This window comes from Cynocephalus volans, chromosome 4, assembly GCF_027409185.1.
Source record: "Cynocephalus volans isolate mCynVol1 chromosome 4, mCynVol1.pri, whole genome shotgun sequence".
NCBI lineage: Eukaryota > Metazoa > Chordata > Mammalia > Dermoptera > Cynocephalidae > Cynocephalus > Cynocephalus volans.
The window spans coordinates 20,266,108-20,338,196 of record NC_084463.1 but is presented as its reverse complement, the minus strand read 5'-3'; the positions used below and the strand labels follow the sequence as shown (position 1 = coordinate 20,338,196).

The window sequence follows — 72,089 nt, the reverse complement described above, 5'->3', positions numbered from 1 at the left end:
TGTAATCAATGATTTTCCTCTTGACATTGCCAGGCTCTGAAAATTTTCTTGCTTCTCCTTAATAAGTAATGGAAAAATAACCTGTCTCCCTAGCTACCACATACACACTAAAATATAAAATCTAGGACAGTAAATACTTTTTAGTGTTTATTCTTGGTGTAGAAAACAGGGCCTGGCACAGATTTTCAATAAATGTTTGACAAAAGAATGAAATGATTCAATGAATGATGAAACTTGGATATCATTCAGTTGTCTTGCCTTGTACAAGAACTTATGTGATATTGACAGATAGTAATCTCTCTACACAACCTTGTAAAGCAGGTGGATTACTACTTGATCCTCTTTTGCCTCATTCTGCTGACATGTAGAATTCCTCTGTCTTCTTCCTCCATGTCACTTGTGCCCTGGGAAAGCTCTGTACTGTGCTCTAAAAGGTGAACAGTCCCAAGACAAGAGCTATAGTAATTTATACTGGCTCCAAATAAGTCCTGGCTGTCACATATCACAGAAAGAATCAAACTAAATGTATCTAGGTGTAGACTCATCTACAGTTTTTATTATTTTAATCACTTTGAATCAAGTCTAACTTCCTGGTTATAAAGGGAAATAATAAGAATGGGGATTGTGAACTGGTAGGTTAGCATAATGGGTTGAAAGAAAAACCAAGCAAACAATGTCCTATTCTTGTGCCAATAGCCCCACATTCCTGTTCATCCTAAATTCCAAGAACATTTGTAAGCCAAAAACTCCAAATTCACCTTTCCACTGGATATGTGAGGCATAAAAGAGGAGTAAAAACAAGAAAGGAAGATGACACTTATGTGACTTACGAGAAGAAATTTGATCCTTTTTCCATTTGTTTCTCTAGGATCTTTAGCCCCAATTTTCCTTTGACATCACACCACAAGCCAAGGTCAGGGATCTCTGCCTATCGTCTGGAAAGCTTTTTTTACCTTAGCCAAATAAACTCAAATAAACTCAGACTAAAGAATATAAAGCTAAATGTGCCTATATCTTCTGCAAAGATGTCTTCAAAGACATTAATAGCTACATATGTAGCAATTTATATGTCCTTGGAGCCCTTGGGACTCCATTCCTGAATGAGTCTTATTCAAGGAGGTTGTTAAGCAAAGAGAGCAATTAGAAGTGAGTAAATGATCTAGTTCAAACAGAATATGCTGATGTTTCCCCTTGTGGCTTTACTGTGATATGAAGAAGATGGAACACTATTTATACTTTGTACTTTTATGATTGACCTAGGAAAGTAAGAGAAAAGGTAAAGGCTACACCCAATATTAAGACATATGTAGAAACCATTCTTTTAGTTTCAGTGTATTTTATTGGAATGAGAAATAACAATCATGTTTCTCAGGCTTTCAAAAGTATCCAGTTTCAAATAACTTTAATCGCAGTGTCTCCTTAGTTTTTGCTTAGACTGAATTGTGTCTGTTTCAAATTCACATGTTGAAACCCTAACTCCCTCCCCACCCCAAGCAATTATACTGGAGCTTGGGCTTTTAAATAGGTGATCTAATAGAACTGGTGTCCTCATAAAAGAAGAAAAGACACCAGATCTCTTTCTCTCCTGCTCTCTACTCCTGTGAGGGCACAGAGAGAAGGCAGCCATCTCCAAGCTCCAGAAACCTAACCCTGATGGAACATTGATTTTGGACTTTACAGTCTCTAGAACTGTGAGAAAATAAATTTCTTTTGTTTCTGCCAACTAGTCTCTGGTATTTTGTTATGGCATCCTGACAGGACTAAGACAGTTTTTGACTTTTCAGAGTATTTTTTGTTTTCATATTTTGATTTGAAAATATAGTTTCTATTACCAGAATCCTAAACAGTTTAGTCAGTTGGAAAAATTTACTTCCCTGAACTAGGATCAGTTTTCTACATGATTCTTCCTGAATTATATTAAGGTATTATTCTACAAATATTAATTAAGAACCTATTCAACCATAAGCAAGACAAGTTGCCTAAACCTGGACTTACTCTTTTGTGATGGGAGTCAGAGTCTTGCCCCTTGAGATGTTCAAAGTCTGGGAATTATCTTTCATGTAACACGACAGCCATAAAAAAGGATCAAAACAACATAGCTTTTTTGTTCCATAGGGACCTCACCCAGAGATGCCCAGCCACTACAAATCTCCACAGCCTAGGTTACTGAGGAACTCACAGACATAGTGAACATGAATTGTAGCTAAAGAAACTGCATGGAGTCTATAGTGCTGCACCATCCAGAATAAAGCAAATGTACATTACCCTCTGCACTTCCCCAGCCATGAGGCTCTTCCATCAGCCCAATGTGCTCACATGAGTGGCTACAACATTGTGAACCCACTGGCATGGAAAACATGAAAAAGAAAAAAATAAATAAATAAAAAGGAATGAAGAAAACCTACAAAACTTATGGGACATTATTAAGGAACAAATACTTGAATTATGGGCATCCAAGAAGGAAAAGAGAAAAAAATGTCTTTGAAAACCTACTTAATGAAATAATAGTTGAAAACTTCCCAAATCTTGAAAGAGATATGGACATTCAAATTTAGGAAGCCCAAAGATCCCCAAATAGATTAAACCCAAGAAGGTTCTCTACAAGGCACATTGTAGTCAAAAGTCAAGGACAAAGAGAAAATTCTAAAAACAACAAGAGAAAAGAATCAAGTAACAAATATGGAAATTCCCATAGCCTAAGAGTAGACTTCTCAGCAGAGACCTGACATGTCAGGAGAGAATGGAATGATATATTAAGAGTGTGAAAGAAAAAACTGTCAGTCAAGAATAGTATGACCAGCAAAGCTATCCTTCAGAAAGGAAGGAGAAATAAAGATTTTTCTAGATAAGCAAAAACTGAGGAAATTCATCACCACTAGAATGATCTCCCAAAAATTGCTCAAGAGAGTCCCTGCTTCTGGAAGTGAACAAGTGATAACTACCATCATTAAAAAGTGTGAAAATATAAATCTCACTGATAATACAGATGCACAAATGAAAAAAAAAATCAAACCTTACCACTATGGAGAACAACCAAACCAAAAAGATAAGAAAGAAAGGATATACAGAAAAAGTGGAATACAATAAAGAAAAGACTGGAGCAAGTCCTCATCTATGAATATTAACATTGAATGTAAATAGACTGAATTCCCCACTTTAAAAACATAGACTAACTGAATTTATTTTTTTTAAATAACAGTTATATGTTGCCTACAAGAAAATCTTTCACTTATGAAGGAACACATAAACTAAAAGCGAAGGGTTAAAAAAATATTCTGTGCAAATGGAAGCCAAATGTGAGTGGGAGTAGCTGTATTTATATCAAATAAAGCAGACTGTAAGTCCAAAACTGTAGTAAGAGACAGAGAATGACATGACATTATAATAAAAGGATCAGTTTAACAAGAGGATATAACAATTGTAAATGCAAGGGTACTTCAATAAGTTCTTAGAAAAATGGAATTAAAAGATAGTATGAATCTTTCCATGAGCTTTTTGAAGACCATTTGCATATAAGCACCCAAAACTGAGCAACCAGATGTATACAGCAAATACTATCATATTTAAAGTGAGGAAGAGACATTAATTCAATAAAGCTGGGGGTTTCAGCACTCTACTCTCAGCAATGGACTAATCATCTACCCAGAAAATCATCAAAGAAACATCAGAGTTAACAGCACTCTAGACTAAATGTTTCTGATAAATAATTACAGAACATTACATTCAACAGCCATAGAATACACATTCTTTTCATCAGCAGATCATACATTCTCCAGGATTGACCATATGTTAGGCCACAAAATGTCACCACAGAAATACAAAGAATCGTTAGAGATGACTATGAGCAACTATCTGATGACAACTTGAAAAACCGAAAAAAGATAGATTTCTGGATCTGTGACTTACTAAGATTAAACAAAAAGAAGTAGAAAACCTGAACAGACAAATAATGAGCAGTAAGGCTGAATCATGAAAAGTCTTCCAACAGAGAAAATCCCTTCAAAATACCAATGACATTTTTCACAAACATAGGAAAAACATTTGTATGAAACCCCAAAAGACCCTATGTAGGCAGAGCAATTCTGAGCAAAAAAAACAATACTGAAAGCATCATACTACCTGACCTCAAAATATACTACAAAGCTATTGTTATCAAAACAGCATAGTTCTAGCACAAAAACAGAAATACACCAATGAAACAGAATAGAAAATCTAGCTACAAATCCATGTATTTACATCCAACTGACTTTTGACAAGTTGACTAGAACATATATTGGGGAAAGGAAAGACTTTTCAATAAATGGTGCTGGAAAAACTTGATATCTGCATACAGAAGAATGAAACTATCCCCCTCTCTCTCATCATATACAAAACTCAACTCAAAATGGATTAAAGACTTAAATGTAAGATCTGGAATTACGAAACTAATGGAAGAAAACATAGGTGAAATTCTTCACAACATTGGTCTGGCAAAGATTTCATGAATGAAACCTCATAAGCACAGGCAACAAAAGCAAAAATAAGAAACATGAGATTACATCAAACTAAAATGCTTCTGCTCAGCAAGGAAACAATCAACAGAGTAAAGAGACATACTGTAGAATGGGAGAAAATGTTTGCAAACTGTTCAGCCACCAAGGGATTAATATCCCAAATATACAAGGAACTGAAATAACAACAATAAAGCATATAATCTAATTTTAAAATGGGCAAATGATCTGAATAGACCCCTCTCAAAAGAAGGCATACAGATGCTCAGCAAGTGCATGAAAAATGTGCAACATCACTAATCATCAGGGAAATGCAAATCAAAATCACAGTGAAATCTCATCTCATCTCGCCCAGTTAGAATCATTACCAAAAAGAAAAAAAATTTGCAAATGCTGGCAAAGAAAAGAGAACACTTATACACTATTGACTGGAACACAAATTAGTATAGCTATTATGGAAAACAATAACAAGAGTTTTCAAAAAACTACAAGTAAAACTACCATATAATCCATCAATTCCACTAATAGGTATGTATCTAAAGGAAAGAAAATCAGAATGTCAAAGGAGTATCTGCACCACATGTTTATTGTAGCACTATTCACAATAGCCAAAATATGGAATCAACCTAAGTGTCCATCAACTGATGATTGTAGAAAAAAAGGTGGTATGTATACACAATATAATACTATGCAGCTATAAAAACGATGAAATCCTGACATTTGTAGCAACATGGATGAGCCTAGAGGACATTATGTTAAGCTAAATATGCTAGGCACAGAAAGATAAATACTACATGTTTGCACTCATATATACAATTTTTTTTTAAAGCTGATCTCATATAAGTAGAATAATGGTCACTAGAGGCTAGGAAGGGTAGGAAGAAGGGTTAGTTAGAAAGAAGTTGGTCTACAGATACAACGATACAGCTAGAAAGGAGGAATAAGATTTAATGTTCTATAGCATCATAGGGTGACTATAGTTAGCAGTTTATTGTGTAATTTTACATAGCTAAAAGAGAGAAAGTTGAATGTCCCCAAAGAAATGACAAATGCTTAAGGTGATGGATATGCTAATTACCTTGATTTGACGATTGCACATTGTATCCAAATACCACATTGTGCCCCATATATATGTACAGCTATTTTATGTCAGTTAAAAAATAAAGTAAAATATTTTTTAAAGGAAGTCATTTATTTTACCAAAAAAATACCTCGAAGCTAATAAAGAGTGGATCTGCAAACTAGGAAAGGATAGTTGCAATGCATATTACTAGCAGAAGATTAGTATCCAGAATACATACAGAACTGCTATGAATCAATTTTACAAAAGTGAAAACAATCAAAAGAAAACTGAACTAAAAAAATAACATAAATTTTCCAAAGGAAGAAAACCAAAGTGTTCTTAAACATATTAGAAGATGCTTAACTTTATTAGTAGTGAGGAATTATAATTTTAAAAAATGCAGTGGATATCATTTCACATCATCAGGTTGGCAAATATTAAGAAGATTGTTGACATAAAGTGTTGCTCAGAGTGAGGTGTGCTACTAACTCTCATTCACTGAGGGTGTGAATGTGTTTGCTACAATCATTTTATTGCAGAAGGCTGATTGGCATTCCACTCCTAATGCATCTTCTAGAGAACCTCTTGAACCTGTGCCTCAGAGAGATGAATAAAAATGTTCATAATAAAAATGAGTAGAAATCACCCACATGTCTGACAATAATAGAGTAAATAAATACATAAAATAGGGTGTAAAATTACAGTTACATAGACTACAATTGAAAAATCTCAAAAGCGAATTTTGGGAGAACAAAGGCAATCATGTCTGAGTCCATATAAACAAATTGCAAAACCAGAAAAAAACTAAGTAATATATTGTTGAGGGATGCATACATAGGTGGTAAACTCACAAAGAAAAGAAAGATATTTCCTTAAAAAGAATCAGTTGCTGTATTAGTCCATTTTTATGTTGCTATAACCAAATGCCTGAGATGGTGTAATTTATAAAGAAAAGAGGTTTATTTGGCTCACGATTCTGGGACAGCTGCATCTGGTGTGAGCCTCAGGCTGCTTCTCCTTATGGGGGGAAAAGGCAGGGCAGCCCGTGGGTGCAAGAAGATCACATGGAGAAAGGAAGCAAGAGAGAGAAAGAGGGGAGGTGCCAAGGTCCTTTTAAACAACCAGCTCTTAGGCCGAGCCCGTGGTGCACTCGGGAGAGTGTGGCGCTGGGAGCATGGCAACGCTCCCGCTGAGGGTTCGGATCCTATATAGGAATGGCCGGTGCACTCACTGGCTGAGTGCCGGTCATGAAAAAGACAAAAAAAACCCCAAAACAACAAAAAAACAAACAAAAAAAACCAACCAGCTCTTGCGGGAACTAAAAGAGCGAGAAATCACTCACTACACCCACCATGGTATTAACCTATTCATGAGGTATCCACCCCCATGACGCAAACAGCTCCCAACACTGCCACATTGAGGGTCAGATTTCCACAAGAACTTTGGGGAGACAAAAATACCCAAACTCTATCAGTCGCTGATAACTTGTGAGAGGATGGGGCCAACAGAAGTACACAGAGGGAATGTCTTCATTAAACTTTGTCTCCTGCACTGGCTGTAAGGCACAAGTGTTTATTAATATAATTTTTTTTTTTTTTTTTTGTCTTTTTTCATGACCGGCACTCAGCCAGTGAGTGCACCGGCCATTTCTATATAGGATCCGAACCCGCGGTGGGAGCGTTGCTGCGCTCCCAGCGCAGCACTCTCCCGACTGCGCCACGGGCTCGGCCCTTAATATTCTTTAAATTTTATAATATTATAAAAATTTATGAAATATTTTTTAAATGCTTTAAAATAAAAAGCAGTGTTTAAAATCCAGTTGAAATAAATTAAAAAGTACATTATTAAGTATATAAAATGCAAAAAACAGATATGTATTCCTGATCAATAAAAAATGCACCTAATTTAATTTATCTTGAATTAATTATAATAAACACATAATTTATTAATACAACTTTTAAAGTGCTGAGTGAAGTCATGATTTGTTCACCAAATATGTATTAAAATACAAATTTTAAATTTTACTATATATTAAGATGTACAAATGAAAAAAATCCAGTATTCAAAACCTATTGTTTAGTATTGTAACACATCATAGTTAAAAAAAATTAGTAATATTAAAAAGTGAACAATACAGGATTCTATTTGTAAGCACTCCTCAATTTTTTTATAACGAGTTACATGGTCTATATCCTCAGAAAAAGAAATAAATTTTGAATATACTTGTCTTTATATTTTAACATCAATTTGAAATACCAGAATGAGTTGAATAGAAGTTCTTAAGCTCAATATGAGCCAAAGGTATATTAATAATGCCACACTACTTACTCTCTTCATTAGCATAATCTCAATATCATTTTTCCACATGCTTCCTTTTTTTAACCATTACTCCAATATGGGTAGAAATTGTATATAAATGGCTAGCAAGAAACACAATTAAAAGCTGCAAAGGTTAGCTTATTATTGCACATTACCAGCCAATCAGTGACTAAAACATGAGCGTATCATTCTATATTTTCGAATGCACTTGTTCATTCAAACTACAAGTTTTATTTAGAGGAAAACGTATTTATTTCCTTTTTTTCTTTTTTTTTTTTTTGCTTTTAAAAATTATGTGGAAAAGAATGTACCATTGCTAATCTTTACTAATCATGAAGTGTTGGGATGATTTTTAGAATCCCTGGGTGTTTTTAAACCCCTGATTTGATAATGCTGCTCTGCACAATTCAGAATATCCTCTGCAGCACACAGAATCCACTTCCACACTTCCAAAGACAGGAAGGACACCCTTTCAAAGTGGACTATTCCCTCGCTACTAATTCCCTTGCATTAAAGCCTACCACCTCAAATTTTTTAGAAAATGTTCCTTGTTTTACTCTTTGCAATCTGCCAAACAAATCTAACCCTTTTTAAATTTAGCATCCCTTTACAAATTTGGGATCATTGATTATATCTGCCTTCTCTTTATCTAAATAGTTTAATTTCCAGCAACTGTTCCTCATATACACATTCTTATGAATTCCTGACATTTCACCATTCTAGTTTGTCAATGCCCTCCGTGAAGTGCAATCTCAGAATTAAAGGCAATGCCCCAGGTGTAATGACACTTTGACTGTGCCTGAGACTTAGGAGGGCTCAATAAATGTCTGTGGAATGAGTGAATAACCTCTCAGCCCTCAGAGGGCCTGGCCTCACCACTGAATAAGACATAGGACTCCTATGCACATGCACATCACACATTGTTTCATTTATCACAGAGCAGTCAGGCTAAAGGCAGCTGGAAGAGATTCACTGTGAATAGGAGCCCTCCAAGCTGAGATAAAATAATTACATCTTGTGATGAAGTTTGGTAATTTTGTTAAAAAGATGTTCCAAGTTGCCTGCTCCAACATTTGTTGTGATTTACAAATGGCATTAGCAAGTTAACAACCCAAATGAATCCTCTGTAAGGAACAGCTCTCACTTGTTGGGGGTACTGCAGAGTTCTTAGAAAGTGCTCACTGTGTTCCTCAACAACCACCCCTTCACCACCTATCCCTGATGCATAATTTAACTCGTGGCCTGATGGAATCCAGCCCACGTCAAAGTCTACTCTTAACCCATTATCAACTTATCCTTAAAAGAGTGTTTTCAAATTCAGCTACCCTTTATGCCAAAGGTCAGAAAATTGTGACCTGTGGCACAAATACTGCCAGCCACCTGTTTTTGTAAATATAGTTTCATTAGAACATGGACTCACTCATTTCTTTAAATATTTTCTATGACTGTTTTCATTCTACAACAGCAGAGTTGAGTATTTGTGGCAGAGATCATAAGGCCCACAATACCTATATTTCCTATCTGGACTTTAGGGGAGAAGTTTACTGATCTCTGTTCATGAGATGGGGAAGATGTCACAGGTTTGTATTTGGTACAATTGTTTTTGAACTGTTTTTATAGCAGAGAGACCCTTACAACTGGCGTTGATAATTTTTTAAAAAATAGTTTAATACACTAATAAAGAGGAAAAAATTGGCTTTACCCACAAGTGGACTAGTGACCTCTTTCTGAAACAATCTGGCCCCCAACCAGTTTTTTCAGGGCTCCCTTCACATCTTTGTTTCTCAAGGTGTAGATTGTGGGGCTCAGCATGGGGGTGACTACACTGGCAAATATCTACACTAGGGTCATCAGCACTTCACTCAAAGACAGCTGGGTATAGACGAGGGCACAGGGCCCAAAGAACAGTGTGACCACTGGTGTGTGGTAAATACAGGTGGATGACTCCATGTACCTCCCTTCCTTCAGCAGAGTGAATCTTTAGGATTGCAACCACAATGCAGATGTAGGAGGCCAGAATGGAGAGGAATCAAGTCATGGGCACAAGGCCAATGCCGATGAAGCTCACCGTCTCAATGGTAAGGGTGTTACCACATGCCAATGTGACTGTGAGGAAGATGTCACAAAAGGAATAGTACACCTCATTAGAACCACAATATGGCAGCTGGAAGGTCAACATAGTGAGAATTGTAGCAGGAAAGGAGCTAGTGAACCAGGTGCCAGCAGCCAGCATGGCACACACCTAGCTGTTCACGATGATGGTGTAAGGCAGTAAGTAGCAGATGGCAGGAAACTGGTCATAGGTTGTTACTGTGTAGACCAGGCCCCCCACGCAGCCCAGGAAGTGGTAAATAGAAAAGACCTGGGACATGCAACCACCCAGCAAGTTGATTCAGTTCCTCACCAGCAAGCTGGCCAGCATCTTTGGAGTGCTCATGTAAAAGAAACCGATGTCCAGCATGGAGAGATTAAAAAGAAAGAAATACATAGGCATGTGGAGGTGGGACAGACATCACAGCTAAAAGAATGAGCAGAGTTCAGAGACAGAAGATCAAGAACCCAACAAAGAGCACACTGTCCTGCCCCTGTGTGTGTGGGATGCCCACCAGGATTAACTCTGTAACCAGCCTGTTGTTCTTTACCAGCATAGAAGTTACATGTTATCATGGAAAGGGGGAAAATGACCATACATTCATAACCCAAGCCAGCAAATTCCACTGCTTGCTACTAGTATATTCACGAGGATAAAATCCATCATTGATCCTATTAATGAAAAGATAATGTTTACTGTGATTCAGAGAGCAGGACCAGCAAATATCCATAGAAGAAAATGTGGTCTATGGGAGTGAGGACTGAACGGGGGTAACTTCACTGGTAAATGATGAGATTCTATTTAACTGTCATCAGATGAAGAAGAGCAAGTGACAAAGATAGGAGAAGTGTAGAGTACTAAGAAAGGCAAGGAAAGACATCGAAAGTAAAGGAAAAGAAATTAGAGAAAACAGGAGGACAAGTGTGGGGTTCATTTACAGTTTACATTGAATTTTTATAAAAACTGTCCAGTTAAGCCTTAAAATAATCCTATAAAACAGGTATTAATATTTTCTTTTTTTAATTTTAATTTTTTTAAAGTTTACTTATTTACTTACTTTTAATTGATTATGCATATTCATGAGATACAAAGCTGATTGTCACCCCTTGTGCCCATGATGTGAGGGCCAGATTCATACTGGCAGCATATCCATTACCACAAATTGCATTTGTACCCTGTGTCCCCCACCCAATTATCCCCAACCTCACTTTCTCTCTCCCTTCCCCCCATTCCACTTTGTAGCCCAAGGAATGTTCTCTCCCTCTGCAAGTCTAAGTCACTACTGTGGTCTTTGTTTCCTTCCTTCTTTCTCTCTTAGCTCCCATATATGAGTGAGTGCATGTGGTATTTATCCCTCTGTGCTTTGCTTATTTCACTCAGCATAAGTTTCTCTAGGCTCATCCATGTTGTTGCAAATGGGAGTATTTCATTCTTTTTTATGGCAGAATAGAATTCCATGGTGTATATATACCACAGTTTCCTTATCCAATCATCCGCCGATGGAAGACATATCTGTCGTTGTTTGAGAAAGCTCCATACTGTTTTCCGCAGTGGTTGTACTAATTTACAGTCCCACCAACAGTGTAGGATTGCTCCCTTTTCTCCACATCCTCTCCAGTATTTGTTATTTTCTGTCGTTTTGATTATAGCCAGTCTAACTGGGGTGAGATGATATCTCAATGTGGTTTTAATTTGCATTTCCCTGACAATAAGTTATGTTGAGCATTTTTTCATTTAACTATTGGTCATTTGTATGTCTTCCTTTGAAAAATGTCTATTCAGTTCCTTTGCCCATTTTTTAATTGGGTTATTTCTTTTTTTACTGTGTAATTGCTTGAGTTCCTTGTATATCCTGGATATTAATCCCTTGTCAGATGTATAGTTAGCAAAAATTTTCTCCCACTCTGTCGGTTGTTGTTTCACTCTGTTGATTGTTTCCTTCACTATGCAGAAGTGTTTTAGTTTGATATAGTCCCATTTGTTTATTTTTCTTTTGCTGCTTGTGCTTTTGGGCTCATGTTCATTAGGTATGTGCCCAGACCTAGTTCCTGAAGTGTTTCACCAATATTTTCCCTTAGTAATTTTACAGTTTCAGGTCTTATATTCAAGTATTTTATCCATTTTGAGTTGATTTTAGTATATGGTGAGAGGCCTGTGTTTAGTTTCATTCTTCTACATATGGATATCCAATTTTCCCAGCACCACTTATAAAGAATGAGTCTTTTTTCCAATGTGTGTTTTTTGTTTCTTTTGTCAAGTATCAGAGGGCTATAAGCCTGAGGGGTGATTTCTGGGTTCTCTATTCTGCTCCACTTGTCTGAGTGTCTACTTTTATGCCAGTACCATGCTGTTTTGCCTATTATAGCTTTGTAGTATCATTTGAAGTCAGGTAGTATTAGGCCTCCGGCTTTATTTATTTATTTTTTTGCTCAGGATTGCATTGGCTACTCAGTCTTTTTTCTCGTTACATAGGAATGTTGATATTGTTTTTTCCATTTCTGTGAAGAATGTCATTGGTATTTTGATGACGACTGCATTGAATCTGTAGATTGCTTGGGGTAGTATAGACATTTTCACAATGTTAATTCTTCCCATCCAAGAGCATGGAATGTCTTCCATCTTTTTGTATCTTCTTTAATTTCTTTCAATAGTATTTTGATTTCTTGATGTATTTGGATGTCTTGAAATTTTGGTAAGTAGGATAAATTCTATTAATTCTACAGGTTCAACAGGAGAAAGAAGAGAGATTATTAACCTACACTTGAATAATCTTAGCACCATATGAGGCTAAGATAAAAATTGATTAGACATTAATTATAAGAATATCTCATGGCTATAATGCTAAATTATTTTCTTTACTCAAAAAACATATATCGATCATAGTTTGTGGTCAGAAACTACGTGAGATGCTGAGACATCAAAACTAATAATTTAGAGACTCTTCAATGAAGAAACCCACAGATACAAGGAAAAATAAAATACAAACAGTTAAATAAATATGATACAGTGTAATAATTATATAATTGAGGATATTTGTTTATGACATTTTTGGAACAATTTATACTTCATGTTGTAGTTTTGAGGGAAGTCTTTACAAAGGAGGAAAGTATCCAGGGTCTATACTGTGAAAGGCCATATATAAAGTATAAAAACTTAGGCTTTAATTAGTGATGCAAAATGATAAGTTTCATGTTTGAGATAAGTGACTTTGGTAGCAACGTCTAGAATGTTTCACAGGATGAATGTCTAGAACTGGGAAGACAAACTAAGAATCTGAAGCTACCATCCAGGCAAGGGCAGAAGTGATAAATTCACACACACTTGTGAAGTAGAATTGATGAGTCTTAGCAAAATAACAGAAAGACCAGGTTTGTTGCAGTGCTATTAAATGACATATGAAATTAGTTTTAGAATGAAGATTTTGTTTTTTCTGGGTAAATAATAGGATTATTTTTGTACCTGTTGACTTTGAGGAGCTTATGGTCCAACTGATCGGTGATGTCCAAAAGGCAGCTGGATATGTGACTCTGAAACTAATGAGAGGAACTAGGGCTAGAAATGCACTTGAAAATTTGGAGGTCAATCAGATGACTTCTTGGGCAAGTGCAGAAGTGGAAGAGTACTGAGTAAAGAGCATGACAGAAGAGCTGGAGCTCTTGAGTAATGTGGGGAGCTCCGATCCCCTCCTTCACTCCTCCTCCTCACCTTTCCCCATATTATTCTGTGGCTCAGACACACTGTTAAAGACAGTAAATTTAAATAAAAAATAATGTCTACTAATACTTATTTTTTACTCACTGTAAGCTAGAAAGATACTATGCTAAGCCATAAACATTAATTTAATTATTTTAGCCATCTGTAGTGGATACCCTTATTATTCCCAAATTATAGAACAAACAGAATCATAGAAGGTTAAGTAATGTGCCCAAGGTTACCAGACAGTATTTTCTGGAGCCAAATAAAAACAGAGGTATTTTAAGGTCTCGGAGTGAGGAAGAGTCACATAGCTATGGCTGGTCCATATTCAGACATGGTTCTTTCTGAATTTTTAGAACTTTACTTCAGGTTCCAACTACCCCTTCATGTTGAAGAAAAATAAGCCACATATATTTGTGCAGACGTGATTTCACAGGGTGAGTCAGATATACGTAACCATGTGTAGAGATACTCTCAGGATGGGTGTTTACTTCATGTATGATGACATGGAAGTTAATTCTAGAAACTAACACACTGAGCAATGCTAGTCGTTTGAATGGTTCTCCAGGGACAAGAACTCTTTAAGTGTGTTAGGATGGTGATTCTCAATTTCTGCTCTTCAGAACATTCCAAAATTCATGAGAACAGTTATGCCAAGGGACACTTAGGAGACCAGGAGTCCAAATCTTAAGGTTTTGTGGGTAATCCTATGGCACAATTTCTTAACTGTAGACATTTCTTTATCATCATGAAATAATAGAGGGCCGTGGAGAAGCTTTATATTTGGTGGTCTATGTACACAATGGAATACTACTCTGCCATTCACAGCAACATGGATGAGCTTGGAGAAAATTATGTTCAGTGAGATAAGCCAGGCACAGAAAAAGAAATGCCACATGCCCTCTCTCACTAATGGGAGCTAATAAATAAATAAATAGAAAAGAAAGAAACAACAATCACAATAATAGGATGAACTTTAAAAAAAAAAAAGAAGAAGAGAACTGTGGTTATTAGAGCTGGGAAAGGGGATGTGAGAGGGGAGTTAGGGAGAAATTGGTTAATGATCTCAAAGATTGACTATGTTTTGTAAACATGAAAATACTAATTGTCTTGATTTGACCACCACATACTGTACACAGGTATTGATATTCAAATCTTTACCCCAGAAATATGTATAATCAACTATGTTTCAATAAAAAACTGTTAAAATAAAATAATTCAATAGTCATAACACCGTATATATAACTCAGTGAAAATATAAATTTTTATTTTAATACAATATAAATAAATAAATAATTACTGGGCACCTAATCTGGGTCATCTCAGCAGTTTTATGTCCTGCACAGCAGGGACTCAGTGGTTGTTGACAGAATCAGTTTTGGGGGAGTAAAACTGGTGCCAAATGAGACTAGTCAGTAATAAATTTCTAGGTAGAAATTTACGGCTCTATACCTCGGCGTTTTCTGGAGGTTAGTGTTGAGAACCTGATTAACTCTATATGTTTGTGCAGTTGTAAAGACATTTTTAAATGTTTAATTGTATTAGTTGTTAATGGCTAAAACAAGAATGGTGGAAAATGACAGTAACGAAAATATAGACAATAAAATCTAAATTAAAAAAAAATTATTCTCCCTTATTCTGCTAGTTGAGATGTAAATGTAAAAACTTAAAGTACAAAAAAAGACCCTAAAACTCAGAAAATAAAAAGCTCTTTCTCATCAGTTTGCGGTTTAGATGGACATATGAGCTAGATAAGGAAACTGTAGCTATTCTACGAAAAAAATAAAATTAGGTTCTAAGCAATTCAATTGCAAATTCACTCTGGAAACCAAAACTGTCACAAGTCAGGGATTGTTTGTACTGTCCTATGTCATTAGTTACAGTGGGGGAGTCAAAACTCCCGAGGTTCTGGGGCTACTCACGGCTTGTTCCCTCTATCTCTGCCATCAAAGTTTCCCATACATTAGAATTCAGTCCCCAAACCAACCTGAAATGGACACCAGCAGCAGCAGTGTGGAGGAGGCATCCACCCAGTGTGGGCAGGTGGGGAGGAGAGCTGGAGAAGACGTTTCTTGTCTGCGGTACTTGACATCTGTGGCCACCCTCCCATGATTTTAGTTGCATCATGATCCTCAGCTTCCCAAGGAAGAAGCCAGAAAGCTCACAGCCCAGGTTCTGCATAGCAAGTTTGGCCACGTGACCTGGGTTCCATGAATCAGAAAGGAAAGCAAATCTGGTGAGCGGAAGCAGCAAGCACAGATGTAGAGATTATGTTTCTAAGGAGTGGTTGTATTCATTGAACATCTGTCCTCCTCTCCTGAGGTCCCTGAAGCTGAGGGACAGAGGCCATGGTTGTCACTGGAAGTCCCTCTGGTGAGCCTGGGCATGCACACTTCACAGGCTGCCTCGCTTGCTCTCCTAATGTGCCTGACAGCCACCTCATCACCCTCTAAACAGTCCTCTTGTTAAAAGAACTCTGACACTCCAAAGCCTAGAATGCATTTACCTACATGATGATACTAGAGTTGTGCACTGTACCCCAATGTGCAGCTTCTCCCATCCTTGTAAGTCCCAGTCTTCTTGACGTTCTTTACTAGAGATGATGGGGACTCCATGGAGCTCTTGAGAACCCCACAAATAAAATTCTGCCCTCCAACCCCAACTGAGTATAGAACTATTGAAGAGTGACCCTGGACTTTCTGGTCATCTAATATCCACCAGCCCTGGTCTCCTCTCCACTGGGTCCTTCTCAGTTACTGGATCTCATGACCTCATTCTGGTCAATGTTGGCCACATTGGTTACACTCTGGTGAGGTCACTGACACCCCCATGGCCAGTCTAACTCATCTCTGCAAAGTGTGATGGCTGCTACTTCTGCCCCTCCAACCCTCTCTTACAGCAAGCAAGCTCCCATGACTCACATTCCTGAGACCATGGCAAGTTCATCTCCAGCACTTGCCTAAAGAGAAGGAAAATAAAGGAGCAGTGATCCAAACAGGAGTCACTCCTATACTTGATTAGTTGTTCAGAAGTCTAATCTAACTCATGTAAACTTATTTATCAGTCCATTGTTGGTACATTTATTGGTGTTCAATAAATGCTTCTGAACTCAATGATTTCAGTTACTTTGGAAATAGAAACGGCTTAGCTCTTGTGGACCATACCAACCATGAAGAACTGTAGAAGAGGCCCCTGCCAGGGACAGTTATGGAGCTAGTGCATTGTACAGACAGTGGCAGCAGGTGCCCTCGCAGGTGTGCTGTTGGTGGTTGTCATTGCTGGGATTCACAAGCTGAACATCTGGTGTTATAGACTGAGTTGTGTTCCCTTAAAAAGATGCTGAAGTCTTCATTGCCAGTGCCTCAGAATGTGACCTTATTTGGAAACAGTCTTTGCAGATGTAGTTAGTTAAGAGGAGGTCATACTGGAGTAGGGTGGGCCCCTATCCAGTATGACTAGTGCCCTTATAAGATCATCACATAAAAACAGAGACACAGAGAGATGCCATGTGACAATGATGGCAGAAACTTGGAGTGATGTAGCTGCAAGCCAAGGAATGCCAAAAGCTGATAGCAAACACCAGGGCTAGAAAAGGCAAGGAAGAATACTCCTCTACAGGTTTAAGAGGGACACCTTGATTTATACTTCTAGCTTCATGACACCTTGATTTCAGACATCTAGTCTCCAGAACTGTAACAGAATACATTTTAAGCCACCCAATTTGTGACAATTTGCTGCAGCAGTCCTAGGATAATAACATACCTAGGATAGGACATTTAAGAACTTCCAATAATGCAATACATGAATTCAGATACATGATAGTGAAAACAGAATTAGATAAGATTATCTCTCCAGAGTAAGTTTTGTTTTGATTGTACACGTTCTTTGCTTATAATCAATTAAATTTTATATTGCTCCTTCCTGACTTTTCTACCCCTAAAAAGTGATAGCATTGTTTTTTTAGTATTGAGTAGCAGTGAAAGGGGTTGTGGATAGGAAGCAGGTATCAAAAAACCAAAAAACAATGTGAGGAGGCCAACATGATTTTGAACTAACTCCACCTAAATAACTGGCACATATGACTACAGAGATTAAAAAAGGAACCAAAACTTTAGCAACAAACCCAGAGCCCCCTGACACATACACTAATTGTGCAAAGATCTAGAGGCTGATTAGCACTTGATTCCTGCCCCTCTTAATTCCAGATACAGTTATCCCTCAGTATTGGTGGAGTATTGGTTCATGGACTCTTATGGATACTAAAATTCAAAGATGTTCAAGTTCCTGATATAAAATGGCATAGTATTTTCATATAACCTAGGTACATCCTCCTGTATACTTTAAATCATCTCTAGATTACTTACAATACCTAATATAATGTAAATGTGTGTAAATAGTTGTTACATTATATTGTTTAAAGGAATGACAAGGAAAAATGTCTGTGCATGTTCAGCACAGATGCAAATTTTTAAAAATATTTTTAATAAGCTGTTGGTTGAATCCATGAATGTGAAATCATAAATACAGAGGGCCAACTGCAGTTAATCTCCAAGAAAAGAGGAAGACAGAGTTCAGCACCTGCTACAAAATCTACAAGGTGAATACTCCCCCAGCACAGATAGCCAATTAAGTAAAAACCAAGGTATTTGCACATCATGTTCTGTAAAGAGAAAACAGAATAAATGAGGTAGAACAACACAGTCCTAAAGCAGAGGTGGAAAGGGAAGGAGCATCCTGAGGCTTTCCTCGGTGGCCTGCAGGAGGCAGGAGGAGCAGGACGACAGAAAGAATGACCCTCCTCTGAGGCTGGCATTGGGAAATGCAATCAGCCAGTTGTTTCAATGCAGAACAGACCAAACCATGAGGAATATAAATACAGTGTCAGAATGAGGCATGTGGGTTTAAACATGGAAAATTACAGTATACCTTCATTTTAAATGAAGAGCTCAAATTATTTCCACATTTTTTAAACAGACCCTGAAAATTAAGGGGTTGACACATTCAGAAGATCATGTTCTATTCTTTTGCTCACTTTCCAGTTAACCATATGTTCTATTCTTCACACACAGTGTTTCAGGACTAGATTACGTGAATTCAGGGGCAATTCCACCCAATGGAACCCCCAGAGGGAATGTGAAGATCTGAGCTTTGGGGACTCAACTGAAAGTTCTCCTCCTCATGGGGAGGAGATTCCAGAGGCCCCGCCTTCATTTACCTTCCAGCACTGTGTCCTCTGTGATTGGGGTGTTGCTTTGTCTCCCACAGGATGATGGAGATGCAAAAAGGATTACTCAAAGCCCATTTCTTCTAAGAAGTGAGAGACCCCGAAGGGGTTAATTTCCTGGAACCCTCAAGAGCAAGGCATTCCTTCCTTTGGAAATTAACGATGAATTGGGTTTCTCTCCCCAAATTTATTTTCCAAACCAGGAAGTTTAGGAAAAAGAACATAGGTGGGGTTATGGCTAAGTATAGTTTAACAATAGAGGCTGGTAACATCAGTGAAACAAGCAAAGTGACCTTCCATAATGCAATTTGCAAAGGTTAAGTCGATCCACCAACAAAAGCTTGATCTTAGCAAACATTCTCTTTCCCTACACAACTTCCCCACTATTTTACATATCAATTAAGTAACTTGTCTGTCCTTGAGCCAGCAATTCTTTATCTATAACAGAGACTTTAGCCTGAGGAAAGTTTCCTGTCTTTTGCAAGGTTAACATTTCTACATGTAATTCCAAAAGGTTAGGCTAAACCTGAAAGTACAGAGCTTTTGAAGCCAGGCCCTGTGAGATATATTTGCTTTATAAACGTAAGTATACTCCACATTGGGGGATCCCATCTGAGGTCTCATTGCTTTGTGAATTTTTTTCACTTGATACTGGAGATTACAGCTCACAAATTAAAGAAAGCCTTGTCCTTTGCCTGTGACTCCATTTGAATCCTTGCTTGCTTTGCAGCTATTTCTCAGTCAGTCCAAGCAGCCTCTGTGCTGGGTTCTCCTTCCTTCCCTCTGAATTCACACCCCTGCTGGCTTGTCCTGGTAAAGCTAAGTGCCAGGCAAGCTGACACACACAGGATGAGGTGTTATAATTGAATGGTTTGGACAACTGGAGACTTAAGATGTGATGAACACTTCAGCAAAAACCCTCCTCTTCCTTCCCTTTCACCTATGCATGATGTAGGAGGGTTGATACTTGTATGACTAGTTACCCACAAAGCCTTGCCAGTAATCATTAATGCCTGATCTAAACAGAGCAGTTCTTTCAGGACTGAGGGCGAAAATAAGAAAAAAGAAACAAACAAAAAAAGGCCTCACTGGAAATAAAGAAGCTCTTTTTTTTCCCTCTTTTATTTTTAACCTGATGTGTTGCATAGTACTGAATGTCACCAGATTTTCATTAATGTCACTTTTCCTCATGTTCCATATATGATGTGACATAGCATCTGACTAATTAAATCCAATGAACAATATGTAACATAAAGGAGCATGCTAAGTCACATTAAATTGCTAGGAAATGAATACTGAATATACTGCCTTGGAGACCTAAACAACCAAAATACACTGTTGAATGACTTGTAAAATGCACATAATCAGCACATATTGATAGCAAGGCAGCCAGATGAATACAAACCAGGACTGAGAAGAATTACAAAGGGAAATGAGGCTTGCCTTGAAAATGGAAACCATCATGGGAATGAGCCAAGCCACATTAATAAAAAGCATTAATAATGGAAGAGGACCCCACTATTCTGGCTTAACTGTTAAGTGATATTGTTATATCTGGCCCTCTTTTGTCCTCGTTGCATGAACACTACTGATACAATGTTATGTAAAACTGTGGCTCCTGAGCAAAGACCACAGGGCTCTGGGCTTGGCCTCCCTGGCCCAGTGCTGGCCTGGGTCCGCCATCCCATGGGCTGTCTCCTCTCAGCCCATGGGCCTATGACCCGCTGAAGACAGCCATGAGGTTGGCTGCACTGTAAAGGGCACAATCCTCCCTCAACGAGGTCTGCTGCAAATTGTCATTATGAGAATGAGCTGTAAGCCCCTCCCCCCATCCTTCTTGCAACTTCTCAGAAGTTTGGACAGTTTTCTCAGACTTGAACCCTAGCCCCGGACTTTTTCAAGTTGTTTTGCCTCCTGCATAGAAAAGAGAAGCTGCACTGATGCTAACTGGTTGCACTTACCTTCTTCTCTGCATGTTGGTATGCTTCTGCTTTCCGTCTTCCTTCTTGTGCTTCTCCTCCTCTTCAAGGCTAATGCTCACGGGTGCCTGTAAGAGCCTTGTCCTCCACCCACCCTGGCCCATTTCCTTTGCTCTTTCTGTGCCCAGGGCCTCCCTTGCTGCTGCTCCCTTAGAGTCTCCAAGGCTGGGATTCAAAGAGTGCTCTCTCTCCACCTTCCTGTATTTTTCCCTCCGCTTTTGGATCCCTCTGTTGATACAGATGCTTACAGGTGATCACCATCACTCACATCCATTGTCCAGCCTTCGCCCTTCATCTCCCGTTGTTGGGCAGTCCCAACTTTCAACAATTGCTCTTCCCTTGGTTCCAGTGATGACCCCTCATCTCCTGCTTACTCACTGTTTCTTGTCTTCTTTTCTGCACCCTCGCCTCTCTTTTGATGAATTTAGATATTTCACAACAACCAGCCCTTGAGCCTTTTTCCCTCTCGGAATATACTTTATTCACTTCTGTGGCATGAGAATCCCCTTCACATGTAATGAGGCTGATATTGCCGGTCTAGAGCTCTTGCCAATGTCTATCCCCACTTCCCTGATTGACCACTGAACCTATCGTTCCTGTCACACCCAAACTCTGAATCTGTACATCCTACTATCTGCTAAAGCACAGCATATCCAACTCCCCCCAAAACCTCCCTAAATACCCAACAGGAAGCAGGCTTCCTTCTGCTGATCTTACATAGCAGTCTATCCAAATTGCCCTTAGGGTATTGCCAATTCATTCATTTAACCACCTCTAATTATTGTTAACACCCTCTGCTAGGTGCAGGGGAACATTGTAAATGACCACAGCACTCGACTCTATGAGCCTATGATCTAGCTGAAGAGAATGCCTGAACAAACTGATAAGCGTAATAGGTACTTTTGGTGCAATGATTTGGTTCAATAAAAAATGCTATGGGGTTACACATGGGAGGGTCTTCGCCTGATGGAGAAGGGGTCAAGGATCCCCCAGAAACAGCAACTTGTAAGATGGCAACTAAAAAAATTGTTGGAATTATCCATGAGGTAACTGCATGTACCGAGGGATAGAGGAAGGAGGGAGAGACAGAGAGAGACAGAGAGACTTTCATTGGATGGCAAGTTCACTTATCTAGAACCTGGAGAGCAAGACTTAAATGGCAAGCTCAGAGGTCAGATTAACTCAGGCTAGGTCACAATGTGACTTGTCTCTTATACAAAGGTCATCCTGAATAAACAGTTGGAGTTGGCTGAGACAGGGGGCAAGAAGGCCAGGTAGATGCTGTGAGAGTCACCCAGATATGTGATGGTTGTTTCTTCCAGAGCTAAGGGCATAGCAATGGGAATAAACAGAAACAGAGGCAAGACAGACTAAGAAGGCAAAAACAACCAGACTTGGTTTTTCCCTGCTTATGAGGGAATGAAAGTCAAGCCAGATTCAATGGGAACAGCCACAACCCTTCCCGGAAAAATTGCAAGGATGACAGTGATATTGACTAGGATAACATGGAAGAGACTCATTTGGAGAGAGGGAGAAGATGACAAATCCTTCCCAGGATTTCAGTGACTTATGCTTCCACCATCATCTCTGTGAGACTGAGCAGTGTGAGGGTAGAACTCTTACCCTATGCAGTTGTGGGTCCCCATAGTGGCTAACACAGTGCCCCTCAATGCACAAGACATGTTCTGATGAGATAATCCCAGCTAAGGCAAAGGCTGCAAGGGAGCTGCTTTCCTATTTTTCTCACATTGAAGGGCTTTTTAAACTTTTACGTTATAAAAATAACAAAAGGATTTATTGGCAATAACTGAGCCCTGTTGGTGAAATTAGAACCATGTCTATTTTTATACATAAGACATCATTATAATTATATCCAACAAAATATGAAAACCATTGTAGTAGTCCATTTCTGTTGCTTATAGCAGAATACCTGAAACAGAGTATTTAATAAAGAAGTGAAATTTATTTCTTACTGTTTGAAGGTTGGGAAGTCCAAGGTCCAGGGAACTCGTCTGGTGACGGACATTTTCTTGGTGGTGACTCCACGGAAACACAGGGTATCACAAGGAGAGAACAGACTGAGCAAGAGAGTGTGAAACTTCTCACTAGCTCTCCTTACAAAGCCATCAGAACCACGCCAGGCCCTCTAGTGAATAATAAAAACCCCTTAAATGCACTTTTCCAACTTTTCTAGGCAGCACTGTCAATCTTTATTTTTCTAAATTGAAAAAAAAAACCCAAAAAACCACAAACGATATTTGTTCACGAGAGCCTTCGAGCACTTTTATGAGGCTATGCTGGTTTGAGTGTCATCCGCCACTTCCTCCTGCCTTCTCCTCTGTCACTCGCAAGTCCCTGGTGCCCTCCTTTTGTGAAGAGACCTTACAGCAGTGACTCATTCCATTTGCTGCGTTGTCCTATGTGCTGCTCACTCCACAGCTGCCATTGTGCTTCATGGGATTACCAGGCAGTTACTATGTGACTATCGGGAAATAATGTCGGGTATTTTGCAGTGAGTTCATCAGTAACCCATGTCACCAATACACCTACCACTTATCACTGTAATTAAGATATTGTTGACATCTACACACTTTTTAAAAAAAAACTAGAAACTATAATTTCAAATGCCGGTTCATTTGACTGGAGACTAGCAAATCTGCAGCATCAGATACATGAGTTTTTGTAAATGATCTGCCATCCCGAGAAGGAGACGCTAGAATTTATGTCAAATCATCATAATAGATACCTTGTTGTTCCAACCAGCATGAAAACAGATGTACTTACACTTTCAGCACCTGCAGACCCACTATTAGAAGCCAGATTTGTACTTCCTATCACATTGTTCTTTCTTGGTTAAATCCCAGATCTCACTCCTGAAACAGAAGTGATAAGGAAAAGAAAGCTGGTTTCAAATGGCTGAGAAACTGAATAACTATTTTTATCTGGGAAGAAAATTGTAAAACACCGAAAGAATTGGTCTGGCAATTCATGAGCATGAAGATCCCAGTTTTCTGGTGTAACATTACTTTATGCCATGTTAGAAATAGTGGCAATTAATGATTTAATACCCTCTCGCCCTCACTGAGAATGCATACCACTTCCCTCTAAGTTATATTAGAAATATTATACGTGTGGCCTGATGGGTGGCCGCTGAGCAGCCCCAAGTGAGATAAGCAGTGTAGACAAACACTGGGCAATGGTGGATCCAGCATGTGCCAGCCCAGGCAGAACTGTGGGGTCCTGGAATGAAAGGCATGGGCCATGAGCCCAAGTCCCCTTCACAAGGCATGCTTTCCACCGTGGCCAGGACCACCGCCACCATTAACTCCCTCACCTCCTTGCTGTTCAGTGGCGGTGTCCTGGTCCCCAGCGGCAGCCCCGCCACCAGGAGCACACTGTAGGCCCAGGCCATGTTGTCCTCCACCTTTGCCACCAGGCTTGCACAGCTCACCAAACAGGCAGAGGAGCCCAGCGCCTCTGTGCTGCCTCACTCCAGAAGCCACTGTGGAGGGGAGGGAGTTCACCATGGGGAGCATTCCTCCTGGCCACGGGAGCCCAAGTGCTGTGCCTGATACTCTTCCCTGGAGCTTCTGACTGCCCAACGCCCCCACCAGACATGGCAGAGAACAAGGTGTCTCTGAAAACACACTGAGTCCCAGAGTGGGGGTTTCTGGGACAGCTGGCCCCACCATTGCTTAATTCGTCAAGGCAAGGACTGTGTGGCACTGCGGACAAGTGGGGTCCAGGGGTCCAGAGCCCTGGCTTCTGGTGTCACCTGGGCAGTGACGTGCTGTGTGACTTTGGGAAAATGCTGGCCTTTTCTGAGCTCCAATCTTCCTGTTCATACAATGAGGCTCTTTAGGCCCCTTTGGAATGTAGCTTTGGGGCACTTCTTGGGACCTATGATGACCATCAGCTGCCCACGTTAGTGCTGGTCTCGGGCTGCTGATTGGATGACTGCGGGGGAAAGGGAGTTGTGGCTGGAGCTATTGGGAGACTTGGGCCCTTATGGATTCTGGCCAGCCTCTCGGACAACCCCTGGACTTACTGGTTGGAGGTGGGGGTGGGGGCAAGGAAGCAGGGACCCCAAGTATTAACCCCAAAGGTCCAAGGCTTAGGATCTGGGTTCCAGGACTCTCTAGGGCACCGAAAGAACACAATGAGGAGAAACAGTGTCCATTTTTATATACTTGGGCCCTGGGAGTCTTCTGATTTCTGAATCCCTCCTCTTACCAGGTCCTTTCTGCTACCTAGCCTTTGGGGTGGGGGACATGAGTGGGAATGAGCCTAGCATTGATGGAGGGGGACTGGGCATCTGTTCAGGAGGGAGATAGTTGGGCCTGGTCTCTACACTGCCAGGGAACAGCCCGTCTCCATCTGCTGAGCGCTGCTCTGTCCACCAGGGTAGAGGTGGGGCTGCTGGCAAACCCGCTGCGTCTCTGCTCATGAGCCCTTCCAGGCCCTCGACCAGGGATTGACTTGACTTCTGAGCAAGCCAAGGCCCCTGCCTGTGTCTACAGGCCGCCCCAGCCCTGCCTTCCCTGGCTGTGGCACATCAGCCAGCTGAAGAGCTAATGGCTCAGAGGAGAAAGCGCATCCCCTGACTGTGTCCACCGAGACGCCCAGACCAGGCATCCTGGGCTCGGAGGGCAGTTAGCAAGTGCCTGCGGCAGAGACCCCGGAAGGGGACCGTGCAGCAGGAAACTGTGCTTGGAGTCAACACTTGGGTCTGCTGAGAGAGGCTGTGAAAGGAGGGGACGTCTGCTCGGCAGCTCCTGCTTTGTCTGCCTGTCTTCTCAGCGAGAGAAGGGGGCGGCGCAGGCTTTCAGAGACTGCAGAAGCTCGTGGACAGCCGGGCTCCACCTGGGCTGCGTCCCCCAAGTGTTGCAGCTTTCTGCAGCGGCTGTCCATTTGGGGGCCTCTGGGCTTGAGTCTTGGGGTGATACTGCAGAGGACATGGCCTCACAAGGGCAGGCGCCCGTCCTGGCTGGGAAGGCTGCAGAGAGGTCTGTGGATGCAACTTCCCGCCGTGGGCATCGCTAGAGCCGTCTCGCCGGGCCTGCGGTTCCTCTCTCGCCCCAGGCAGCCCCCGAGTCCGGCAAGGCCACCAGAACGTAATGAGCGTGGATGGCGGAAGGCCACGCACAGCGGCCTCGGGGCCCTGCTTCCTCCTGGCTGCGACCCAGGTAACCCGGGTAACCCGAGGGACACCCTGAAAAAGGCACGTAGGGACTTTGCGGCACAGAATTGGAAGAGAGGGACAGTGGCAAGTGGCGCTGCTGCGAGAGCTTTGCGACTGCCGCTCGCGCCCCTGAGAGATCGCCTTCCTCAGACCCAAAGTCGAGGTCTGTGTGGCGCGGTGTCCCTGGACTCGCAGCAGCACATGGACCCCGGGTCACCCTGACGCCGACGCTCGTGTCCAGCCCGACCCTCGTCTGCCCTGTCGATGAGGACCACGGGCTTTGTGGCAGCCACGAGCAAGAAGGTGTGATTCCTTGAGCCCAGTTTGTGCGTCTCCATCTGGTCAACCGCGTTCTGGTCCTGATTTGGATTGACAAGTAGGTATCCGGTCACTCATTCCAGCCTCCTCTCAACCACACCGTGCCCGGTCCCCATTTTTCTCACAGAGTCACACACCTCTAACCTTGCATGACCCCAATCCGTGGAATTGGCCTATTGTACAGATGGAGGCTCAGAGAGGTCAGGTCACAAGCCTGAGGCCACACAGCTGGTGAGGATGTGTGTGTCCCATGCTGCTGCTGCTGCTGCTTAGGCTTTTCTGAGTGGACTTGGAGAGCCAGAGCTACGGGGACAATCCCAAGATGGTCCGGCTGACGGGGAGGCCCCTCTGCCCCCAGCAACCGCCTCTGTGCTGCAGGAAGCTGGACTTGGGAGAGGAGTCTGCCTGGTGGTGGGCGATATCTGACTGTGTCTGCTAGACGGGTGTGAGCTGTCCCAGGATCCTGCGGCAATGGGGACACATGAGCCCCAGCTCTCCTGAGCTACCTCTCCACCCAAACCAGAGAGCAGGGGTGGGGGTGGGGCATTGGGGGTGCTATGGTGGGTTTGGCAATGGGGGGCTGGATTTTTTATTTTTAAATTTTGCTAGATATCATTCAAGTGCCTTAAAATTCACCCTGTAAATGTGCACACCCCCACACAAAAGAAATATTATACATGTAATTTCAGCCATTGTACCAACTGAACTCCAGACAGCATAAACAACAAAATAGCATCTCCATGGCCCTGTGGAAGGTATCATTTTTTTATGAAGTGAGACATACTTATTATCTCAAGCACTTTAACACGGTGAAAAATATTTTTCATCTTGTAAGTGTACCTTTATTTTATAATAATTGAATTTCTAGCTGGTTATCTCAGATAAACATTATTCTACTAACCTATATTTGACCCAGTGTGGCCATGTGGGAAAGTTCTGACCAGTGGAACATGAACAGAAATAAAGTTTGTAATCTTCTAGTTGTCCCCCTTCTATCCTCCAGAATGCAGACATGGTGGTAAGAAATGGTGGCCTGTGTGGACCAGGGCCCCTCTCTGGACAGTGGAGCAACAAGACAGAGCCTGCTCCTGATAACTTGATCAATAGAGTTTCCACTTCAACAGGGAATCTTACATGAGAGAAATACATTTCTTTCTTGCTTAACCCACTGTGATTTTGGATCTTTACCCCATGTACACAAATCCATACCTCAACTAACAAAAACACACCAGGAATAGAATTCGGGATTAAGAGCGGAGCGGCCGGCCCGTGGCTCACTTGGGAGAGCGTGGTGCTGACAACACCAAGTCAAGGGTTAAGATCCCCTTCCCGGTCATCTTTAAAAAAAAAAAAAAAAAAAAGAATTCGGGATTAAGAAATGGTGATGATGAAATGAAAAAGATAGTTGTTTTATTTTCTTCCACTTCCTGTGTGCCTAAACTTCCAGGAATCCTAAGAAACAAAATCTACAGAAGCAATTTTCCAATATGCAGCAATATGTGTATATTTTACTCTGTGAGGTAAAAATTTGTTAAGAGTTTGGAAAGCTGGAAATATTTGTGCTATGGCCCCCAGTTGATGAATAATGTAGATTCATTTACATTCCTTTGTGCTGACAAATTCCTTCACCTTTTGAATGCCCAGTCAATTTAACTGGTTAACTGGTAGACTAGACTACCTCAAATTTTCTAGCAGCTTCATCATTATACAGACTGTGAAAGTGTTTTCCACCATGTTAAAATGCTGAAGAGATGGCATGTGTCTCTTCATTAAAAATAATAAACTGGGTGATAATTAATGACAATATTTTCTGAACCAAAATTCTAGGCACATGGTCTGTACCAATTTTAAAGGGATGGGGGCAGAGTTCTCCATGGCCTTCAGAGAGACCAGCTGGATGCTCAGACCCTGTCTCTCGGAGTGTCCCTGACTTTGGTGGGACATTATGACCAGGAACTGATCTCTGCTTCAAAGCCTCAGCAGCACCCTAGGTTGCTTAGCACTTGAGAGTGACCCTCAAATGTCATTTGAAGTGGGGAAGTCTGGGAAAGATCGCCACATAGTTAAGACATCCTGACACACATGCTGAAATACCTCAGATTACTTAGTAGGACTTTATAAATTTTGCAGCTTTATAAATCTACAACAATTACAAAAATTACATTTCAGAACATGAAGGATAAATAGTCACCAAGTTTGCCAGGCCCCTCATATGTCAATTACTTGACATCTTTTCTCTCTAACATTTCTGTGGAGATGCAGAGTCCACACAAATGGAGAATAAAATGAGACAACCACATTCATACTACTTATGGACTTATGCCACATTCTAAATGATTTTGGCTATGACACTCATGTCCTTTGGGAGCCTATTCTCTAGTCTAATAGATCTTACTGTTAGGAAATTTCTCTTATAATTCAGCGTAAATTGTCCCGGCTGAGTTCCATCTCATTACTCCTAGTGAGATGTCCTTGGACTACCTCAGATAACGAGTCCTCTTCTCAAGGCCTGTCCGTTGCCAGGCAGAAGAGGCTGGTGAGGAGGAAAAGGGAAGATGGGGGGATGATTAGAATGAATAGTATCACATCTACCAGTGCTGCCAGGTTCCTACCTAATCAATGAACACTTGGGCCGTGAACTGTTACGTGTGGACACAGACAGCAAATTTATTAACAGTGTGATTGGGCAATCTCAAGAATATTTAATTTTCAGCGAACCTTGACATGTACCTCTTTGCAATTTCTCTGTAAGATAGGTCAAAATCCTAAAGTTAAAGACTAAAGATACAGTAAGAATAAAGATAAAGTTGAAGATTAAAGATACACATCTTCAAGTTTTAAAGTCAGAGGTTTGGCTCTATTTGTGGTTATTGATCTCATTTCCTTCCCTTTATTCTGGGTAGTAGCTAGTCTTATTAATAATGGACACTCTTCACTGAGGTTTTTTTTTTTAACATCTGGACATGACATTATATTTATAATCTCATCGAATACTCACAATATGGTGACTGTGGCACAATTTATCAGAAGCCCATGACCAGGAATTGCCTCTCTGTACCTGCCATGAGGTTGCAGTGCATGTGGACACATTACAGCGGGGCAGGACCCCAGCTGAACTAGATCAGTGCACGTAGCAACCTGACCAGACCTGGGTCAATGAATCCTTCTCTAAAGTGTGTTTGGCTTGGACCTGAGAGTGTTGAGTCAGTCTCTCTTTGGGTGTCTAGACTGAATATATAAAGGTTGGGAGCATTAGCTGTCATGTGAAGAAGGCCCATCTGTAAAGACAAGGGAGAGAGAGGAGGACGTGCAAGATCAGACAGGGATGGAAGGCAGAGCTACAGCTTCGACAAAACCCCAGCCCTGCTTCCATTTGCTGCTGCGACTTGGTAGCATACAATATTTCGGTTTCATGAGGAATATTACACTCCTTATAATAAACATCATTTAAACTACATTAGCACTCTTTGCAACACAAGGAGGACTCATCAGTTTATAGATGAGGAGACTGCCCAGCTAGTAAGTGGAAGAGCAAGATTCAAACCCACGTCTTCCTGATTCACAGCTCAGCTCTTAGTCATCATAGTGACTTCATGATTTTGTAGCACACATTCTAATCAAGACTATGAAAAGGCTGGGGGAGGGAGAGGCTGTTTTTACCAAACACTTAGAGCAACGCTGAAACCTTCTCCTTAGTGTTGACATGACCTAAGTGACCCCGGGCAGCTTACTGGACCTCCCTGAACATCAGAGTTCCATTTGTACGATGAGCAGTCACAGTCACACCCGACCGACAACTGCTTGCCCGGGGTGAGGCACGTGGCTCACCAGCAATGGGACTAGCGTCAGTACCTCCCACGGCATCTCCTGAACTACTTACATGAAAACTGTTCTTGTTCTTGGCTGTGCTTTGACTGGATTTGTGTTTTATTACAAAACACATCCAGTAAACAGCCAAGAGATTCATGCTATACAAGAAATGACAAAATAGAAACCCCACAGCTATGTCAATAAAGAGAGCAAAGCCCACAATGATGGAGCCATATCTGAAGTTGTAGAAAAGAACAGAGAAAGAACACGCGGACTGCACCTGTGAAACTGACGAAGAAATAAGACTGAAAGTCTGATTCCGATACAGAGAAGGTTTATTTTTTGAAGGTGCTTTGGGAAGATGTTCATGACAACCTAGGGTACAGACCACCTGTATAAAGTATATTATTAGCTTAAAAGAAAATGTTGTCATGAACTAAAGTATATCTTTTTTCTTTTTATTGTAACATAGTTGATTTTACATATCTGTGGGGTACAGAGTTGAATATCAATACCTTTGTGCAATATGTGATGCTCAGATCAGGATAATTAGTATATTCTTAAAATACTTCACATAAAAAATTTCATTCTATGTCCATAGCAATCCCAATAAAGACTAGAATAAATAAGAACACCGAACCAGACTGAGATGACTCTGGTTTATATCTTTTTTCTTGGTCTTATTCTGCAGAGTTATAAACAATCAGGTGATTGGTTTTGCTATGACCCTACCAAGGCTGGATCAGCGAAAGTCAATTAAAAGAACATCACAAATATAATGTGGACTTCAAAGTAAATTACAGATTGCTGTGCATTCATACCCACAGATCTTGCTCTAAGAGGCCTCAAGAAATAATCTGCTTCATACCTTTATTGAACAGATTAAAATAAATAAATAAATTGCTTTATAGATTAAACATCCCTTACTGAGTAGAAGAAATAATTTGTTCCAGCACTCATAATTAAATGATATATGAGGATACTTGAAGAAGTTCATGGAAAATAGAATTGAAAGATAGTACAAATCTTACCATGATCCTTTGGAAGACCCCTCAGATAAATAATAAATTATTTATTAATATTTATTTGTTTTCTCACAGTACAGTACTTTTTACCCCCACATGATTATTCTTACTCAAAGTTTACTGTTTCTAAAATTTCAAATTAAAATAGAAATATTACCAAAGTGGTAAATCTCACATGTTAAGGGAATTGCGCAAATAAAAGTACAGAGATAGAAAAGAATGTGAGAAATTGAGCATATATTAATGAATACATGTTTGGTTAAACTCAGAAACAGACAGCAATAAAAGCTAAGGCTGGACAGGTCAGCAGAGAATATATTGTGGATTGCCTGGTCTATGACAATAACAAATAGTAATGAGACGCCAGTAAAGCTTTTTGAGTCAGACAGGCCAGATTGACTATGCTCTTGTAACATGGATTTCACAATTTAGAATTGAGTTTACATAAATGAAAGCCCTGCAGAGAATAACAAAGAGACTATTACAATATTCAAGGAGGGAGGTGACAAAAATTCAAGGCACCCTAGTGGCCCAGGACACTTGTGCTGTAGGTCTGAAAACAGGCAGTAGCCACCATGGGATGTCTCATGCTAAGTATAAGTGTCTCATATAAAACAAACTGAAATTGGACACACTTCTCGAAGTCAGGAGCTGGCATGGGCCTCCCCAGCTCCAAAAAGCAGAAGTGAACAGCAACAAGTAAACAAGCAAGCAAGCAAGTAAACAAATAGTAAACCTGTGGATGACTTCTGTCCAGCTCTACAACTCTTTAAAAGTTTCAGGAATTTGGTGGGCAGAGACAAACCTTACTATCAGAAATGGAACCAAGCTATTCATCACTGGCACTGTTACTGAATCTTCCAAATGCACAATGTTACTGTAGGAAAGGAACCTTCATCCATTACTTTTAAGACCATGTTGCAGACTGGAGGCTGTGAAGACTAGGTGAAAACTAAGGGAACAGGTAGGGTTTTCAAAGAGAAAGATGGACCAGGACAGAGTGATAAAAACAAATTTCTTTTATAATGACCAAATTAAGAGGAAACAACATGGTGTAGAGCCATGCTTTTCAAATTGTTATGTGGATAGCGATTAATCCAAGGTGGGCCTGTGGTTGTTGAAGTAACAGAATAGAGTTAATATTTCTAAAATCTGAAGTAACTCAAAATTCTGAGAATGAACATTCTTTTAAAATATTAAAGACAGATTTATTATGGACTAGAATATGGATTCAAATTTTCAAATAATCTTCAATATAAAATAGAACCTTACTATTTGCCCCTCATTTCGGAAGGATAGCCTTGCAGGGTTGGGAATATACCCAGAGGAATGGAAATCATCAAGTCGAAGGTATACCTGTTCCCCAATGTTTATCGCAGCACTCTTTACAATAGCCAAGAGTTGGAACCAGCCCAAATGCCCATCATCAGATGAGTGGATATGGAAAATGTGGTACATCTACACAATGGAATACTACTCAGCTATAAAAACGAATGAAAAACTGCCATTTGCAACAACATGGATGGACCTTGAGAGAATTATATTAAGTGAAACAAGTCAGGCACAGAAAGAGAAATACCACATGTTCTCACTTATTGGTGGGAGCTAAAAATTAATATATAAATTCACACACACACACACACACACACACACACACACAAACCGGGGGGGGGGAAGAAGATATAACAACCACAATTACTTGAAGTTGATACGACAAGCAAACAGAAAGGACATTGTTGGGGGGGAGGGAGGGAGGGAGAAGAGAGGGAGGTTTTGGTGATAGGGAGCAATAATCAGCCACAATGTATATCGACAAAATAAAATTAAAAATAAATAAATAAATAAATAAAATAAAATAAAATAGAACCTTAGAAAATTTCTAAGATTGCTGTAGATAATTTCATGTTAATTATCCTCCCTCCATCTTCCTCTGTTCCCACCCTCTACCTCCAACTTCATCCCATCCTACAGCATTTTCTCTTCACTGCCTTTAGAGTCACTTCAACGGAATATTTTAAGTAACACTGGGTACTGGGATATGAACAGGACAAAGAATCAGAGAACTTGGGTTTGACTCACCCAAATTATTCCATCTCCTTAGGCATATACCTTAGCTTTAACATCTTAGGTGTTTTTCTTCATCAGTATGATCAGGATAATAGTGTAGAATTTCTCAACATAGTTTGGTACATCACCAGGAAAAGCCCAGCAGGCTGTTCCAAGAGAAGACATAGAGTCATGATAATGACCTTAGTGAATGCATCACAGTCTAGACATCTTACCCTCAAGTCTGTAGTCTTGGAAACTTAATCTTCTCTGCACACAGAGAGTAAATTGATCTCTCAGAGGTGGATTTCACAATAACCAAGCACACAAAGCTGAAGCATAAAGCCAGAATTCTAATTTACTAATTTTTCATAAGTCTAGAATATTTATAACTACAAAGAGAAATGCTCTGCTACCCATGGGAAGTCTGAATGCTGAAAGTTTAATTTATAATGAGAATCATAATTGTCATACTAACTGCCACAATCGACAGCCCACAGCTTCTCTGCAGTAAGACCTAAGAAGTCAAATTATAAGGAAAATTGGTGAATTGAATCAAATTGTGCAGAATCAGTTTTTGTCTGGTTTTGGATTTTATTAATCAGTAAAAAAAAAGAAGAATAGTAATATTAAATTATGGCTAGATATGAACCTACCTATTTCTTCTTCTGAGAAATAAATACATTAAAATACAATTAATATACCATAAATAAGCACATAAAAAGGGTAAGAGGGATAGTTTCAGGGAAAACCTGCCTTCATTCCAAGGAAAGGAAATGCCAACAATTAAAAAAATTATTTTGCCCATTGATTGGTAAAAAATTTATTACACATTCACAGCATTTCCTAGACCAGAGCTAGAAAATCACCAAATTTGATATTTTAAATAGGTGTTGCATTTTTCTATCAATATAAGTAATTTTCCAATAGGATGACAATACTTGGGATAAGTTGGCTACAACTTCCTTTACTCCTCTGTACGTAAGGGCCAGCTTGACATTGATACCAGAATATTTAAGTTTGTCAGTTCATTTGTTTAGGCTTCTTGTCCCTTGGGTTGTACTTAGCTGTAAATATTAGTGTTTGGGACTTATCTTTTTCTGTTGTTCTGAAGCTAAAAACACCTGATGGTGCAAAGATTGGGTGCGTTAACCATGTGAGTATAAGAGAGCAGGGAACACTCTATTATGCTAATGATGTGCCCTCCACTCTGCTTGGCACTGACTAGAGTGGCAAATGCTCTCCACCGACCTAGGTCACTCTCAGCCTCCACCCTTTTATTGAGTCTGCATTGCCAAGTTCTCCTTAGCTTCATAGAGTAGGAGGGTGTCCATATAATTTGCCTTACCCATCAGAACAATTTTCAGGGTGTGGGTTCTATTAAAAATTGTGCATAAACTCTCCCAGCAAACCTGGACATATGGCCTTCCTATGTAGAGTACACTTCACAATTTGAAACCCAATAATTTGATTAGTCTCTATTCTACCAGCCCCTTCTCTTTTTCTACTTTCTATCTCCTTATGTCTGCACCCACCTTCAATTATCCTCCATTCTACCAATATAGTTTTCTATGAATGCAATGGGCACATTACACATCTGTACTTTCACAAGATGTCCCCTTCTCTCTGATTCTAGGCACTTTCCCAGTCTCTCTGTCTGTGTTTATTCACCCTCCCAGTCCATTCATCCTTCACATGCTCACAAGTCACCTTTCTTGAAAAGCCTTTCGAAAGAGCTGGAAGCAGAAATAACCAGTCACTTCTCTACGCTCTTATTGCTTCTCTGTATTCATGGTGCTGATGTTGCAACAAAAATATTAAAAGAAAGGACACTGGAGTCAGCCTGGAAGGCTTCTAACTCTAGCAGTGTGACTTACTAGATGGGAAAATTACTTATCTTTGCTGTGTCTCAGTTTTCTTATGTATAAAACGAGGTAAAACTAATATTAATACTTCACAGGAGTTAGGTGAGGATCAAGTAAGGTAATATAAGTAAAGTGCTTAAGAATAATACCTAGCATATGGTAAACCCTCAAAAAGTGTGTTCTGTTTTTATTTTCACATTTTATTACAGATGAGTCTGTCATGTCTATCAGCATACAGTAGACTCCTTCTTCAGGGAAAGGACGTCACTCATCTTTATAGATTTAGCATGAGAATAGTTTCTGCTGCAAAACAGGCATTTAGTAAATATCAACCGAATTACTTCTCTAGGGTGACCGTGGGAAAAGAGGTTTCAGGACCTCAGTGCTGACTTCTGTTCAAATTGAAATCTAGAGAAAGATGTATCTGTGTACCCTCTCACCTGCCTTCCAGTTTATCCTTCCACCAACCATAAATGGAGACCTCCTTTTCTGAAGCTAGATATTATCTCATTTCTGTTACTTCCAGGGGAATTTGCTTTAAAAAGAGAATGTAAAGTTTGGGAAGAAATCCATTGCTTAATGGCAGAATTTCAAGCATAAAAAATATTTTGAAACAAGTGCTCCAACCATTAAGATTGAGAGTACACCATTATAGAAACTCCAAGTTTGACAAGATGTGCACATTTCTTGCTCCTCTTACATGCTTTACTATAACAGTAAGAATATTCGTGAGTTCACGGGTCTGAATGCTCTGTAAGGAACACTGGCTCTTCAAGGCTTCTGTCATAGACTGTCAGGCCTCAGGCTTCGCAGCGTCTCCTAATCTGAGGGTTCAGAGAAGAAATTCTTGAATGAACTGAATAAGCATGTATTGTAGAATGGCTTTGCTTTGTTAATATTCAAATATTCCTGAAATTGTCCTAACTTTAAGAATTTTCAGATTGTTTGGGGGTGGCTGGGGAAAGAGTGTGGGAGAAACCTTGGGAAATTGCTAGACCTGGCTCTTCTTTGTAGAACCAATTAATTATCATCTAACATGAACCACTTAACTGAAAGGAAGAATGAAGTTTCCATGGTCATAGAAAATTTTGTTTCTAATTAAGAAATATGGAGAGAGGAGGGACTAAAGCACAGAATGCCACTCTACAGTCTGTCTTCAGCAAGCTAGTGCAGCAAAGAACTAAAAAGAGCTTTTCTGTTGTGGCTGTGAATGATCTCAAACAAATTTGTACAGGAAGCACAGCTTTAGAGTGTACTGAAAGAAATATGTTGAATAGATGTTTATTAGCAACCTACTAATTAATGATTCACTAATAAGAAACTTTTAAAACAATTAAAATCACAAAAGCTTCTCCCTTTAAAACGGGATCAAAATTAATATGTTATACAAGCTGTGAGTAAAATCAGATTTATTTAAATCAGTAATGGAAACAAAGGAGATTTTGTGATAGTGGATTAACATTTCTTTAAAACAATATTTTATTTTGTCTTAAAATATTAACAAGAATCAAAATGCAAAATATCTCTGCCTTTTATGGCATCTGAGATATGATCAGAGATTCAACAAATCTTCTGTGAAGCCATTTGTGAACCAAAGTATATATGTTTGATACATATCCAAAAATGAGGAGATCACATGAGGCCAAGTATAATAATAAATATTTCTTTTACAGTTGTCTTTTATTAAAAAAGGAAAATTGTTTGGCAGGTAGTGAAATGAATCTTGGAGCTTTAAGAAGTCTAGCAAGCCGCAGAGAACGTTGGAGGGTTAAGATTAAGGTTCAGGTATTGAATAAAAGGCATCAACACTTTTAAAATTATGTGTTAAAACAACAACAACAACAAAAAAAACAAAACAAAAAAACCCAAAACAAAACAAAAAACCCCCACAAACAATATACTTATGTTTTTTAATCCTAGATGTTACCATGAAGGTCACATAGTCCTGGCTTTCAAACTTTATCTAGTAAAATGTTGCTCAGAAATCTAATACATAACATAGATAAAAGCGAAGTTCTCACTAACTATACTTAATGCAGAAGCCTTGAAATAAATTCACTGGAGCCCTGGGCTTCCTTGAGTCATGCTTGGAAGTCATGATTGGACCTTTGATCCAATCCAATAATCTGACCTGATAAAACTGCTAAATTTTTATCGTGCTAACAGTCATACTATCAGCTGGTAATGATATGGAAACAAACCAAGGTCTATGATATCTTTTGCAAAGCTTTTCACTTTCCTTAGTCAGTTGCGGTTAACCCTATTTGCTGAAGAACCTTTAGGGAGAGAAGTTAAGACTTGAGTCCAAGCAAGGGATGCAGGGAGAGCATCCTTGCTGACAAATTCTAAGTTATTTCCTTTCCAGACAGCTGGAAAGGAAAAAGACAACTTGTGTCGACTCTAACATTTAGTCTGTTAATAACCCCAGTTAGGATGGCTAAAATCCAAAAGGCTGTGAATGATCAATGCTGGTGAGGTTGCAGAGAAAAAGGAACTCTCATACATTGTTGGTGGGACTGCAAAATGGTGCAGCCTCTATGGAAAATGGTATGGAGGTTCCTCAAACAATTGCAGATAGATCTACCATACGACCCAGCTATCCCACTGTTGGGAATATACCCAGAGGAATGGAAATCATCAAGTCGAAGGTATACCTGTTCCCCAATGTTCATCGCAGCACTCTTTACAATAGCCAAGAGTTGGAACCAGCCCAAATGTCCATCAACAGATGAGTGGATACGGAAAATGTGGTACATCTACACAATGGAATACTACTCAGCTATAAAAACGAATGAAATACTGCCATTTGCAACAACATGGATGGACCTTGAGAGAATTATATTAAGTGAAACAAGTCAGGCACAGAAAGAGAAATACCACATGTTCTCACTTATTGGTGGGAGCTAAAAATTAATATATAAATTCACACACACACACACACACACACACACACACACACACACACACACACACACAAAACCGGGGGGGGGGGAGAAGATATAACAACCACAATTACTTGAAGTTGATACGAAAAGCAAACAGAAAGGACATTGTTGGGGGGGAGGGGGGGAGGGAGAAGGGAGGGAGGTTTTGGTGATGGGGAGCAATAATCAGCCACAATGTATATCGACAAAATAAAATTTAAAAAAAAATTAAAATAAAGAAGCTTCTATTACTCTGTCAATCAGCTATTTAAAATCTCTTTTCTTCTATTTATTGCCTTTCCCTATAGGATCTTCTTACACATAGTTTGGAGGGGAATCAAGCAAGAAAAGAGAGCAAGTGGTGTTATGGAAAAGACCTTCCATCCAGTGGCAGGAGTTCGATGCAGAAGAAAAACAAAATAACAACAACCAAAACTATGTTATATTGAAGATGGATGGAGAGACAGAACACAAGATAATACAAGAAAATAAAGTACACAAAAAGATAGATTAGGATATAGTGGTCCACACTATTCAACATGTGCTAAAAATTCAAGGTTGTCATCACATGTGAGGAATCAATGAAATTTCACGTGTTGGGGCAGAAAGAATTCCAGGGTCATGGCCCCATCCATCTGCTCTTGCTAACTCTCAGATATGTGGTTTGTCCTGTGCAATATTTTTTTTAGAGCTGTTTTTACTTCTTTGTTCCTCAAGGTGTAGATCAAAGGGTTCAGCATTGGTCCTACCAGATTCATCAGAATCTGAACCACAGTTCCGAGCATGGGATTGGGCGTGGGCTGCAGGTAGACAGTGATGATAGGCCCATAGGCACAGAGGATGGCAATGAGGTGGGCACTGCAGGTGGAGAAGGCATGGAGACGGCCCTCAGTTGTACGAATACTCAAGATGGAAACTGTGATCCGCATGTAGGATACAAGGATTAGGAGAAAGCAGACAAGAGATACTAGGCCAACATTGGTGAAGCTCACCATCTGGGTTAAGGATGTATCAGCACAGGCCAAGGGCAAGAGTGCTGGGATATCACAGAAGAAGTGATCCACTTCATTGGGACCACAATATGGCAAGGTGAAGGTGAGGGAAGTCAAGACACTGGAATGGACACACCCTAACAGCCATGTGCCTACAGCCAGGGCCACACAGATTCTAGGGTTCATGATGACTGTGTACTGCAGAGGGTAGCAGATGGCCGTGAAGCGGTCATAGGCCATCACAGTGTACAAGAAGCACTCAATGCTCCCAAAGAAATGGAAGAAGAAGAGCTGGGAGACACAGTCTCTGTAGGAGATGAGTCGGCTCAGTCCCATAAGGTAAAGCAGCATTTTGGGACAGGTAACAGAGGAGAAACCCATGTCAAACACAGACAAGTTCCCCAGGAAGAAATACATGGGTGTGTGAAGGCGAGTAGAAGAAATAACAACCACAAGGATAGATAAATTTCCCAGTAGGGTGCAGGCATAGAAGGGCAAGAATAAGACAAAAAGTATAATCTCCAGCCCCTTTGTGTGTGGGATTCCCAGAAGGATGAACTCAGTCACCACCGAGCAGTTCTTTGCCGCCATGGGAGCCAGTCCTGGGGGAGGAAGAGAAAGCAGAGGACATGGAAGAATGCCCTGGCTTGCTGTCAACAGAGTGAACATATTGGAGAAAGAAAATTTATAATTTAAATAACTGTGTTTTGGTTCTAAGTTATGGAAAGACAGCTTGTGATCCCAATTATAGGGCATTATTGGAACGTAGCTGTCATAGCCAACTTAGTAGTTTCTCTACCAAATATTTTTGTTGAACCAATTCCAAATGCAGATGTCCCTCATTAAAACAATATCTAAACAAAACAAAACAAAAGAACAACTTAGAGCCTGGATTTTCAAAGAAAAGAAGACACACACAAACGTATATTTCTCCTCCCCCAGGGTAGAGGGATAACAAGCCACAGAATCATTCAAAGGCTTTTTCATATCCTTGGAGAATCACTATATTTGTAAACCACAATTACTGACAACATATTTTATCCCTATGTCTTTTAACCGAGCCACAAATGTTGAAGGATCACTGCTTTAGGGCTCTAAATGCAGACACAACGTGATCTCAGTTCATTTAAGCCTCATAGTAAACTTTGAGGTAGATCCATAGAAAACAATTGAGCCATACAAAGGCTAAGCAACTCTCCTAAATTAAGGTAGCTAGTAAACGGCAGAACTTAGGATCTATTTTTTTTTAAGACATCAGTCTTTCCACTGTACCACATCTGAGATAGACTGTGGCATTACTGACTTCATGACCTTGTGAAATTTTGCTCCAGTGTAATCAATGATTTTCCTCTTGACATTGCCAGGCTCTGAAAATTTTCTTGCTTCTCCTTAATAAGTAATGGAAAACTAGCCTGTCTCCCTAGCTACCACATACACACTAAAATATAAAATCTAGGAGAGTAAATACTTTTTAGTGTTTATTCTTGGTGTAGAAAACAGGGCCTGGCACAGATTTTCAATAAATGTTTGACGAAAGAATAAAATGATTCAATGAATGATGAAACTTGGATATCATTCAGTTGTCTTGTCTTGTACAAGAACTTATGTGATACTGACAGATAGTAATCTCTCTACACAACCTTGTAAAGCAGGTGGATTACTACTTGATCCTCTTTTGCCTCATTCTGCTGACATATAGAATTCCTCTGTCTTCTTCCTCCACGTCACTTGTGCCCTGGGAAAGCTCTGTACTGTGCTCTAAAAGGTGACCGGTCCCAAGACAAGAGCTACAGTAATTTATACTGGCTCCAAATAAGTCCTGACTGTCACATATCACAGAAAGAATCAAACTAAATGTATCTAGGTGTAGACTCATCTACAGTTTTTATTATTTTAATCACTTTGAATCAAGTCTAACTTCCTGGTTATAAAGGGAAATAATAAGAATGGGGATTGTGAACTGGTAGGTTAGCATAATGGGTTGAAAGAAAAACCAAGCAAACAATGTCCTATTCTTGTGCCCAATAGCCCCACATTCCTGTTCATGCTAAATTCCAAGAACATTTGTAAGCCAAAAACTCCAAATTCACCTTTCCACTGGATATGAGAGGCAAAAAAGAGGAGTAAAAACAAGAAAGGAAGATGACACTTATGTGACTTACAGAGAAGAAATTTGATCCTTTTTCCATTTGTTTCTCTAGGATCTTTAGCCCCAATTTTCCTTTGACATCACACCACAAGCCAAGGTCAGGGATCTCTGCCTATCGTCTGGAAAGCTTTTTTTACCTTAGCCAAATAAACTCAAATAAACTCAGACTAAAGAATATAAAGCTAAATGTGCCTATATCTTCTGCAAAGATGTCTTCAAAGACACTGACAGCTACATATGTAGCAATTTATATGTCCTCGGAGCCCTTGGGACTCCATTCCTGAATGAGTCTTATTCAAGGAGGTTGTTAAGCAAAGGGAGCAATTAGAAGTGAGTAAATGATCTAGTTCAAACAGAATATGCTGATGTTTCCCCTTGTGGCTTTACTGTTATATGAAGAAGATGGAACACTATTTATACTTTGTACTTTTATGATTGACCTAGGAAAGTAAGAGAAAAGGTAAAGGCTACAGCCCAATATTAAGACATATGTAGAAACCGTTCTTTTAGTTTCAGTGTATTTTATTGGAATGAGAAATAACAATCATGTTTCTCAGGCTTTCAAAAGTATCCAGTTTCAAATACTTTAATCTCAGTGTCTCCTTAGTTTTTGCTTAGACTGAATTGTGTCCATTTCAAATTCACATGTTGAAACTCTGACTCCCTCCCCACCCCAAGTAATTATACTGGAGCTTGGGCCTTTAAAGAGGTGATCTAATAGAACTGGTGTCCTCATAAAAGAAGAAAAGACACCAGATCTCTTTCTCTCCTGCTCTCTACTCCTGTGAGGGCACAGAGAGAAGGCAGCCATCTGCAAGCTCCAGATACCTAACCCTGATGGAACATTGATTTTGGACTTTACAGTCTCTAGAACTGTGAGAAAATAAATTTCTTTTGTTTCTGCCAACTAGTCTCTGGTATTTTGTTATGGCATCCTGACAGGACTAAGACAGTTTTTGACTTTTCAGAGTATTTTTTGTTTTCATATTTTGATTTGAAAATATAGTTTTTATTACCAGAATCCTAAACAGTTTAGTCAGTTGGAAAAATTTACTTCCCTGAACTAGGATCAGTTTTCTACATGATTCTCCCTGAATTATATTAAGGTATTATTCTACAAATATTAATTAAGAACCTATTCAACCATAACCAAGACAAGTTGCCTAAACCTGGACTTACTCTTTTGTGATGGGAGTCAGAGTCTTGCCCCTTGAGATGTTCAAAGTCTGGCAATTATCTTTCATGTAACACGACAGCCATAAAAAACGATCAAAACAACATAGCTTTTTTGTTCCATAGGGACCTCACCCAGAGATGCCCAGCCACTACAAATCTCCACAGCCTAGGTTACTGAGGAACTCACAGACATAGTGAACATGAATTGTAGCTAAAGAAACTGCATGGAGTCTATAGTGCTGCACCATCCAGAATAAAGCAAATGTACATTACCCTCTGCACTTCCCCAGCCATGAGGCTCTTCCATCAGCCCAATGTGCTCACATGAGTGGCTACAACATTGTGAACCCACTGGCATGGAAAACATGAAAAAGAAAAAAATAAATAAATAAAAAGGAATGAAGAAAACCTACAAAACTTATGGGACATTATTAAGGAACAAATACTTGAATTATGGGCATCCAAGAAGGAAAAGACAAAAAAAAAAAAATCTTTGAAAACCTACTTAATAAAATAATAGCTGAAAACTTCCCAAATCTTGAAAGAGATATGGACATTCAATTTTAGGAAGCTCAAAGATCCTCAAATAGATTAAACCCAAGAAGGTTCTCTATAAGGCACATTGTAATCAAAAGTCAAAGACAAAGAGAAAATTCTAAAAGCAGCAAGAGAAAAGAATCAAGTAACAAATATGGAAATTCCCATAGACTAAGAGTAGACTTCTCAGCAGAGACCTGACAAGTGAGGAGAGAATGGGATGATATATTAAGAGTGTGAGAGAAAAAACTGTCAGCCAAGAATAGTATAACCAGCAAAGCTATCCTTCAGAAATGAAGGAGAAATAAAGATTTTTCTAGATAAGCAAAAACTGAGGAAATTCATCACCACTAGAATGATCTCACAAAAAAATGCTCAAGAGAGTCCCTGCTTCTGGAAGTGAACAAATGATAACTACCATCATTAAAAAGTGTGAAAATACAAATCTCACTGATAATACAGATGCACAAATGAGAAAAATAAATCGAACCTTACCACTATGGAGAACAACCAAACCAAAAATATAAGAAAGAAAGGATATACAGAAAAAGTGGAATACAATAAATAAAAGACTGGAGCAAGTCCTCATCTATGAATATTAACATTGAATGTAAATAGACTGAATTCCCCACTTTAAATACATAGACTAACTGAATTTATTTTTTTTAAATAACAGTTATATGTTGCCTACAAGAAAATCTTTCACTTATGAAGAAACACATAAACTAAAAGCGAAGGGTTAAAAAAATATTCCGTGCAAATGGAAGCCAAATGTGAGTGGGAGTAGCTGTATTTATATCAAATAAAGCAGACTGTAAGTCCAAAACTGTAGTAAGAGACAGAGAATGACATGGCATTATAATAAAAGGATCAGTTTAACAAGAGGATATAACAATTGTAAATGCAAGGGTACTTCAATAAGTTCTTAGAAAAATGGAATTAAAAGATAGTATGAAGGAATTCGGGTTTCAAGATGGCGGCGGCTGCGGCGGCTGGCGCGGAGTAGCTGAGGTGGAAAAGGTGGCCACTGGGCCTCAGGCAGCCGGGAAACTTGTGGACCTTCCTCTGGCCATCTCTTAAGGGAGGACTGCCGCTGCTGACCGGTCGTGGGGGCTCAACGCCACTTTGCCCCCGGCAGGAGAGGCTGCCTCATTTACCGGCAACAGCTTTGAAGTGTGGAGCAGGAAAAGAACTGATTCTTAGCTGCAAAAGCGAGTCTTGAAACAGGGAACACGGCGCCAGGGCTGCTGTGGATGCAGCCAGGATCCCGGAGGCTGGGGCCGCACTGAAGGCGGTCAGCTGCCCTATTCAGGATTCGAGGTTTCAGGCCGGCATTAAAGAAGATTCCTGGGAGCACCCGAGCGGCGCCGCGACTGAACAGCCCGAGGCGGCAGCACCGAGAACACGGAAGGCAACAAACCAGAGACAGAGCAAGCGCCCGACCTGGCACAGCACTGTGAGTGATCCCTGGCACAGCTCTGTTCGGGGGGTGGATGCCCACGCGGCTTCCGCCTGCACCACCAGGCTACTCATTGCCCCGGTGCTGCCTCCATTTTCCCAGGTGCGGGCAGCTCCGCCCTGCTCGGCCATCACTGAGCCCATTTGCTTGGCCTGGCGCGGGGCTTTCCGGACCCTGCGGGCCGACCTCCTCTCCCACTCCCTCCGCGGTTCTCTGGCGGGGCTGGGGGTGTGGGGCGTCCCGACCAGTGTTGGGAGGGCTAGGAAATACGGGCGGGCCGACTGTCACTCCACCACACCCTGGACTCCGGCCCGGTAAACTTCCTGTTACTGGGAGGCAGATACCATCTCTGCGACCACCAGTTTGGAAAAAAGCCTAACGAATTTCTGGTTGGGAATAGTGTGGTAGGAGAGTTCCCAGGTCCGCTTGAACCTGCCGGAGAGCAGGCTGCAGGCGGGCACTAGACTCGGTTTATACCGGGGGGATACAAAGGTGAACAAGACCCGAGAAAGATCTACACAGTGCTACAAAGGCACCCAGAGAGACTGGTCGTCTGTGCCTAGCAGAAACCTGGTAGACTTCCTGGGCGAGGCGGTGCTGAGCAGGGTCTTGAAGGCCCAGCTGATAGACGAGGGGTGCAGAAGACACACCCCAGCCCAGCACAGTGTGCACAGAGGGGGGAGACGTGCGGCCAGGGAGGCGGAGACTCGACAGAAACCACACACCCGGTGGGGTCGCCACTGCACGATCTAACAGCCTGGGCCAGAGCACACGGAACGGGGAGAAGTCCTGTACAGGAAGTGAAAGCTCAACAGAGATCACACACCCTGTGGTACGTGATCCACCAGCCCAGCAGAGTACAAGCTGACCAGAAAGGTGGATCCCCGGAGAAGCCCAAGACCCGAGGCAACCACACACACAAGACACTAGAGGCCAACTGAGCTGTCACGGCGGGAGCCATACCAAATTGGCAACCACAGCAACATTCTAGTTAGTCATTAGTCTCAAACCGGTGGACTGTGAAACCCCCTGCCACAATGAATAAACACCAAAAAAAAGACACCAGAAATACAAAAAACCAAGAAAGTACACCACCAAAAGTTAATAAATCTCATACTCTAGATCCTATAGAACAAGAAGCCCTTGAAATAACTGACAAGGAATTTCGAGTGATAATTCTAAGGAAACTGAATGAGATACAAGAAAACTCAGCTAGACATCATGATGAAATGAGGAAAAGTATACAGGATCTGAAAGAGGAAATATACAAGGAAATCAATGTCCTGAAAAAAAATGTAGCAGAACTTGCTGAACTGAAGAAGTTATTCAGCGAAATAAAAAACACAACGGAGGGTTTAACCAGCAGGCTTGTCGAAGTTGAAGAGAGAACCTCTGAACTTGAAGATGGGCTGTTTGAAATAACACAAGCAGACAAAAAGAAAGAAAAAAGAATCAAGGACATGGAAGAAAATCTGAGAGAGATATCAGACAACCTCAAGTGCTCAAATATCCGAGTCATGGGTATTCCAGAAGGGGAGGAAAATGGAGATTCCATTGAAAACATATTCAACAAAATAGTGGCAGAAAACTTCCCAGGTTTAGGAAAAATCACAGATCTTCAGATCCAGGAAGCTCAACGATCTCCAAATGTATTCAACCCAAAAAGGCCTTCTCCAAGACATGTCATAGTCAAATTGGCAAAACTCAGAGACAAAGAGAGAATCTTAAAAGCTGCAAGAGAGAAGCGTCAAATCACCTATAAGGGAGCCCCAATCAGGTTAACATCAGACTTTTCATCACAAACCCTAAAAGCTAGAAAGGAATGGGATGATATTTTCAAAATACTAAAAGACAAAGATTGCCAGCCAAGAATACTCTACCCTGCAAGGCTATCCTTCCGAAATGAGGGGCAAATAGTATATTTCTCAGACAAACAAAAACTGCGGGAGTTCACTACCACAAGACCACCCTTACAAGAAATCCTCAAGGGAGTACTGGGTTTGGTTCCTGAAAAATAACTACCACTGCCATAAAAACCTAAGAAAAATCTAAACCCGCTAGTACAATAAAAATGGCATTCATGAAGAGAAAACAAGCTAACAAAAACACTATCTACAACCTAAGGAACCAACAAACAAAGAAACCAAACAGTAAATCAGAAAGCAAGGAACAAAAGACACCTAAGACAACCAAACAACCAATAAAATGCTAGGAATAAATCAACACCTTTCAATAACAACTCTTAATGTTAAAGGCTTAAATTCCCCAATTAAAAGACACAGACTGGCTGACTGGATCAAAAAGCAGGACCCAACTATATGCTGCCTACAAGAGACCCACCTCACCCATAAAGATTCACACAGACTAAGAGTGAAAGGATGGAAAAAGATTTACCATGCAAACAGAAAAGAAAAACGAGCTGGAGTGGCTATTCTTATATCTGACAAAATAGACTTTAAACTAAAAACCATAAAAAGAGACAATGAGGGACACTACTTAATGATAAAAGGACTGATCCATCAAGAAGACATAACAATCATAAATATGTACGCACCCAATGTTGGAGCAGCCAGATTTATAAAACAAACTCTATTAGACCTAAAGAAGGAAATAGACACTAATACCATAATAGCAGGGGACCTGAACACTCCACTGTCAATATTAGACAGATCATCTAGGCAAAGAATCAGTAGAGAAACACAAGATCTAAACAAGACTCTAGACCAATTGGAATTGGCAGATATCTACAGAACATTCCACCCAACAACCTCAGAATATTCATTCTTCTCATCAGCACATGGATCATTCTCCAGGATAGATCACATATTAGGTCACAAATCAAGTCTCAATAAATTCAAAAAAATTGGAATTATCCCATGTATCTTCTCAGACCACAATGGATTAAAACTAGAAATTAATAACAAACGAAACTCTGGAAACTATACAAACACATGGAAATTAAACAGCATTCTACTTAATGACATATGGGTCCAAGAAGAAATCAAGCAGGAAATCAAAAAGTTTATTGAAACTAATGAAAACAATGATACATCATACCAAAACCTTTGGGATACTGCAAAAGCAGTATTGAGGGGAAAATTTATTGCATTAAATGCTCACTTCAGAAGAATGGAAAGATGGCAAGTGAACAACCTAACACTTCACCTTAAAGAACTAGAAAAACAAGAACAATCCAATCCTAAAGTTAGCAGACGGAAAGAAATCATTAAGATCAGAGCAGAACTGAATGAAATTGAAAACCAAAAAACAATTCAAAAGATCAACGAATCAAAAAGTTGGTTTTTTGAAAAGATAAATAAAATTGACAAACCATTAGCATGGCTAACAAAAAAAAGAAGAGAGAAGACTCAAATAACAAAAATTAGAAATGAAAAAGGCGATATTACAACTGATTCATCTGAAATACAAGGAATCATTCGAGACTACTATAAACAACTATACGCCAACAAATTTGAAAATCTGGAGGAAATGGATAAATTTCTGGACACACACAAGCTCCCAAAACTGAACCGTGAAGACGTAGAAAATTTGAACAGACCAATAACAATAAAGGAGATTGAAGCTGTTATCAGAAGGCTCCCAACAAAGAAAAGCCCAGGACCAGATGGATTCACAGCAGAATTTTACCAAACATTCAAAGAGGAATTGACACCGATTCTTTACAAACTATTCCAAAAGATTGAAACGGACGCAAATCTCCCAAACTCATTCTATGAAGCAAACATCATCCTGATACCAAAACCAGGTAAAGATATAACCAAAAAAGAAAACTACAGGCCGATATCCTTGATGAATATAGATGCAAAAATCCTCACTAAAATACTAGCAAACAGAATACAGCAACACATACGAAAAATTATTCATCACGATCAAGTGGGATTCATCCCAGGGATGCAAGGTTGGTTCAACATACGCAAATCAATAAATGTGATACACCATATTAATAAACTCAAACACAAGGACCATATGATCATCTCTATAGATGCTGAAAAAGCATTTGATAAAGTTCAGCACTCATTCATGACAAAGACCCTCTATAAGTTAGGTATAGAGGGAAAGTATCTCAACATAATTAAAGCCATATATGACAAACCCACAGCCAATATCATCCTGAATGGGGAAAAGCTGAAAGCTTTTCCTTTAAGAACAGGCACTAGACAAGGATGCCCACTCTCACCACTTCTATTCAACATAGTGTTGGAAGTACTAGCCAGAGCAATCAGAGAAGAGAAGGAAATAAAGGGCATCCAGATTGGAAAAGATGAAGTCAAACTGTCCCTGTTTGCAGATGACATGATCCTATATATCGGACAGCCTAAAACCTCTACAAAAAAACTGTTGGAATTGATAAATGATTTCAGCACAGTAGCAGGATACAAAATCAACACACAAAAATCAGTAGCATTTCTTTTCTCCAATAGTGAACATGCAGAAGGAGAAATCAAGAAAGCCTGCCCATTTACAATAGCCACCAAAAAAATAAAATACTTAGGAATTGAGTTAACCAAGGATGTGAAAAATCTCTATAATGAGACCTACAAACCACTGCTGAGAGAAATTAGAGAGGATACATGAAGATGGAAAGATATTCCATGCTCTTGTATTGGAAGAATCAACATAGTGAAAATGTCCATACTACCCAAAGTGATATACAAATTCAACGTAATCCCCATCAAAATTCCAATGACGTTTTTCTCAGAAATGGAAAAAACTATTCAGACATTTATATGGAACAATAAAAGACCACGAATAGCCAAAGCAATGCTCAGCAAAAAAAATAAAGCTGGAGGCATAACACTACCTGACTTTAAGCTATACTACAAAGCTATAATAACCAAAACAGTATGGTACTGGCATAAAAACAGACACACTGACCAATGGAATAGAATAGAGAATCCAGAAATCAACCCACACACTTACTGCCATCTGATCTTTGACAAAGGCACCAAGCCTATTGACTGGGGAAGGGACTGCCTCTTCAGCAAGTGGTGCTGGGATAACTGGATATCGATATGCAGGAGATTGAAACTAGATCCATACCTCTCACCGTATACTAAAATCAACTCAAAATGGATTAAGGATTTAAATATACACCCTGAGACAATAAAACTTCTTAAAGAAAACATAGGAGAAACACTTCAGGAAATAGGACTGGGCACAGACTTCATGAATACAACCCCAAAAGCACGGGCAACCAAAGGAAAAATAAACAAATGGGATTATATCAAACTAAAAAGCTTCTGCACAGCAAAAGAAACAATTAACAGAGTTAAAAGACAACCAACAGAGTGGGAGAAAATATTTGCAAAATATACATCTGACAAAGGATTAATATCCAGAATATATAAGGAACTCAAACAACTTTACAAGAAGAAAACAAGCAACCCAATTAAAAAATGGGCAAAAGAGCTAAGTAGGCATTTCTCTAAGGAAGATATCCAAATGGCCAACAGACATATGAAAAAATGCTCAACTTCACTCAGCATCCGGGAAATGCAAATCAAAACCACATTGAGATACCATCTAACCCCAGTTAGGATGGCTAAAATCCAAAAGACTCTGAACGATAAATGCTGGCGAGGCTGCGGAGAAAAAGGAACTCTCATACATTGTTGGTGGGACTGCAAAATGGTGCAGCCTCTATGGAAAATGGTATGGAGGTTCCTTAAACAATTGCAAATAGATCTACCATACGACCCAGCCATCCCACTGTTGGGAATATACCCAGAGGAATGGAAATCATCAAGTCGAAGGTATACCTGTTCCCCAATGTTCATCGCAGCACTCTTTACAATAGCCAAGAGTTGGAACCAGCCCAAATGCCCATCATCAGATGAGTGGATACGGAAAATGTGGTACATCTACACAATGGAATACTACTCAGCTATAAAAACGAATGAAATACTGCCATTTGCAACAACATGGATGGACCTTGAGAGAATTATATTAAGTGAAACAAGTCAGGCACAGAAAGAGAAATACCACATGTTCTCACTTATTGGAGGGAGCTAAAAATTAATATATAAATTCACCCACACCCATACATACACACACACAAACCGGGGGGGGGGGAAGAAGATATAACAACCACAATTATTTGAAGTTGATACAACAAGCAAACAGAAAGGACATTGTCGGGGGGGAGGGGGGGAGGGAGAAGGGAGGGAGGTTTTGGTGATGGGAAGCAATAATCAGCTACAATGTATATCGACAAAATAAAATTTAAAAAAAAAAAAAAAAAAAAGATAGTATGAATCTTTCCATGAGCTTTTTGAAGACCATCTGCATATAAGCACCAAAAACTGAGCAAGCAGATGTATACAGCAAATATTATCATATTTGAAGTGAGGAAGAGACATTAATTCAATAAAGCTGGGGGTTTCAGCACCCTACTCTCAGCAATGGACAAATCATCTACCCAGAAAATCATCAAAGAAACATCAGAGTTAACAGCACTCTAGACTAAATGTTTCTGATAAATAATTACAGAACATTTCATTCAACAGCCACAGAATACACATTCTTTTCATCAGCAGATCGTACATTCTCCAGGATTGACCATATGTTAGGCCACAAAATGTCACCACAGAAATACAAAGAATCATTAGAGATGACTATGAGCATCTATATGATGACAAATTGAAAAACCGAATAAGGATAGATTTCTGGATCTGTGACTTACTAAGATTAAACAAAAAGAAGTAGAAAACCTGAACAGACAAATAATGAGCAGTAAGGCTGAATCATGAAAAGTCTTCCAACAGAGAAAATCCCTTCAAAATACCAATGACATTTTTCACAAACATAGAAAAAACATTTGTATGAAACCCCAAAAGACCCTATATAGGCAGAGCAATTCTGAGCAAAAAAAACAATACTGAAAGCATCATACTACCTGACCTCAAAATATACTACAAAGCTATTGTTATCAAAAGAGCATAGTACTGGCACAAAAACAGAAATACACCAATGAAACAGAATAGAAAATCTAGATACAAATCCATGTATTTACATCCAAATGACTTTTGACAATTTGACTAGAACATACATTGGAGAAAGGAAAGACTTTTCAATAAATGGTGCTGGAAAAACTTGATATCTGCATACAGAAGAATGAAACTATCCCCCTATCTCTCATCATATACAAAACTCAACTCAAAATGGATTAAAGACTTAAATGTAAGACCTGGAATTACGAAACTAATGGAAGAAAACATAGGTGAAATTCTTCACAACATTGGTCTGGCAAAGATTTCATGAATGAAACCTCATAAGCACAGGCAACAAAAGCAAAAATAAGAAACATGAGATTACATCAAACTAAAATGCTTCTGCTCTGCAAGGAACCAATCAACAGAGTAAAGAGACATACTGTAGAATGGGAGAAAATGTTTGCAAACTGTTCAGCCACCAAGGGATTAATATCCCAAATATACAAGGAACTGAAATAACTCAACAACAATAAAGCATATAATCTAATTTTAAAATGGGCAAATGATCTGAATAGACCCCTCTCAAAAGAAGGCATACAGATGCTCAGCAAGTGCATGAAAAATGTGCAACATCACTAATCATCAGGGAAATGCAAATCAAAATCACAGTGAAATCTCATCTCATGTCGCCCAGTTAGAATCATTATGCTGGCAAAGAAAAGAGAACACTTATACACTATTGACTGGAACATAAATTAGTATAGCTATTATGGAAAACAATAACAAGAGTTTTCAAAAAAACTACAAGTAAAACTACCATATAATCCATCATGAAGTGTTGGGATGATTTTTAGAATCCCTGGGTGTTTTTTTTTTTTTTTTTTTTTTTGTCTTTTTCGTGACGGGTACTCAGCCAGGGAGCGAACCGGCCATTCCTATACAGGATCCGAACCCGCGGCGGGAGCGTCGGTGCGCTCCCAGCCCTGCACTCTCCCAAGTGCGCCACAGGGTCGGCCCCCCTGGGTGTTTTTAAACCCCTGATTTGATAATGCTGCTCTGCACAATTCAGAATATCCTCTGCAGCACACAGAATCCACTTCCACACTTCCAAAGACAGGAAGGACACCCTTTCAAAGTGGACTATTCCCTCGCTACTAATTCCCTTGCATTAAAGCCTACCACCTCAAATTTTTTAGAAAATGTTCCTTGTTTTACTCTTTGCAATCTGCCAAACAAATCTAACCCTTTTTAAATTTAGCATCCCTTTACAAATTTGGGATCATTGATTATATCTGCCTTCTCTTTATCTAAATAGTTTAATTTCCAGCAACTGTTCCTCATATACACATTCTTATGAATTCCTGACATTTCACCATTCTAGTTTGTCAATGCCCTTCGTGAAGTGCAATCTCAGAATTAAAGGCAATGCCCCAGGTGTAATGACACTTTGACTGTGCCTGAGACTTAGGAGGGCTCAATAAATGTCTGTGGAATGAGTGAATAACCTCTCAGCCCTCAGAGGGCCTGGCCTCACCACTGAACAAGACATAGGACTCCTATGCACATGCACATCACACATTGTTTCATTTATCACAGAGCAGTCAGGCTAAAGGCAGCTGGAAGAGATTCACTGTGAATAGGAGCCCTCCAAGCTGAGATAAAATAATTACATCTTGTGATGAAGTTTGGTAATTTTGTTAAAAAGATGTTCCAAGTTGCCTGCTCCAACATTTGTTGTGATTTACAAATGGCATTAGCAAGTTAACAACCCAAATGAATCCTCTGTAAGGAACAGCTCTCAATGTTGCACTTGTTGGGGGTACTGCAGAGTTCTTAGAAAGTGCTCACTGTGTTCCTCAACAACCACCCCTTCACCACCTATCCCTGATGCATAATTTAACTCGTGGCCTGATGGAATCCAGCCCACGTCAAAGTCTACTCTTAACCCATTATCAACTTATCCTTAAAAGAGTGTTTTCAAATTCAGCTACCCTTTATGCCAAAGGTCAGAAAATTGTGACCTGTGGCACAAATACTGCCAGCCACCTGTTTTTGTAAATATAGTTTCATTAGAACATGGACTCACCCATTTCTTTAAATATTTTCTATGACTGTTTCCATTCTACAACAGCAGAGTTGAGTATTTGTGGCAGAGATCATAAGGCCCACAATACCTATATTTCTGGACTTTAGGGGAGAAGTTTACTGATCTCTGTTCAAGAGATGAGGAAGATGTCACAGGTTTGTATTTGGTACAATTGTTTTTGAACTGTTTTTATAGCAGAGAGACCCTTACAACTGGCGTCGATAATTTTTTTAAAAATAGTTTAATACACTAATAAAGAGGAAAAAATTGGCTTTACCCACAAGTGGACTAGTGACCTCTTTCTGAAACAATCTGGCCCCCAACCAGTTTTTTCAGGGCTCCCTTCACATCTTTGTTTCTCAAGGTGTAGATTGTGGGGCTCAGCATGGGGGTGACTACACTGGCAAATATCTGCACTAGGGTCATCAGCACTTCACTCAAAGACAGCTGGGTATAGACGAGGGCACAGGGCCCAAAGAACAGTGTGACCACTGGTGTGTGGTAAATACAGGTGGATGACTCCATGTACCTCCCTTCCTTCAGCAGAGTGAATCTTTAGGATTGCAACCACAATGCAGATGTAGGAGGCCAGAATGGAGAGGAATCAAGTCATGGGCACAAGGCCAATGCCGGTGAAGCTTACCGTCCCAATGGTAAGGGTGTTACCACATGCCAATGTGACTGTGAGGAAGATGTCACAAAAGGAATAGTCCACCTCATTAGAACCACAATATGGCAGCTGGAAGGTCAACATAGTGAGAATTGTAGCAGGAAAGGAGCTAGTGAACCAGGTGCCAGCAGCCAGCATGGCACACACCTAGCTGTTCACGATGATGGTGTAATACAATGGGTAGCAGATGGCAGGAAACTGGTCGTAGGCCATCACCATGTGGACCAGGCACTCTGTGCAGTCCAGGAAGTGGTAAAAATAGACCTGGGACATGCACTTGGTTCATGAGGATGGTGTAAGGCAGTAAGTAGCAGATGGCAACAAGCTAGTCATAGGTTGTTACTGTGTAGACCAGGCCCCCCATGCAGCCCAGGAAGTGGTAAATAGAAAAGACCTAGGACATGCAACCACCCAGCAAGTTGATTCAGTTCCTCACCAGCAATCTGGCCAGCATCTTTGGAGTGCTCATGTAAAAGAAACCGATGTCCAGCATGGAGAGATTAAAAAGAAAGAAACACATAGGCATGTGGAGGTGGGACAGACATCACAGCTAAAAGAATGAGCAGAGTTCAGAGACAGAAGATCAAGAACCCAACAAAGAGCACACTGTCCTGCCCCTGTGTGTGTGGGATGCCCACCAGGATTAACTCTGTAACCAGCCTGTTGTTCTTTACCAGCATAGAAGTTACATGTTATCATGGAAAGGGGGAAAATGACTATACATTCATAACCCAAGCCAGCAAATTCCACTGCTTGCTACTAGTATATTCACGAGGATAAAATCCATCATTGATCCTATTAATGAAAAGATAATGTTTACTGTGATTCAGACAGCAGGACCAGCAAATATCCTTAGAAGAAAATGTGGTCTATGGGAGTGAGGACTGAATGGGGGTAACTTCACTGGTAAATGATCAGATTCTATTTAACTGTCATCAGATGAAGAAGAGCAAGTGACAAAGATAGGAGAAGTGTAGAGTACTAAGAAAGGCAAGGAAAGACATCGAAAGTAAAGGAAAAGAAATTAGAGAAAACAGGAGGACAAGTGTGGGGTGCATTTACAGTTTACATTGAATTTTTATAAAAACTGTCCAGTTAAGCCTTAAAATAATCCTATAAAACAGGTATTAATATTTTCTTTTTTAATTTTGATTTTTTAAAAGTTTATTTATTTACTTATTTTTAATTGGTTATGCATATTCATGAGATACAAAGCTGATTGTCACCCCTTGTGCCCATGATGTGAGGGCCAGATTCATACTGGCACCATATCCATTACCACAAATTGCATTTGTACCCTGTGTCCCTCACCCAATTATCCCCAACCTCCCTTTCTCTCTCCCTTCCCCCCATTCCACTTTGTAGCCCAAGGAATGTTCTCTCCCTCTGCAAGTCTAAGTCACTACTGTGGTCTGTGTTTCCTTCCTTCTTTCTCTCTTAGCTCCCATATATGAGTGAGTGCATGTGGTATTTATCCCTCTGTGCTTTGCTTATTTCACTCAGCATAAGTTTCTCTAGGCTCATCCATGTTGTTGCAAATGGGAGTATTTCATTCTTTTTTATGGCAGAATAGAATTCCATGGTGTATATATACCACAGTTTCCTTATCCAATCATCCGCCAATGGAAGACATATCTGTCGTTGTTTGAGAAAGCTCCATACTGTTTTCCACAGTGGTTGTACTAATTTACAGTCCCACCAACAGTGTAGGATTGCTCCCTTTTCTCCACATCCTCGCCAGTATTTGTTATTTTCTGTCGTTTTGATTATAGCCATTCTAACTGGGGTGAGATGATATCTCAATGTGGTTTTAATTTGCATTTCCCTGACAATTAGTTATGTTGAGCATTTTTTCATTTAACTATTGGTCATTTGTATGTCTTCCTTTGAAAAATGTCTATTCAGTTCCTTTGCCCATTTTTTAATTGGGTTATTTCTTTTTTTACTGTGTAATTGCTTGAGTTCCTTGTATATCCTGGATATTAATCCCTTGTCAGATGTATAGTTAGCAAAAATTTTCTCCCACTGTTGGTTGTTGTTTCACTCTGTTGATTGTTTCCTTCACTATGCAGAAGTGTTTTAGTTTGATATAGTCCCATTTGTTTATTTTTCTTTTGCTGCTTGTGCTTTTGGGCTCATGTTCATTAGGTATGTGCCCAGACCTAGTTCCTGAAGTGTTTCACCAATATTTTCCCTTAGTAATTTTACAGTTTCAGGTCTTATATTCAAGTATTTTATCCATTTTGAGTTGATTTTAGTATATGGTGAGAGGTGTGTGTTTAGTTTCATTCTTCTGCATATGGATATCCAATTTTCCCAGCACCACTTATAAAGAAGGAGTCTTTTCTCCAATGTGTGTTTTTTGTTTCTTTTGTCAAGTATCAGAGGGCTGTAAGCCTGAGGGGTGATTTCTGGGTTCTCTATTCTGCTCCACTTGTCTGAGTGTCTACTTTTATGCCAGTACCATGCTGTTTTGCCTACTATAGCTTTGTAGTATCATTTGAAGTCAGGTAGTATTAGGCCTCCGGCTTTATTTATTTATTTTTTTGCTCAGGATTGCATTGGCTACTCAGTCTCTTTTGTCGTTACATAGGAATGTTGAGATTGTTTTTTCCATTTCTGTGAAGAATGTCATTGGTATTTTGATGAGGACTGCATTGAATCTGTAGATTGCTTGGGGTAGTATAGACATTTTCACAATGTTAATTCTTCCCATCCAAGAGCATGGAATGTCTTCCATCTTTTTGTATCTTCTTTAATTTCTTTCAATAGTATTTTGATTTCTTGATGTATTTGGATGTCTTGAAATTTTGGGTAAGTAGGATAAATTCTATTAATTCTACAGGTTTAACAGGAGAAAGAAGAGAGATTATTAACCTACACTTGAATAATCTTAGCACCATATGAGGCTAAGATAAAAATTGATTAGACATTAATTATAAGAATATCTCATGGCTATAATGCTAAATTATTTTCTTTACTCAAAAAACATATATCGATCATTGTTTGTGGTCAGAAACTACGTGAGATGCTGAGACATCAAAACTAATAATTTAGAGACTCTTCAATGAAGAAACCCACAGATACAAGGAAAAATAAAATACAAACAGTTAAATAAATATGATACAGTGTAATAATTATATAATTGAGGATATTTGTTTATGACATTTTTGGAACAATTTATACTTCATGTTGTAGTTTTGAGGGAAGTCTTTACAAAGGAGGAAAGTATCCAGGGTCTATACTGTGAAAGGCCATATATAAAGTATAAAAACTTAGGCTTTAATTAGTGATGCAAAATGATAAGTTTCATGTTTGAGATAAGTGACTTTGGTAGCAACGTCTAGAATGTTTCACAGGATGAATGTCTAGAACTGGGAAGACAAACTAAGAATCTGAAACTACCGTCCAGGCAAGGGCAGAAGTGATAAATTCACACACACTTGTGAAGTAGAATTGATGAGTCTTAGCAAAATAACAGAAAGACCAGGTTTGTTGCAGTGCTATTAAATGACATATGAAATTAATTTTAGAATGAAGATTTTGTTTTTTCAGGGTAAATAATAGGATTATTTTTGTACCTGTTGACTTTGAGGAGCTGATGGTCCAACTGATCGGTGATGTCCAAAAGGCAGCTGGATATGTGACTCTGAAACTAATGAGAGGACCTAGGGCTAGAAATGCACTTGAAAATTTGGAGGTCAATCAGATGACTTCTTGGGCAAGTGCAGAAGTGGAAGAGTACTGAGTAAAGAGCATGACAGAAGAGCTGGGAGGTCTTGAGTAATGTGGGGAGCTCCGATCCCCTCCTTCACTCCACCTCCTCACCTTTCCCCATATTATTCTGTGGCTCAGACACACTGTTAAAGACAGTAAATTTAAATAAAAAATAATGTCTACTAATACTTATTTTTTACTCACCATAAGCTAGAAAGATACTATGCTAAGCCGTAAACATTAATTTAATTGTTTTAGCCATCTGTAGTGGATACCCTTATTATTCCCAAATTATAGAACAAACAGAATCATAGAAGGTTAAGTAATGTGCCCAAGGTTACCAGACAGTATTTTCTGGAGCCAAATAAAAACAGAGGTATTTTAAGGTCTCGGAGTGAGGAAGAGTCACATAGCTATGGCTGGTCCATATTCAGACATGGTTCTTTCTGAGTTTTTAGAACTTTACTTCAGGTTCCAACTACCCCTTCATGTTGAAGAAAAATAAGCCACATATATTTGTGCAGACGTGATTTCACAGAGTGAGTCAGATATACGTAACTATGTGTAGAGAAGACTCTCAGGATGGGTGTTTACTTCATGTATGATGACATGGAAGTTAATTCTAGAAACTAACACACTGAGCAATGCTAGTCGTTTGAATGGTTCTCCAGGGACAAGAACTCTTTAAGTGTGTTAGGATGGTGATTCTCAATTTCTGCTCTTCAGAGCATTCGAAAATTCATGAGAACAGTTATGCCAAGGGACACTTACGAGACCAGGAGCCCAAATCTTAAGGTTTTGTGGGTAATCCTATGGCACAATTTCTTAACTGTAGACATTTCTTTATCATCATGAAATAATAGAGGGCCATGGAGAAGCTTTATATATTGGGACTGATGCGGAATAAATTTTAGGTGATTAAACCTGGCGCAGACCAAAAAGACAATCTCATTTTATGTCTCAAATATTAGATGAAGAGAGTGAGATTAAGAGAGAAGAAAATTGCCAAAGTCATATACTCAGGCTCAGAATTTAGGTATAAAATATGTTGTAGTGATTCTGAAACAGTCTTCTCTAATACTTTTTAATCCCTTGAAATTATATTCAACGATTTGTGAAGAGTGACACACATACAACACACAAACACATACACTTTTCTGGGAAGATGTCCAATAGTATTCCTGTTTTTTTGTTTTTTTTTTAAAGGGTCCGGAATCATCAAAATGTTGAAAAACTGCTACTCAACAGACTAAATTAGAAAACCAAAACGGAATATCTATGATTGAGCAGACTAAACCTAAGGTTAAAAAAATTGTTTATTTTCCATAAGTAAACTAAATGATTTGTAACTAGCTCACTTAGAGCAAATGGTAATAAAAAAATAAAGATAAAACAACAACAACAACAACAACAATAAGAAACCACTAAAGATACTGAAAGGGCAGAGAGGAGGAGAGAGAGGATGGAAAAACACAAAAAAGAGAGAAAAAAAATAAACAAATTATGTAATAAAAGTATAGGCTTACACTTATCATGTATATAACGCTCTGGTCCAAGTCAAATGTAGGCTTATTCTCTGTTCTTCTGGTACCACTGATGGATGATTTTAAAGAGTTCTATAGACCAGCTTGTGGTTTATTTAGTTTCCACCCTTGAGCCAGTCAGGGTCTGTGCAAATAAACTCCCAAACCAGACCCATTGATCTTCTGGTTCCTCCTGTAACTCTAAATCCTCTTCTAAGAGTGGGTATCAGAGGCTTAAACAGAGGTGGCATACTGAGGAACCTGGTCTTTTGAAGTCCATCTTGAGTCCCTAAGGCTTAGAGAATGCATGACCTTCTCACTAACTAGTTTGGAGAAACTAATAAGTTTTTAAAAACACTTAGTCCATTTACACAAGATGATGAAACTTTTGCTCGAGACCATTCTGGAAGTTACGAGACACCTTGGAAAACATTTAACTTATCTCAGCCAGATCAATTTTATCCGAGAAGCAAAGAGATAATGTTATTTCAAATATTGCTGTTCCTGACCCTTTCTCAAAACTCTCAATGATTGATAGCTCCACAAATGAATGATTGCTTCATGAGTGCCAGAGCATAAGATTTTGAATCATAAGTTCTGGGTTCAAATCCTCACCATACGATTATTGTTGTATGAGAGTGAGCAAATTATTTGAACCATCAGAGGATCATCAAATTTCTCTGCCTATAAAATTGAAATGATAATACCTCTCATAGATATTTCTATGTGCTCTGTGTGCATAGCTTTTCTTGAAATATAAATCTTTCTGCAAATGTGAAGAACTGACACTATTTAAATTATTTTTATTTAATAATAAGTAGTATTAAAAACAGGTGCAGTAATGCCCCAAAGAGACCTAGACTACTGGTATATTTAATAACGAGTTTACCAAGATATAATTTATATACTATAAGTTCATCCTTTTAAAGTGTAGAATTTAGATTTTTAGTAAATTTACAGTTTTCAACAATATCATAATCCAATTTTATAACATTTCTGTCACTTCAAAAATATTTCTTACACCCATTTGCAGTTTCCGCCTGTTTCTACCTTGGGCCTAGGCATCCACTAATCCATATTCTGTCTTTATGGATTTGTCTTTTCAGGAGAAGTCATAAACATAGAATCATGTAATATGTGGCCGTTTTGGTCTTGTTTCTTTCACTTAGCATAATGTTTTCAAGATTCGTCTATGTTGTATTGTAGCATCTATCAGTTCTTCAATTCCTTTTGTGATTGAATAATATTCCACAGTATGGAAATGCCACATTTGGTTATAATTCATTCATTTATGGACATATAGATTCATTTCACTGCTTGAATATTAACAATATTGCTATGAAAATGTGTGTACAATTTTTTTGTGTGTGGACATATGTTTGGTTCTTTGGGGTATACAACCCAGAAGTTAAATGCTGGATTTAGACTATGGGTATTTCCATTTGAGTTACATAGGAAAAGGAAAGAGTATTTGTCTTGACTCATATGTTTTCTTATATATTATGTTATTTCAAACATAAAGTTAGTAATAACCTCTGGCTTATAACTTTCTGCAATAATCAAACAAAAATAAATAAATACAAAAAATCACTATGGAACCAATAAAATTCCAATTAATAGCATTAATTTCATCTAACAGATCATGTTGTTTTTCTGAAACCAAATAATTGATACTGAATTTAATATTAAAAATTTATATTCATGAGTCTTCTGTTTTACTTGTCAACTTGACTCTATAATTCAAAGTACATTTAACCATCATTTGAGTCATCCTTCTAACTCTTGTTCTAATCTTACTTCTTTTAAAATAACTTTTTGAAACTTATCAGTATATTATTTTCACTAAGTAATTAAATTTTTAAAAGAAATACAATTACATTTTGAAGGAAAGCCCTCAATTCAAAGTGGTCTCCAGGTTATGATGAGAAGGGCCGGCAAGGGAGAGTGGTGTTGGATGTCACTGTGGAGACCATGGCAGGACTAGGTTAATCCCAGCAGATGTGCAGATAGATCTGGATGACCACATGTCACACAGGACATTGCACATATCAGAGGAGGGCAAAGGGAGGTGCATCAAAGTAGAGAAGAGGACAAACCTGCCACCAATGCTGTAGTGCTGTGTAAGTCCAGAGTTGAGAGGCATCTGTGGGGAGATGAAGAATGAGGACTGAAAGTTCAAAACTGACTGGTTTACTTAAATGTAACTAAATTATTTTTGCTTATCATTTGGCAGAAATAGAATCTCAAGATAAAAATAATTTCAGTTTTGAAAAATAAAGGAAGTTACATTTTGTGCATACGAGATTGCTGGATGTGAACAATAGTTTACCTGCTTAATATCCTCTTAACATGTTTGAAACCATCTTATACTGTGGCTTTCCAAGAGATACCACAGTGACATCAATTATATACATGATTCTGGGTGTGAATCAAGGTCCTCAGAATATGATGGTCAGGAGTACAATTATGAGTGGATGATAATAGTCTTAATTGCATTGAATGGACTTTAAAAATTATTTGACCAGTGTATTATTTCACATGCAACATTTTCACTGACCTTAAAGCTGACACCTTATTTTGGGGGGCTCAGTGAACTGGCTTTGGCCTGTTGCGGACTCACCCTGGGTGTTCTCTAGAAAGGTCTTCATGGAAATCAAATGCAGACAGAAAGATGAGCATACAGGGATAGCCTAACGATTAATTGTAGGCCTGCTGTTTCCTTTTCCCTGGGTGCTGACAATACAGCCAATGCTTTTAGCATAGCTTATAACAAATGAATATAAATCTATTATATAGTACTACATGGTTGGGGAAAAAGTCTCCAAGGAAAACGCAGACACTCGGAGAAATGGAGAAGTCAGATGATTTATTACGCTAGCAGTCCCAGGTGAACTCATGTTCCAAAAACCTGGGCCCAGAATGCAGGGAGAACTGGGGTTATATACCTTTCTTGAGCAAGCAAGCAAGCTTTTCTATTGGCTCTGTCTGTATCCAGGCAGAGTCATCCAAATTGGGGTCTTCAACAGGTGGTTAAAAATGGATAAGGGGCTTTGGGTAGGGGGCTTCACCATGTGGGCAAAACTAGGTCATGGAGATGGGGGATATGGTTCAGGGGCTTTCTGCAGATCAAGCTAGAGAGTAACCCTGTCTCTCACCCACACAGGAAGAGCTGACAAGTAGACAAACTGCAGAGTCACAGAACTCAGAAACGCATTTGGCTGTTAACCCTTTACATAACCTTTAGATATTCCTTCCTTACAAGCAAGCATATTTTTAGATGTGAAATAAAACAAGGGGAAGGGGACAAGGAATCCTCCACTTCAAAACTATAAATGGTATATTCTAAAGACCCATAATATGATAATAATATAAAATAAAAATAGTGTATGTAATAGATACTAATAAACTACTATATAGTATAATAATAAAGATTCTATATGACTAATATTTTAAAACTAAAAAAAGTAAAAAGAAGAGTATTTTTCTCATTTTATTGCCATCTCTATGCTTTAGCTTCTTCTAGAATTTTCCTCTAACAACCTCCCCTCTTTCCAAGTTTTCAAATCCTATTGACCAATAAAAATGTATGTCATCTCCTTCAAGCTTATTCTGATATTTCCGGATCCAATTTACCTCTCTCATTTGAACTCAACTCAAATTTTAACTGTATTTTTCTTATGACGGGTAATATATAATTTGTTTCATAGTTAGTTTCATACAGATTTCGGTCCGACTCATTTTTTATTCTCCATAGCTCCTAGACAAGTGGCTTAGTAAATCCTCAACGAATGTCTGCTGAATTAACAGATCAGTTCATCAGACAGGAGGTACCAACTAAGGCCTCAAGTTCCTTGATGGGAAGCAGCGCTCCCAATTTAGGCGCTCAGTTTTGTGCACTCATTTCCATGCCTCATTTAGCTGTGTAGGAGGTTTTCTTCATTTTTAGGAGCTGGGTTTATGTTGTAATCTCTGAGGTCCCTTCTTGTTCAAGGCCCTGTTTAATAATCATGATATAAAAGTAAGATGCAATTATGGTGCATTTAAGCTGGCCAAGTCTAATGCGTTGGGGCCGAGTCTAAATGTTTCCCTTTAGTTCTGCTCACATTCGCTTCCATGTGGTTAGGTTTAGCTCTGTAAATAATGAAATTGGCAGAGTACTCGAGGCCAGCTGTATAAGGATGTCATTTCCAAGGAGATATCTAAATGAGTATGACAAATAGTTGTAGATTTTCAGCTGTGCTCAGGCTCCTGGGCCGAACCACTGCAGCGGAAGTGAAGACAGGATCCGTGGCAGAATATATATGGGCTCGCAGTGCCTATTCCCAGGGGATTTGCAATCTATTCGGTAGATAAGCCAAGTACAAAGATAATTATAAAACCTTATTTGAATGCAGGCAAGATCAATAGAAGATTTAAATTTAAATTACATTCCAATCCATTCCTTTAAGTGAAGTAATCTTAGATAGCAGAGTACCTTACTTAGTTCTCACCTGTTCTGTGTTATTTCTTTCTTCTTTTTTTAAATAAACATCATTTGAAACAAAAACAAAAACAAAAACATCATTTGATTTAAAATATTATCAATAGATTTCTTAAAGATGTAAGCAGATTAGAAATATAAAAGAAATATCACTGGCTGTAGGGAAAATATAGGAAAATGGTCAGTGCCCCTCAGATGTTCAGAATCTTGCGGAGGGCTTTATGTAAATATGCAGGTGCATCCAGGTGTTCCTTGGTTATTGTTTAATGTAATTGCACATGTGCACCCAGGTGTCTTGGGTTGTGGACTTAAGTATAAAGGACGAGTGGCTTTGATCCACAGGGACCCTGCCCCCAGGATGTTCCTTGGTGACCATGGGGAGGATGCTACTGCTGCTGGAGGCTGTTGCTGCAAGCTGTTGCTGTCAGTGCCCCCTGAGATGCCCCTAGAGGCCATCACTGCTGCTGCTTCTGCTGCTACTGCTGCTAATGCTGAGGACTGAGCTCATGTCATCTGCCAATGGCTCCCGGGATCTTTCCCAATTACCTAGAGTGGACTTGCGTGTGAGGGGTCTGGTTAGCCGGCCTGGCATGTGAGTGGTTCTGGTGACCCAGTCTGAAATGTCTAGCCATACAATTAGCCTCAACCCATCAACTGGCATAGTCATGTAGCCCTACACTGGCCCATAATTATACTAATATGAACAGACTTTTAGTTTTGTTACTGTTAAAAGAAAAACAAAAAACCTTAGACAAGTTAAATTTAGCAGAGTTTATTTGAGCAAGAAAAAACACAATGATTTGTGAATTGAGCACCTCTCAGAACCAGAACAGGTTCAAAACATCTGGCCTGCAACATGATCAGGCAGTATTTAAGGACAGAAAATAGAAGTAAAGCACAAAAACAGCTGAATTGGTTAGCTCAGTTGTTCTAATTGGCTATGATGCAGTTATTTGTTACAAGAGTGCATTCCTAAATTAGGCTTTTGGTATCAATACTAAATTAGATTGCAGTTGATTATGTAAGGACGTGAATGTGTAGGCATCTTCAGGCCAAATTTAATTTAACATTACCAATAAAACAGAAACAATGAATAGGAAATTTGATTTACACAAATGATTTTTTTAAATATATTTTAAGTCTGTTGATATTTTATGATTTTAATATATTTATTTTTCATTATAAATTTGATAAAATGTACTTTTTAATAGTAACAAAATATGAGCAGTTATTTTATTAGTATTGTTAGTAATTATAAAATCATAGTGTTATTTCAAGCATGTTGTTTGGCCTCTCTGTGATCTGTTGTTTCATCATATGTAAAATGAGATAATTGCTTTACATGAGATTTAAGGTTCCATCCATTTCTATTCACTCACATCTAAAAGTACATAAGCATTTATGTCTCTGTTTTGATAGACATGGTTTGTTGCAGACACTAAGGAATTCTTGTGATATTTAATTAAAAATAATTGATTCTGTTCTGTTGGTGTATTATCAAATCATTGTTATCCCATTGTTTATATGGTGTAGTTCTTGTGTGTGTGTGCATGCATATGTGTGTGTGTTTCCTTGTATGTATTTAAGGTAATTAAATATTTCCTGCTGCCATGAATAACTAAGAATGTAAAGTACATGTATGATACTTCTTCACTGGACTCACTGATAAAAAGTTATCAGCAAGTATCTGGTTAACTTAAATCATGAGGACCGTCATGCTTGATAAATTGAGCCCTCTGCATTCCCTCTTGAAATTCACTCTGAATCCAAATTGCTTACCCTTGCCCTGCTGCTCAGTTGAACTGCTTGGTTTTAATTCTGCTTTTCACTGGGCAAAGCCATTTCTGAACACTGAAATATGATTGACAGATTCCACCAATGTTTCTTAGAGGTGGAAGCATCTAGAATCAGAATATGTAGTCATGTGGATCCCTGACATTAAAATCTCCGTATTTTTACCTTTCTCCTCTGTTTAATTGTATTGTAACTGGCAGGCAGCATTTTTATCACTAACTCCCACAATACAGTTGATATTTTTGAGAGTTTTTTTTTTTTAATGTGGTGATTCAGAAAGAAATGACCTCATTTTGGAAATGCTGGAAAAATGATGTAAATGAAATTGTCCGTCAGCATGTGTTTGGGAAGAAGACTGTATGCTAGTGTGTGTGTTACACTCACTATTAGCTTTTCCTTGGAGTATTAATTGCAGAGAGAATCGAAGACATAAATACTTTAACAAGCCCTTCTTGCATTGCCTAAGCTAATCCCAGTCTTATTAATCCATTTTGCCCCATGACACAGCTCACCAATGGGGACAAAAAATTAGAAGGCAAAAAAGTCAAGGTCATAATGAGCATGAAAAGCATTTTCTAGGAATGAGTAACTTTGGGATTAATTAACTCGAAGAGTTCTCAACGATTCCCTTTGAGAGGTCTTGTCACTTGATGCAAGTCATAAGAGCAATTTTTGTAAATGTGCTTCTTTTCTAAAAAATTATTTTTAAAAAATTGGCATGTATTAATTGTACATAGTTATGGAGTAGAGTTATATTTCAATATACGTGTATAATTTGTAATGATCAAATCGATAATTAGTATATCCATCATCGTAAGAATTTATTGTATTTCTGTGGTGAGAACATTTGAGCTCCTCTCTTCTAGCCATTTGAAAACATACAATAACATTGTTAATTATAAGTTCTTAGCACGACTGTAGACCACTAGAAATTCTTTTTCCTATCTACCTGTAATTTTGAATTTGCAAGCAACCTATACTTATCCCTCTTCTCATTCCCAGCCTCTAGTAGCCACAATTCTACTCTCTACTTCTACAAGGACAACACTTTCTTTTTTTTTAGCCCCCATGTCTGAGAACATGTGGTATTTATCTTTCTGTATCTGACTTATTTCATTTAACATATCTTCTGGGATCATCCACATTGCCACAATGACAGGATTTCACTTTTTATGGCTGTATAGTATTGTATTTTGTATATATATACCACATTTTCTTTATTTATCTGTTGATGGACACCTGGGTCGATTCCATATGTTGGCTGTAGTGAATAGTGTTGCGATAAACATGGAGGTGGACATATCTCTTTGGTATGCTAATTTTCCTTCTTTTGGATAAATATCCAGCAGTGGGATTGATGGATCACCTGGCAGTTCTATTTTTGGTTAATTTTTGAGGAACCTCCATGCTGTTTTCCCTAATTACTGTTACTAATTTATATTCATACCAACAGTGCATAAGAGTTTAAGTTCTTTGTATATTTTGGGTATTAATCTCTTGTCAGATGAATAGTTTGCAAATGCTTTTTTTTTTTTTTTCCATTTTGCCACTTGCCTTTTCACTGTGTTGATTGTTTCCTTTGTTGTGCAGATGCTCTTTAGTTTAATGTAATCCCATTAGCCTGTTTTTGCTTCCATTGCCTGTGCATCAGAAGTCTTCATTAAATTTTTGCCCAGATTATTATCTTGGACTGCTTCCCTTAAGTTTTGTAGTAGTAGTTCTACAGTTTCAGGTCTTATGTTTAAGTTTTTCATTCATTTCTAGTTGGGTTTGGAATGTGGTAAGAGATAGAGTACAGTTCCTTTCTTTTTTGCACATGGATATCCAGCTTTCCCAGCAGCATTTATTGAAGAGGCTGTTTTTACTCAATATATGTTCTTGATGCCTTTGTCAAAAACCAGTTGCTGCGGAGAAAAAGGAACTCTCATACATTGTTGGTGGGACTGCAAAATGGTGCAGCCTCTATGGAAAATGGTATGGAGGTTCCTTAAACAATTGCAAATAGATCTACCATACGACCCAGCCATCCCACTGTTGGGAATATACCCAGAGGAATGGAAATCATCAAGTCGAAGGTATACCTGTTCCCCAATGTTCATCGCAGCACTCTTTACAATAGCCAAGAGTTGGAACCAGCCCAAATGTCCATCATCAGATGAGTGGATACGGAAAATGTGGTACATCTACACAATGGAATACTACTCAGCTATAAAAACGAATGAAATACTGCCATTTGCAACAACATGGATGGACCTTGAGAGAATTATATTAAGTGAAACAAGTCAGGCACAGAAAGAGAAATACCACATGTTCTCACTTATTGGAGGGAGCTAAAAATTAATATATAAATTCACACACACACATACACACACACACACACAAACCGGGGGGGGGGGGGGAGAAGATATAACAACCACAATTATTTGAAGTTGATACAACAAGCAAACAGAAAGGACATTGTTGGGGGGGAGTGGGGGAGGGAGAAGGGAGGGAGGTTTTGGTGATGGGGAGCAATAATCAGCCACAATGTATATCGACAAAATAAAATTTAAAAAAAAAAAAAAAAAGAAAATAACAAGTGTTGGCAAAGTTGTGAAGAAACTGCAACTCTTGAAAAAAAAAAAAACCAGTTTGGTGTAGATACGTGGATTTATTTCTGAATTCATTATTCTGTTCCAGTGGTCCATGTGTGTTCGTATGCCAGTACCACACTGTTTTGGTTACTATAGCTTTGTAGTATATTTTGAAGGCATATAGTATGATACCTCTAGCTTTCTTCTTTTTGCTCAGGATTTCTTTGGCTCTTCAGGGTCTTTTGTGGTTCCTTACAAGTTTTTGGATTGTTTTTTCTATTTCTATGAAGAATGTCATTGGTATCTGATCTGCATTGAAATGGCTAATATCCTTGTCCTTTCCTTGTTTTAATCCTTATTTTAGTTTTACAGTTAAAATATGCTTGCTTGTAAGAAATAGCTAGAGTTATGTTAAGGGTTAACAGCTGAATGTATTTCTAAACTCTGTAGCTCTGTGCTGTGAAAGCCTGTCAGTTTTTGACCTCCCTGTGTGAGTGAGAGACTGAGCTGAACCTCAGCCTGTCACCATTTCCTGTGTGGATGAGAGATGGAGCTGCTCTCTAGCTCACATTGAAGAAAGCACCTTAACCACATTCCCCATCTCTGTAACCCAGTTTGCCCACCTGGTGAAGCCCCCTACCCAAAGCCCCTTACCCACCTTTAACCACCTGGTGAAGACCCCAATTTGGGTGACTCTGCCTGGATACAGACAGAGCCAATAGAAAAGCTTGCTTGCTTGCTCAAGAAAGGTATATAACTTCAGTTCTCCCTACATTCAGCCCTCAGCTTTTTGTTTTTTTTTTTTTTTTTTTTTTTTTTAAATTTTATTTTGTCGATATACATTGTAGCTGATTAATGCTCCCCATCACCAAAACCTCCCTCCCTTCTCCCTCCCCCCCTCCCCCCCAACAATGTCCTTTCTGTTTGCTTGTTGTATCAACTTCAAATAATTGTGGTTGTTATATCTTCTTCCCTCCCCCCCCGATTTGTGTGTGTGTGTGTGTATGTGTGTGTGTGAATTTATATATTAATGTTTAGCTCCCTCCAATAAGTGAGAACATGTGGTATTTCTCTTTCTGTGCCTGACTTGTTTCACTTAATATAATTCTCTCAAGGTCCATCCATGTTGTTGCAAATGGCAGTATTTCATTCGTTTTTATAGCTGAGTAGTATTCCATTGTGTAGATGTACCACATTTTCCGTATCCACTCATCTGATGATGGGCATTTGGGCTGGTTCCAACTCTTGGCTATTGTAAAGAGTGCTGCGATGAACATTGGGGAACAGGTATACCTTCGACTTGATGATTTCCATTCCTCTGGGTATATTCCCAACAGTGGGATGGCTGGGTCGTATGGTAGATCTATTTGCAATTGTTTAAGGAACCTCCATACCATTTTCCATAGAGGCTGCACCATTTTGCAGTCCCACCAACAATGTATGAGAGTTCCTTTTTCTCCGCAGCCTCGCCAGCATTTATCGTTCATAGTCTTTTGGATTTTAGCCATCCTAACTGGGGTTAGATGGTATCTCAATGTGGTTTTGATTTGCATTTCCCGGATGCTGAGTGATGTTGAGCATTTTTTCATATGTCTGTTGGCCATTTGGATATCTTCCTTAGAGAAATGCCTACTTAGCTCTTTTGCCCATTTTTTAATTGGGTTGCTTGTTTTCTTCTTGTAAAGTTGTTTGAGTTCCTTATATATTCTGGATATTAATCCTTTGTCAGATGTATATTTTGCAAATATTTTCTCCCACTCTGTTGGTTGTCTTTTAACTCTTTTAATTGTTTCTTTTGCTGTGCAGAAGCTTTTTAGTTTGATATAATCCCATTTGTTTATTTTTCCTTTGGTTGCCCGTGCTTTTGGGGTCGTATTCATGAAGTCTGTGCCCAGTCCTATTTCCTGAAGTGTTTCCCCTATGTTTTCTTTAAGAAGTTTTATTGTCTCAGGGTGTATATTTAAATCCTTAATCCATTTTGAGTTGATTTTAGTATACGGTGAGAGGTATGGATCTAGTTTCATTCTCCTGCATATCGATATCCAGTTATCCCAACACCACTTGCTGAAGAGGCAGTCCCTTCCCCAGTGAATAGGCTTGGTGCCTTTGTCAAAGATCAGATGGCAGTAAGTGTGTGGGTTGATTTCTGGATTCTCTATTCTATTCCATTGGTCAGTGTGTCTGTTTTTATGCCAGTACCATACTGTTTTGGTTATTATAGCTTTGTAGTATAGCTTAAAGTCAGGTAGTGTTATGCCTCCAGCTTTATTTTTTTTGCTGAGCATTGCTTTGGCTATTCGTGGTCTTTTATTGTTCCATATAAATGTCTGAATAGTTTTTTCCATTTCTGAGAAAAATGTCTTTGGAATTTTGATGGGGATTGCATTGAATTTGTATATCACTTTGGGTAGTATGGACATTTTCACTATGTTGATTCTTCCAATCCAAGAGCATGGAATATCTTTCCATCTTCTTGTATCCTCTCTAATTTCTCTCAGCAGTGGTTTGTAGTTCTCATTATAGAGATTTTTCACCTCCTTGGTTAACTCAATTCCTAAGTATTTTATTTTTTTGGTGGCTATTGTAAATGGGCAGGCTTTCTTGATTTCTCGTTCTGCCTGTTCACTATTGGAGAAAAGAAATGCTACTGATTTTTGTGTGTTGATTTTGTATCCTGCTACTGTGCTGAAATCATTTATCAATTCCAACAGTTTTTTTGTAGAGGTTTTAGGCTGTTCGATATATAGGATCATGTCATCTGCAAACAGGGACAGTTTGACTTCATCTTTTCCAATCTGAATGCCCTTTATTTCCTTCTCTTCTCTGATTGCTCTGGCTAGTACTTCCAACACTATGTTGAATAGGAGTGGTGAGAGTGGGCATCCTTGTCTAGTGCCTGTTCTTAAAGGAAAAGCTTTCAGCTTTTCCCCATTCAGGATGATATTGGCAGTGGGTTTGTCATATATGGCTTTAATTATGTTGAGATACTTTCCCTCTATACCTAACTTATAGAGGGTCTTTGTCATGAATGAGTGCTGAACTTTATCAAATGCTTTTTCAGCATCTATAGAGATGATCATATGGTCCTTGTGTTTGAGTTTATTAATATGGTGTATCACATTTATTGATTTGCGTATGTTGAACCAACCTTGCATCCCTGGGATGAATCCCACTTGATCGTGATGAATAATTTTTCGTATGTGTTGCTGTATTCTGTTTGCTAGTATTTTAGTGAGGATTTTTGCATCTATGTTCATCAAGGATATCGGCCTGTAGTTTTCTTTTTTGGTTATATCTTTACCTGGTTTTGGTATCAGGATGATGTTTGCTTCATAGAATGAGTTTGGGAGATTTGCGTCCGTTTCAATCTTTTGGAATAGTTTGTAAAGAATCGGTGTCAATTCCTCTTTGAATGTTTGGTAAAATTCTGCTGTGAATCCATCTGGTCCTGGGCTTTTCTTTGTTGGGAGCCTTCTGATAACAGCTTCAATCTCCTTTATTGTTATTGGTCTGTTCAAATTTTCTACGTCTTCACGGTTCAGTTTTGGGAGCTTGTGTGTGTCCAGAAATTTATCCATTTCCTCCAGATTTTCAAATTTGTTGGCGTATAGTTGTTTATAGTAGTCTCGAATGATTCCTTGTATTTCAGATGAATCAGTTGTAATATCGCCTTTTTCATTTCTAATTTTTGTTATTTGAGTCTTCTCTCTTCTTTTTTTTGTTAGCCATGCTAATGGTTTGTCAATTTTATTTATCTTTTCAAAAAACCAACTTTTTGATTCGTTGATCTTTTGAATTGTTTTTTGGTTTTCAATTTCATTCAGTTCTGCTCTGATCTTAATGATTTCTTTCCGTCTGCTAACTTTAGGATTGGATTGTTCTTGTTTTTCTAGTTCTTTAAGGTGAAGTGTTAGGTTGTTCACTTGCCATCTTTCCATTCTTCTGAA

At 39.1% G+C, this 72,089-nt stretch overlaps 1 protein-coding gene across 1 annotated transcript; it reads right to left on the bottom strand.

Annotated features, from left to right (window-relative positions):
- Window positions 1–38,677: 38,677 nt before the first annotated feature.
- LOC134377113 (olfactory receptor 10D3) lies at window positions 38,678–39,616 on the bottom strand. Its single transcript, XM_063095730.1, has one exon. It carries the CDS (start codon window positions 39,614–39,616, stop codon window positions 38,678–38,680), a length of 939 nt encoding a protein of 312 aa, XP_062951800.1.
- Between the last annotated feature and the right edge of the window lie 32,473 nt (window positions 39,617–72,089).

Coding starts and splice junctions, on each gene's coding strand:
- LOC134377113 (XM_063095730.1), bottom strand. CDS start 39,616: ATGGCGGCAAAGAACTGCTCGGTGGTGACTGAGTTCATCCTTCTGGGA.